Genomic DNA, 60,948 nt, shown 5'->3' on the forward strand with positions numbered 1-60,948 from the left:
TGAACTCTATCAGAAACAGCTGTGCCATAACCAACTCACTATTCATGTCGTCTTCGCATCTAGTGGTGAGAGGATCGATCCGAAATGTTTCCCACGACCCTGAAAATCACATGACCCAGGTTGAAGTCAGCGGCCAGAAAGTCTACCGGCAGAAAAACAGAATTTTCCGACAGGATGAAGCAACTGGTGAATGGAGGGGCACCATAAAAACCCTGCTGCAGTGCAAGGTAAAGAAAGGTTCTGGAGATTTCCTGTTCACTGGCAATGAACATTTTGGAGAAGCTTGGCTGGGCTGTGCCCCTAGATTTAAGGACTTCAATTCTATTTACCGAACAGCCAGAGAACGGGGAACAAACCCATGTGAGTTTCAGTTTAGCTGAAATGCATGTCATGAGAGCGCTGAGTAAAAGGATTGCAGTCTCATGTTTGGATGCTGTTCATGAGGTTCAGCAAAGGCCGAAGACAGATTTCACTAGAGCTAGGGCTGGGAGAGCCTCTTCGAGTTTATGGCTTTATGAACCTCTCAAACTAGGACAGTGAAGCTGCAGAATGGTTTAAATCCATGAAGTGCTTTGTTTATAATTCAAATACAGGTGCTTGTCCTGCCTCCAGGGAAGCTTCTGCTTTTTTAAGGGGCTGCTTTTCCCCCCTAGCTGAAGAGTAGCTTGTGCTGTGTGTTAGAGGTAGGAGATGCCTCACAAAATCTAGGATGCACTAAGTGGGTGTCCTATCTGTTTTGTATTTTTCATTAGCATTTTTCTCCCCTATTCTCCCCCCACTTATTTTTTTTCACTCTGTGCTTCAGTTTTCACCCATTAGATTCCCCCCCCCCCCCCCCCCCCCCCCACACACACAGTAAGGATGATGCAGACTCAATGACATTGAGAGTGTGAGTTGAGCTACTAAGCCCACAGCCTATCAGTGGGTTTGTCAGTTGCCTGAGGTTTCTCTCTTGGGAAGTTACAGTTCATTAGAACACATGCTAACTAAGGCTCTGGGGCATAGACTCGGCTGTTGTAAATCCGTATAGCAACCATGACTGCACCAGCTTATAGCAGCTGAAGACCTTAGCGTAGATAAGGGCTCTTGTGATTATCATCATCCTGGTTAACATGAGTTACTAGCCTGATGAATTGTCCCAGTTCAGTCAAGCCCTATAAAAAAGGTACTGCAGGTAAAAACTGTTTATTTCAAGGCAAGTCTTGCCTGGTAAGGCACGCATGGTTAGCCCCCAACCGCGTGCATTTGAATCACAATTCGTTGTAAGTAGTGGTCGATGTGTAGGAAGTGATCCAGATGAGACAGAACTGAAGGTTGTGCTGTATCAGAAGAGGTGAAATGGATGTCCTGTTACTGAATCTGATCTTCCTGCTTTGTGATTAAGTAAATGAACAATGTTGTTAACTTCATGGTTGCACTGTGAACTTTGCTCAGCAAAAATGAAGTTTTGAGGAACTTAAGTTTCAGAGACAGTTGGGTACATCCCAGAGTCAGCACTCGCTCTGCTCACTGAATATCATTTGTATGAGTGGGCTTGTCTAAAGGGTTCGTGTTGTTGGGTTGGTTTTTTAAAGTGCAGTCCACATTTCCCAGCTGTACTTTGCACTTTCAAACATTGTGTTTGCTGCTCACCTATGTACTGTAGTTGACTGCTTTGTATATTTGGGAACAAAATTGTACATGTTGATCCTATACATTATTGTATTTGTTTTGCCTCGGAGTACAAAGGCCCTTAGCTATATCTCAGCAACATTACCTGGAAAATAAAATATTTTGTTTTCAAAAGCTTAATGATCCATCGACACTCCTTTACTAACTTAGTCTTTCAGAAGAGCTGGTCATAGCTACACAATGTTTTACTGAGTGTTAGATTTTTTAAATACAAATGGTCCACTATGAAATAAATCTGGGTACAAGGTATGTACATATAAATGCATGCATATCAGATATATCATATATAGTTAAGAAGAAAAGAAGAAGAATGGCCGTACTGGGTCAGACCAAAGGTCCATCCAGCCCAGTATCCTGTCTACCAACAATGGTCAATGCCAGGTGCCCCAGAGGGAGTGAACCTAACAGTTAATGATCAAGTGATCTCTCTCCTGCCATCCATCACCACCCTCTGACAAACGGAGGCTAGGGACACCATTCCTTACCCATCCTGGCTAAGGAATGGTGTTGTGCAGTGCCTCACCAATCTCGAATTTAACAACCTGAACCACCCACAGGCTGACAGAATAATGAACACCACGAGAGAGTGTGCACGTTGACTGTGTTCCTATTCCAGCCGTGCTACACTCGACACACATTTCACTGCATTAAGAGAGTTCTAAAGTCAAGACTAGCCAAAGGAACAAGTAGACTTGGTTGACATTTTTCAAATTAATTTGTCGTTTGAAAAAAAAAAAAAAAAATGGTCTTTTTGGGAAACTGAAAATGTTCCCAATATTTTCATCAAAATCTTCCCCTCCTTCCCTGAAAAAAAATAAAAATGAGGGTGGGTTTTTCCTCCCCCCTCCCCCTCCTCTTTTTCTGTGGAGAAAGGGGGGGGGGGGAAGAAAGGGGAGGGGATAAAAACACTGAAAAATTTCACACCAGAAATGAAACATGCAGAATGCCAAGTTAGTTTGAAATTTTCTAATTTTTTATAAACGTTACCTTGTTTGGACCAGCTCTAGTAACAATTAGAGCCAGGTGCTAAAGCAAAGATTCTCCAAGACAAAGAACTTAGAAAAGAGGGAGCCTTGCAGCCAGAAGTGTTAACTGCCCATACACTTGCTAAGTGATCCTGTATCCATTGTAATGAGCGATGCCTCGGCCAGCACCCAGAATAGTCCTGATGTAGTCAACTTGAAATCAATACTTGCACCTGCTTATATCAGGGCCAAGCGTTTCAACAGCAAGATCAGCTTTTGATGAGGCTTCATGTGTAACAGATGGGTGATAACCCCAATACTTCACTTTGGATAAAAGGGCAGTTAAATAAAACCCCTACAATAAGAAGTCAGACCACGTACATTCAATTTCATTGGCATGACAAGGTAGACAGTCATTGTTCAAGTAAATAAGTACAAGTGGTTGTGATCAGGTCAGGCACTTGTTTCTAAGGAGCCAATCTGGGGAAGCTAGAATGGCAGCCCACGAGATTTCATGGGCACTGATTCATTTCAGAGCAGGGCAGAGACGGTTTCTTTCCCTAACTTCATACCTGACCCAGTTTCTGAAGGGTCATACTGAATCATAGCATCTGTTCTGAAGCTATACTAGACTAAAAGGTAACAGGAAGACTTCCCGGCATTAGCTGGATTACCCCAGGCATAATAGGAGCCCGTGAACGCATTTCTGTGCCTCTTATAGTCATCTCCACAGTAAGAGGTTGTACAGACCTAGACAAAGCAAATTATGCAAGCAGTTTGTAATGCCCACAACTTCATTATGTCGGTCATTCAATGGAACCCAGTTCATCCACAAGGCATTCGTATCCTCTATTTGGAAAAGACAAAGCAGAGACTAATTGTGTGTCAAAGCCATAATGCACTTGACACAGACAAGCAATGAAAAATGAAAGAACGCAAGGTAGGTCAAGAACCAGGGAGCTATATAACATCATAGGTGAAGAGCTGGCCAGAAGTCCTGCTTAATACATAGATTCAAGGCCAGCTGTAAGAAGCTGGCAATGGAAAGACCGTCCATGTAAAATCTATTCCTCTGCAAATTCCCCAAATAGCAGGTATACTGAAACCCTTGCTGAAAAGTCTTAATAGGGAAATAAGCAATAAGTCTTACAGAAATTATTCAAAAGCCACCTCTCTCCTTTCTGTGAGTGTGTTGATCCAGCCTCTAGAATGGCACAGAAAGGGCATCGTGCTCCATGCAAGTCTCCAAGATGATTAAAAAAAAAAAGTCTCTAGGAAAGGTGTTTTCCATTACATTCTACAGGACTTTTCCATAAAGGAAAACATGCAGCAGCTTAAAAAAAAAAAAAAAATCCCCCACACCTGTAAACAAAGTGGGTACAAGTTTGTTTCAAAAGTCTAGAATGTTCATAAAGGTCCGAGACCCAAGCAGCCACATAAGATCGGGCAGTGGTAGCTTTATATCTGTTCCTTTGAAACAATATTCTAGTATGTGAGCTTGTGTTCTTCCCCTGATAGGGTCCGATCCTGTGAGGCGATGCGCACCCCATTGATTTCTATGGGTGGCTGATGCACACAGCATCTTGAAGAACTGGGCCCTTAGAATTAAACGTAGCAGTAAAAAAGGGGGCAAACAAAAGGCAGCAAGTGCTACCAGGCACGGGTGATACGCCAAATAGTTGGCAGGGGGCGCAGAGGTGGCCTTTTTCCTCATCCACCCCAGGACAGGAAGATCATGGCACATGAATGGTCAGTGGCTGCCTTTTTCCCCATCAGTCCCTCAGGATAGATCGCACCGGTTTGGGACACCTTCTTGCCCTTTGTGTAGCCATTGACACTTGTGCAGTACAAGTAACATACTATAGAATCCATATGAGTAGCATTTTACCCTCCCTCGTTATCCAGGTGAATTAGACTCATTGCCTGCAAGTAAAGCTTTCCCCAAATTCAGAGACTGAGCCCTCCATGGAGAACAGCTCCTCCTTTTCAGACAGAAAATTCTCCTCCCACTGAAAGAAAAAAAAAAAATCAGTTTACAGATTTCAGGCTACCCTGATGCACCCCATTGGGTGGGTAACGTTCAGACGGGGAAGAGGTAAAACCAGTCAGTCGGGCCTATGGTTTCAAGAGTGATTCATGATTTTGTGCATCCACCTTCCAACACATTTAAGGACCCAATTTTCAGAGGATTTAAGACCTCTCCAGTCACAGTCAGACACTCAAAAACTGAAACACCCAAAATCATCAGTCGCATTAGCAAATTTGGGGCCTTGTGCCCTAGTGCAGATTCGATATAACTGTAAAGCATTCTTCTCATCATGGCCTGTGAAAGCAAAACAAGACTTTTTCCTTTACTGTTGCTACATTTAAGCCAGTGGATTTTGTTTACTCACAGAAAGTATGTTCTGCATTTTCCTCCCCACAGTTGCAAATCAGTCTTTTAAACTGTGCCAAGAAAGGAGTGAAGCTGGCTCTATAAACTGTCTGATCCGTAACATTTCATAAAGCAGCAATGTTCTTCATGCAGCTAAACATTTGTTCTTTCCAGGACTTGAGCTTGCTCTGTAGATTCAGAATCAAAAGAGGGACAGAACATTTCCTTCAATTCATTAAAGAGAAAACCAGCCTTAAGACTCTATAATGAGTTTTTGAATGACTGGACCAACACCATCCAGTAACAAGCTCATCAACAGACTGCAGGGCCAAGATTAGCTTGTTGACCTCACTGGATTTGTGCCTGCTTACACCAGGGTGAAATTTGGCCCCTTCAGAGAGCAGGGGATCTTTTTCTAATGCCAGCTGGACCTTTTCACGCACCGTTTCAAAACACAGTCGATTTTTAACATTTCAGTTGCAGGGGATTGTGATCAGTTACATGAATACAGGTTTACTCATTTCCTAACTCCCACTTTCTACACTTCCAAATTTTTCTTTTAGAATCAAACCACTTAATCAGCTCTGGTACTTTTTAGACCGCAGCTCAAGGTTGTCAATGTGTCTCTCAGCTAGAGGGAAAGGAGAACAGCACTATTGGCATAGTAACTAACACCCGGATACTTCAAGAGATGCCCATTTAGTACCTTTGATATCTGTCATTTTCTGGCTGTTTAATGCCACCAGTGAAAAGGCAGTATGGTACAATGGATAGAGCCCAAGGCAAAGAGTTCAGAGACCTGAATTTTATTCTTAGCTCTGCCAGTGACTCAAGTTAATCAGTGGGAGGTAGGTCCCTTTAAAATCTGGCCCTGGACTTCCCCATGCATCACTTTCCCCACCTCAACGCAGCATTTTCAAGTGCTACAGCTGAATGGGGCGAAATGTGACAAGGCTACAAACCTTGCAGAATTTGTCAAATTCAGGATCTTCATCTCACCCCAAGTGAGGTCTAGAAGAGCTAAAGTGCTTCTACTATAATAATTACTTCTCATTAACACGCTCTCAGCATTTTCATTCGGAACTCTTAGGTGCTGGGTTTTAAAATCTGCTCATACAAGTTCATTCTGGGCTGAGACTTTGGCACATTCAAACTCAGAAGACAACGACGGTTTAATAAGTATTTTTATTTCACCCTCTCCCCCCACCCCAATTCTCATTCCACTGAAGTCAATGTCAAAACTTCCACTGAGTACAAGGGAGCTGAATCAGACCATTCAAAACTTTTTAGGGAAAAATGCACTTAAAATACTATAGTGACGACCTTGGTATCAAAGTAGATAAGAGAAATTTATTAATTCTGTGCCTCTGTATAAAAAAAAAAAAAAGCCACCACATACTTCAGATTAATGCACCCTACACAGGGTAGGAACAAGACTTTAAGATGGAATCAATTGTAGCCTGTAGGGACACCTATGCTATGCTATCAGCACATCATCCCATTGACACTTCAGCAAGCAGTTCCCCTTATCACCAAAGCAAGTAAAACTTGGAAAAATCTTTTGATAGGCCACAAGCAACATCAGTATGGCACCCCTCTGTTATATAACAAGGAGTTACATACCCTCCATCTAACTAGAATTTCTAGATTAAGGACAGCTACAATGCCTGTATATCAGGATCATGAGACAGTGAATTATTATCACAAGGTTACAGGAAGAAGGAAGGATATTTTGCAGGAACTGTACCATGCGACCCAAAAATCTGCAACCTCTTCTAGTCATTTTCAGTCTATTCAATGCAGTCAGGATAATCTAGCAAAAGTTTTCTGTTTTCACCTTCCACATACAGGGCTTTATGCATGTAGTCCCACTGCAACCACAAGGACAAGTCTGGGTTTGCAGGGTTAAGCCTGGGAAAGGTAATACCACCAAGCTAGTTACACCCAAATGCTGAAAGATGGCTGTACTTTGTGGATGATCTCTCTCGCTCCCTTCATTAAAACCATTTGATTTTTGAAATGAGAAGTATGTGACAATAACTCATTGAAAAATACAAACTTTTAATGAATGGGAAAATGTCAAGCGTTTAGAGTACGCACACACCACCAACCAAGTCTCTTGCCTAAAGTTCTGTTGAATCATTTTGGGATCAAGAATCGCTCACGTTGGCATTTTCACCTAAATTATCTGCCTCTTTTCAATTAGCTTTTATGATTTGAATGGTGGCTGCTCCCTCCCTCCCCCAGTGCTTTGGCCTCGCTCCCATAATTGCCTATATTTTATGTAAATGGAATTGTTACACCGTAAAATGATATACAAATGTGTCTACCACACAAAGTCCAATAAAGGGCCTGAATAAACCCATTATTTACAATGTAACGGCATCCGATAGCAGCCTGGGAAACAGAGGGCTGACAGATGTGAGCCAGTGACAAGGCTTGAAAAAAACGTGAATGAAGAGGGCTCCGATAGACCACAATTAATTGACTTTTAAAATAACTCCTTTTTTCACAGTTCTACTTGGCTGAGCAAGATTCACAAATTGCTGTCTTGAACTTTTTAATGGGACAAAATAGCTGCCAATGAAAGTCTAAATGACATGGCCTTTGAATAGGAGTGGTACAATGGCCACACCGGGACATGTTTTTAACTGACATATTGATTATTTGAGAAGTTGCAGCCACTCAATTGAAAGGGGGAGAGGAAGAAGAGAGCGAGAGAGGAAGAAGTAAACACTGCACGTTGTAGAAAGGCTAAAATTATTTCTTATGAGGAGGGAAACAAACATTTGGAAACTGACGGTTTGATAAGTGTTTCCATCCACACTTCCACAGGCTATTGTTTGCAATCTGATCTGTCCTCATTTGCATTAGTGTAAATCTGGAATAACTTTATTGAAATCCGTGGAGTGAAACCAGCATTAGTGAGATCCGAATCCGGCCCTAGAATTTAATAATAGCTATGTGTCCTCCCACCCCCAAAATTACATGCACATGGATAATGATCACTTCACAATACTCTTCACTTTCTTCTATGGCCTATAGGTCCAATGTTGCAGACTTTATTCAGGAAGGTTCAAAATATGTATTTGTCTCCCTTTTGAAGCATTGGCCAAATCCTGGCCTTTTAGTCAGGCATATAACCACATGGACACTGCATGCACAAGTGAGGACAGCATTTTAGAGTCCCTTTTCCCCAGGAACCTTCATAAAAATAAAGGCAACATACTGCCCAGAACAGAAGTTACAAACTAATACCTAGCACGTTGGGGACAGAGCAGTGCACTTGGACATAGGAGAATCTAGGCATCTTACTACCAGCCAGAAGAGAAAGGTATCTTGCTTAAGGTAGCACAGTGGCTCAGGCTCTACTCTCACGTACACCAGTCTGATTTCTTTTACATTGTCTTTTAAAAGACAAAGCATGTAACTGAAGAGTGGAACAAACTCCCCCAGGAATCAAGGCTCACCACTTTCAAGCGTGAGACACCCTTCTTTGAGCTGAGAGCAAGAGCACCTCCACGGGGTAGACCGTAAGGCAAAAACCAAACTCTCCACTGCACACTCAGTTCTCCCCCTGGGAGAATCCCCCCCCACACACACACACACGACAGAGGTTAGGCGTTTTTCAATGTGCTACTAGGAGTTCAGCTACTCCAGTGATAAAACCTGTATTAGAAGAGAAGATTCCTTTTTTTGGCGAAAAGGAAAACCCAGACATTGACTCAGGCCTGATCTACACTAGCCAAGTTAATTTGAAAAAAAATGATTCCATCAACACGACCAAACCGTTTTTTCAATTTAAAGGGCTCTTTAATCCGATTTCTGTACTGCACCTTGGCAAGTGGAGTAGTGCTTAAATTGAGATCGCAATCCCGGGTTAAAGATATTGTGGACGCAATTCGACGTTATTGGCCTCCGGGAGCTATCTCAGAATGCTTCCTTGTGACCGCTCTGGACAACACTCTCAACTCCGATGCACTAGCCAGGTGGACAGGAAAAGCCCCGGGAACTTTTGAATTTCATTTCCAGTTTGGTCACCATCAGCACAGTCCACCATCATAGGCGACCATGCAGAACCCACCATCACAAGAGATCACGCAGTCCCCGATTCGCAGACGAGCTCCAGCATGGTCCGAATGGGAGGTACTGGATCTCATTGAATGTTGGGGAGACGAATCTGTTACGGCAGAACTACGTTCCAAAAAAAGGAACACAAATACATATGCTGAAGTCTCCAGGGCCATGAAGGAAAAGGCTACTCCAGGGACACAGAGCAGTGTCATACAAAAATCAAGGCGCTCAGGCAAGCGTACCAAAACGCCAGGGAGGCAAACGGGCACTCTGGGTTACAGCCCCATACATTCCGCTTCTACCGTGAGCTGCATGCAATTATGGGTGGGTGACACCACCACTACCCAACCACTGTCTGTGGACACCTGCAAGGGGGGAGTTTCACGGAGTGAGGAGGGAGAGACATTGGAGGAGGGCAGTGCACAGGCGGCAAGTGGGGAATCCGTTTTCCCCCCAAGCCAGGAACTCTTCTTAACGCTGGAGCCAATAGCCTTCCCCCACTCCCAAGGCAGGCTCCCGGACAATGACCCTGGAGAAGGTACCTCTCCATTGTCTTCTTTTTAGGCAAGGTGGCATTGAGGGAGAAATAGATCTTTCTCTCCCCCCATCTTTTCCCCCAAGGAGACACTGGAAAGGAAAAAGCAAGCAAGGGACAGAGATCCACGTCACTTAATACCCATCATGGAGGTGGCACTCTCAGTGCTCACCAAGAGTCACATTCACTTAGTTTGTCTGGGTGCTCCGCAGTCACTTGTATCGACTTTTGCGTGGTGAATGCTTACGTAGCAAAGGTCCTCCAGCCCAATCCGAGTCTCTGGGCTTTATTATGACAGACGTATTAAATAAATATTATTAGTTACAGGCAGCTGGGGCAGCCATCTTTTAGGCAATACGTATGCAAAGAGAATCCATGGTGCGTTTTGATACCAAAGGCAAGTCGCAGATGTCTCTCCCTTTTCCTCCAGTTTTTTGCTTATACTGAATTCTGTCTGCAGCTTCCGCTGGGTGCAATAATGGTCTAAACCTCAACCATGAGGTTATGCTGCTGTTTAGCAGTTAGTGTCCCAGCCCAGAGGTGGGTGCATTTCAGTGGTAGATGAGGAATGATCTCCGTGTAGTTTGTGAAGTGCTTGGGTACTGTTTAGAAAAGCGCTCTATAAAAATTGTACAACATGGTTTGTCTCACCCTTCCCCACAACACTCCAATCACTTATCAGTTATAAGATACCCCAAGTACTGTTTATTTGTGGACTATATAGTCCACATTTATAGGGAGCACGATCTCTGCAGTTTAAATCACTAAACAAGTTATTTCATGATAATCCAACTTTATTGAATTCACAAAACTTTCACTCAGCTGCAGAATCAAAGATCATGACAAATATTAGATTCATCGCACCATGCAGCTTGTATATCAGTCTCAACAGGATAGAACTCCCAAATACATGGCTACAGGCTTCGCTAAGGAGACAGACTATAGGTGTTATTGATGCATCACTACATAGAAGTGTTAAAAGCAAGAGCACAATAAGTATCAGATGGCTCACAGGACTGTCCTTATTACTGTAGACAATTTTAATCAAAGATGCATTCAAGAAAACTTGTTATAATTGGACACATTTTTCTTAGCAACAAGATTTTTTGTTAAATTTCACATGCAGAGAAATTGCAGGAAGAATGCTCTAGTGATTCAAACATTTTGAATATTTGTGTCCCTCCACTCATTACATTTTTGCACATTCCCTCCCCAAAATGCTTCTGGCTTTTTGGGTCACCTTTCTTCCAGACTGAATGCCTAGAAAATTAAGTCTAAACAGACTTTTCTTATGGACAGAAGTAATCCACTGGATGACTATATCCATTGTCGGTATTTAAACTGATGACAAAGATACTATTTTTATACCATTATTGGAAGAGAAAAAAACCCTACCTATGAGGTTTTAGCTGCATCATCTTGAGATTGCATTGAAAACAATTGATCAAATTTTTATTATGCTACGTCTAACGTCAACTGTTTTATAACAGATATTCCATCTAATATAGTCCAAGCATATCAAGCTAAGCACTAAACACTATAACTTAAAAGTGAACAAAACAGAATCTTGCAAATGCAGCCAATTAAGTGTTTCTCATTTGATTTGAGAACAGTATAGACATCTCAACCATGTGTCTTGCAGCTAGCCTGAAAACAGAAGTTACCAATACAACTGTCTGTCTGTCCACCCCTGCTAATCCATGACACACATCCCATAGAAATGATCCCCAAACTGTGGTTTTCATTTTTTGGATCTCTGTCAGAGCATGGACAACTAGAATTGGACTCCCACTGCTGACAGCTCTGGGCAGCACAGGGATACGCAAGTTGCTACAGCACAGCATGACCTTTTCCAAGAAGATTACTCCAGAATGGCTCTCTAATGCTTTGGTGCACTGCAGGATGGGCAGACAGGCCTAGAGAAGACCCATGCATCCAAAAGCAGGCATCCTTAGAGGGACTGTCCACAGGGAGTATTTTAAACTCTTCAGTGGGAAACAACATTCCAGCACATCAGAAAACTTGGTAGGATTCCTTATGTGAAAGGGAATCCAAAATGCCTGAATACTAGTTAACTCTTTATTGGAGAGCATGTACCTCCCAGACCACGTGTAAAACCTAGAAACACTTGTGTGGATAAAAGTTCACTGCACCTGAAATCCGTGCAGGACTTCACACAAGGAAAAGATCCCAGATCCCATAAAAATCCTAGAATTCCTCAATAGACAGTAGAACTCTTTAAGAGGGAAAGCGACCAATGAGCACCTACAATGAATACAAGGTAGGACTCTTTAAGAAAGTGTCAACTGCACATTTCGTATGGAGGAAAAATCCAAAGCTCTCCTGAGCAATACACAGGATTCATTACAGGGAATAAGACCCCAGAGCTCCTGAATATTTCAACAAGACTGCGATCACCTTAGTGAGCAGGTGGGGGAACCCAGCCCATGGAAAGCAGCGAAACCCACTTTCCAATTATTCCCCCCTTTGTGTGTTCTTGATGGGCCATACAACGTTAAGGGTCTTTTGTCCCATCAAAGCATCTTTTTCTTCTTGGCAGTCACACTGGATACCACCATAAAGTTCTGTCTTTGTCCTGTCAATTACTCAGTTTCCAACTTTGTCCAGCACTGCACTGGTTTCTTCCTCGTTGTTCACACTCATGTTGTCTATGTTCCTTCCTTGGAGGAGTTCTACGTAATCAGTGAGTTCCTGTCTCTGACCAGCTCAGCATCAGCTCCTGATCTCTACGCTATTTTAGTGCTTTTGTCCTGCATTCCAGATTGCTTTCCTGTTGAACTGGTTTTGGAAAGATCAACTAGCCCATTCTACATTTCAAGACCACAGCTAGTCCAAATAACCCCACTGTGATCCAGCGCTGAGGTCACACTAGTTCCTTAACTAAATCTCTTTTTGACCACAGGAATATTACTATATTTTTGACATCAGGTGTCTCTGAACGACTAGACAGTTGACATGCTGCTAAACATCCAGGCTGGAATGCTGTAATACTTTGCTTTGCTAAAGCACTCCAGAAACTTCAGCCCCTGTAAAATTCTGCCACCAAAACTCTTGAGTTTCCTCCTCTCTAATCCTACCGTATCTGCAGTGGCTTTGCATTGTATTTCACAGGGCATACAAAGTTCCATTATGAAGAGCTTTACCTGTCAATATATTTCGTCAATTTCAGCATCGTCACAATTCTTTATGGACTAGTCTGAGCACCGAGATCTAGCAAGGAAAGCCTCTCAATGACTCCTACTTATCAGCACAAGACATTCAGATCGCCAACCTTTAGCTGCGTCCCCTGGTTGTTTCTCCAGTTTCAGAGGGTTTTATAGTTGTGAACTACAGCAAAGGTCTTCTAGACCGCATACAATGCCTGGAAGGAGTCAAAGCAATTACTATACATGTTCCAAAGTAAACCCATGTCACAGCACGTAAAGTAAACACATTAGGAGAATAAAAAATGCATTGCCAGAAACGTATTCTCCTTCTATCATCCTTTCCAACATGTTGCTGGTTTAGAAGATTCACCAGCCTACATGCAGATTCAATGCCAAAGAGGACACATCGCTCAGAACGATGCTTCAATTTTGCACGAAGGCAGTTTTCAGAGCTCAGAATCATGGCCAAATGGCACATAGAGACTTGGTACTCAGGGAATGCCATACTTCAGAAGAGAAACTTCTCTGTCCCTGCGGTGAGTGACCACAGCATTAATGCTGTTAGACAAGCCCAAGACATATTGTTTTTCTCCACTTCTTCCCACAACCCCTCAAAATGTAAGGAGGTTTTGCAGAACTGTATAATGTAAAGAAGTAGAGCACCCGGATACATTATGTGAGATGGATGCTTCATTCCAACAGCCATAGCAAAGAGAGCCTTTAGATTAAAAAAGCCACATCTAGTTTTTTAGGTAAATTCTGTTCATTTCAAACAGGGCTGTTTTTTCTAAATGCTGGGGTTGAAAAGCACCTTGATCTCTACAGCAGGAGCCTTTTGTGGTGCTGCTCACCTTTCCAATCTTAAATACCCGCAAATGTTCAGAATTTGTGTTGTTCCATCCCATCAAATCTTTCTTTAAGACAATTCAGATACGCCAATGATAAATCAGTAACTTCTTAACCCTAGCTACTACAGAGGAATTTCTGCAGGGCTTCTTTCTGAAGACACTTGGCTTCGATACATGGTTCTTGAGTATAACACGGTCATTTGCTCGTCTCCTTTAGAAGTTTCTGGTCTTCTATTCCAATATGCTACCCCATGTTGGCTTTTACCATCCAGTGCTAAAGACTTGTATTTATTTAATTCAATCCACACCCATCGGCAATAGTGTTAGACAAACCATATGTAGGAAATATCTTCCATAGGTTTAACCATTTCTAAAGGCCTCCGATACCTGTGCAAGGCTGGTCTCTTGCCTATAGACTACTGCCTGAGCAACAGGAAATCAGACAGCAAAAAATCAATCTCTAGAACCAGTGATGGGATCGAGCAAGAGAGGGAGACAATGCTGGACTTTTTCAGAAAAAAAAAAAAATTCCTACATTCGGGACAGAATCAAACTCCCACTGACATGGGTGGTAACTGGATCTGACCCTTATGTTTAGCCCTGAAAATCATTTGATTGTGTCATATGGTCATAATTTCTCTTGTAAAAGAAGAAACTGGGTTCTTTTAAAGACTTTTGCTTGAACTATCTTTGCTAACTAGTGATTACAGGGAAAACCTCAGAGTGTTTTCATGGTCATCAGTGCTCCACCTATGGATTTAGGAATTCAGATGGGAAGAATGGGACGCACCAGCCCTCAAACTGCATGCGACAGCCAGTTAAACCTCCTGCCCAAACAGAAAGATATTGGTGCTACTTGACCCCAAGATTCAGTTGATGCATTGTTTAGCAAAAATTTGTCTCCCTCTGTAGAAAGAGGAACAGTGGAACTGTTGCCTCCTGGCGTATTTGGGATTTCTTCTTTAGTATTGCTATAAAAACCCGGTGCCTTAAATTATTTATTACAAATTTAGTAGGTTTAAAAATAGAATTCCTGTTCTGCCCTCTGTGACCTTATTTTTTTAAGTTATAAAACTGGAAATATTCACAGGTAAAATCTTTTTAGAGACTGAGAAAAGTTCTCGCTCTCCTTTACATTCATGTGCGGTAAATGCCACCTTTCTTCATCTGTGTCAAACTAGAGCACTAAATCCAGTCTGTAGATCTTGCTTTTCTAACCAGTAACTTTCCAGTACTTGCAGGACTGCAGTCTAGTGGTTTTGGATAAGCAGAGAGCCACTAGAAAAAGCCATCCAGCAAGCTAAAGCAAGAACACATGTGCTTTGAATTAAACGAGCAAGCTAGAACTACAATAGTGAATCCCGGAAAATAGTGAATCCCGGAAAGAGAGAGAGGGGGCTCGAGTAGATGTAAAACCCTGAGCAAACCGATTCAGGTGTGACAGCCTATTTCAGCTGGCAGAGCGAAAGCATAGTGCCACTGGAAAACACCCAGAAAGCAGGATACAGCGCTTCAGTGAACTGTGCTTTAAATTTGTAGATCAAGTTATGTTTCTCGCCAATACCCAGGAAAATAACGAATCCTCCCTCATAATTGAGCAGCACCCCAATCTTGGTGGCCTTGGTGTTGGGCAGACATTTTTCAAGATCATTATGCCAGGCTGAAATTTTCGAATTAAACCACTCAATGCACCAGGAGCTGCTGTTCCGCCCCAGGCGGCTGTCCGCCCCTTGCCTGTCCATGCTCCCGTAGCAGATGCCGATGCCGCAGAAGTTGTTCCGTTGCAATTCCACTTCCCAGTAGTGGATGCCCCTCTTGAAGCACTGGAAGCCCAGCACTTGGGAACAGTAGGTGAAGCGCTGAGGGTGGGGGCTATACTTCTGGGGTATTTCAGAGACCGACATCTTGGTGTTTCTGTCTGATAACAGCACTTTGTTATGAGCGGTGTTGAAATCCAGCGTGATTTTAACAGCATCTATGGAGAAATACATCGATACATTATAAATACTAAAGCAAGGTGTGTGTGTGTGTGTGTGTGTGTGTGTGTGTGTGTGTGTGTGTGTGTGTACACGTACAAAGAGCGGGGGAGCGAAGGGACGGAACAGTTACTGGCCCTATTGCTTACTCTCCAAAACACCAGTAGCTTCCCCTTTTCTGTATGGCAGCTAGTGACACAAAACACACTTTTCCCTCCGGGTCGGGGTAGGGAGGACAAGAATGGCCACCGCAGTGCGGCCAGGCTGGGAAGGAGAGGAAAGATAGCAGTTTGAGATTTGAACGAACACACACACACACACACACCCCCACACCCACCCACCCCTCAGTGCTCTCTGGCTACACGATCCCCTAACCCAGACACAGAGTTACACACAGTCTGATCACAGCCACATGTAACGGGAAAGAGCTAGTGATGTGTTAACGAATAAGGACAGATTAAAAACACAACCCATCCCACCAAACCATGCATCCTCAAGATCATTATACACACACCCCCGACAGATCACCATACGAAGCGCGGCCTCCAGGGAATTAACCCGACAGCCGCTACTCTTTGGCTCCGATCCAGCAGAACTGGTGCACAGAAAGGGGGAAGCGTGGGCGTTGAGCAAGATGCCTGTAGTCAGGGTCAGTACGTGGGAACGGGATGAAGGCAGCGCCTGCTGATCCACCACTCCGCAGCGCCAACAGGCATTCCTCCAGCAGGCTGGGGGGCCAGGCCAGGACCCGTGGAGGCTCCTGTAGCCCTGAGGCAATGGCCGTGGTTGTGGAGTGGCTCGACTGCTGCTCTGTGGCCTGGGTGATTTCGGGGTGGCGGAGGAGAGTGGAAGGATCCCTTCTCGCTGTATCCCAAGGGAACTGACAGCACAGCCCCGGTACTCTGGCAGCGGAGGGGTTATTGATGTGGCACTTAAAGGCATATGCCATCATCAACCTACACCCCTGCCTGGAGGCGGCCACCCCTCCCAAGACAGAGCTCTGCAACATGGCATGAGAACCCCAGGCCATACCCCACAAGTGTAGTGCCAAAGGGCAAGCCAGGCAATGACACACGTGCAACATAACAAGCATTCCACAATGCCGCCGACATGGCGTAGCTGTAGGCGGATCACCAGGGTTCTAACGGTTAGCGTGAGCAGAGAGTAGTGGAAGGGAGAGAACCTCACACTGTGGGTCTTGAAACCAATCCGCAACTCTTAGGGGTCAGCAAGAGACCTTTCTGGGGTGGGGGAAATGATCCCTTATCTGCCCACTGTGGGCTTTCTTCTGAAGCATCTGGTGCCGGCCATTGCCGCAGACAAGATACTGAACTAGATAGGCCATGGGTCCGATCCCACCATTGCAATTACTATCTTCCAGTCTGAAGTCTCCCTTCTTTTAGGAGCCCAACTCTCATTTTTAAAAATGCCTTCGGAGCCTAAATGCCATTCATGTTCAATGAACCCCACCTGCGGAGTTGAATTTTTATACCATATCCCAGCAAACTCATTTGGAACAGTGATTCCAAGCCAGCAGGGCAATAAGTGAGTGAACCTCAAAATTAGTGTCACACTTATGCTAGCAGTGAATTTGACCTACTCTGGCAACAGGTCCAGTAGTTTAGTAGTTAACGGCCTTACCCTTTTTCTAGTAACTCCCCTCATATATATCAGTTAACCGGCAATTTCAGTACATTAATAAAGCCATAGCGATGCAAAGATCCAGAAAGAAGTGAGTCACATAATACCACTGAAGTCTAATGTGATCATAATAAGAATCAGTCATTTTTAAAACGTAATACATCAGGTTACTTACACTCCAGGAGCTCCTCTCTCGATTTCGTTAAAAAGCTTTCAAGAGATGTTGCGCCTGGATTCGCAGTGTTTGGTGCTGAATTTATGGAAGAAAAAGAAACAATGGCATGTCACTTAATTTGTCATTGGGGAACACGCAAAGTTCATGCAGTTTCCTTACATGTAATCCAATAATGTCCTAAAGCTAAATCTATGAATCTCAGATTAATAGATCAGGCCATAGAAAACCAGAACCCCTCTGCACATGGGACAGCCTGGAGAAATTCCAGTGGTTGTATTAAAGAGCATATTACTAGAGTGAGTTCTGTTAGCCACAGAACAGGTACAACATGGAACTTGCCAGCCAGGCATCCCCTGTTGTCCCACCAACAGTCATTACCCTTTTCTGCAGGGACCAGCTCAAGAGGGAAAAGGCAAACTGCAGGCTGAGTTTACATTCTCTGGCGTCTCTGTAGAGCCATCCCATGGTGGTAGCTGTGATGAGGGTTCTGGGTGTGGACTGCTCACTAACTTATTTCACACAGGCCACTACTGACCTTGGCCCGATTTGAAACTGAGACAGGTTAAGCGGCTCCACATCTTATTGCCAAGTCCCCTAAGTCACCCAGTTCCCCATCTTATACTTTTAGCTATTCTTCCTCGAAGCGTTCAGCAAGTCATGCGTGAGGGGGGACTTGCAACCTGACTCAGCTAGTCATCCTGGGCCCAATCCTGCAGGTGCACAGCACCTCCCGCAAAGCCCTCAGTGCCCTCGACACCCATTACAGAAATCAGGATGGAGGACACTTTTCCCCTTGCAGGAACAGGAAATACAGGTGTAAGTCTGGGGGGGAAGTTTTGCCAGGGACTTTGATGCCACTGGCTCAGCCATTTCCTACTCCTGCTGGAATTCTGCACCACTGCACACTGCAGAATTAGCGCAGAACTAATGTTCCCTGCAGAATTTTATTTTTTTTCCCCCATGCAGAATTTGTGATTTCTACCAAAATGCTCCCGCTGTCAGCCCCAGGTGCGGCTGGAGCTCCTGAGGCCTGGGGAGGGTGAAGAACTCTAAGGAGCAGAGGTGAGGCTGGGGGCTGAAGTGAGGAGGGTGGGGCCTGATGGGGCGAGGGACTGTATTGATGGTAGGTTCTGAGCAGATGGGGAGAGGGCTGGGAGGGTCGATGGGGTTGGGGGGGCTGAACTGATAGGGTGGTGATGATGGGGGCTGGAGGACTGAACCGAGGGAGGGCTGAATTGTGGGGGGTTGATTATATTGTGTTATTTTGACAAAATATTCAGAATTTTAAAATATGCGCAGAATTTTTTGGCACAGAATTCCCTCAGGTGTAACTTCCTCTCAGCTTTGCCAAATGCAGCCCGAGGCTGCCCTGTCTCACCCCTGCATTTCCATTCCAGAGCCTCTATTGACCCAAGCTTGACAATTATGTAATGTGAGCTGCACGTGGAAGATACATCAGTGGGGGTCTTGGATCCTCCCTAGTGGCCCATCCACAGAAGAGGTTAATGACTCTTCTACGGATGCCAGTTAGAGGACTGGGTCCTTGGACTCAAGCACTAGAGACTAGGCTTTCAGTGAGGGAGGCCAGGGGTCCAGTCTCCACAGAGGACCATCCTCACGCACAATTTTGCGAGCTAAATTGACACAGCCGGACACCTCTCTCCTGAAGAGACACGAGGAGCTTAGCGCTCATTCCCACTTGCCTCCAGCACACTGAAGTCAGCCATCCTCCACTTTGCATTTTAAGTAGTACGTTTGGGGGTTTTTTGGAGTAAAAGTCTCTTGAAGTTCTGAACTTACCAGATTTGGCAGGTTTTCTTTTATCCCCTGAAAAAGTAAAGGTCTCGGTTACTCAGTGTAAGGCCGGATGTATTAACATTTAAAAACAAACATCCATTGACACAGAAGGACAACGCTGCAGCTGGTATAGCTCTGCTGAAGCCAACGGAATTACTGCAGTTAACAGCAGCTGAAGTGCAGGCACATTGCAGTCCAATGCAGATTTTTCCATGCTGGAAATTAAATATTACGCATACACACCCACAGAGCGTACGTGATTGCTCACTTCTCCAACAGGCTGAAGTATACGCTACCAGTCAGTTCAGCTCTGACAATATAGGGCCTGATTCTGCACATGCTCTAGGCACAGAACTCCCATTGAAACCAACGGAAGATCTACCCGTCAAGCGCTTGCAGGGTCGAGCCAGTGGTTTTTAAACCACTAATGTACAGCTAACATAAGACCTGTGCAACATTGCTTGTGTCTACCTCCAAGATAGCTAGTTGCTATACGTTTGTTTTACCCTCTTCAAGAGCTCTAGCTACAGATTAACAGCTCTATATTATACATAGGTCATTTCTTCGCAAGGTGATTGTTTTTAAGCCAATGGAATGGAGGAGACCTTGTCAAATCAGACTGAAAAAGTCAAGGTAAGAAACATCAGTCCAAAAGCGCTTGCGTAGGGCACTTTATCTATGGGTCCCAATGCAAGGTACCAAGAATCTCATCTGCCTTCCCACCCCTCCTTGGCTTCAGCACCTGGCAGGATTGGGCCCCAGGAGCATAAACATAACCGAGATGAACAAGAACAATGAACAATCCATCACTCACTGGTGTCTGCATCCTCACTCAACTCCGGCTGAGGCTTCTGAGGGGCTTTACCTATTTTTGCAGCTTCTTGTGAAGGGAGAAGACAGAACATGAGCAGCTTATAAAGCAGGACGCATCACATGCAACAACAGTCAAGGAACAGACATTTACAGCCAGCTTAATGGAGACTTTGGTCCCTTGCACTGTTACTGTGGACTAACTGGACGAGCAGGCAGAGACCTGAAAGGCCTAGGAGAGTCTTGCTTAGCCTTTCCACCTGCACTGACACACACAGCAGTGCCTGAACCACAGACCAGTGGGCCACCATACCATGGGCAATTTGCCTGGTTAGCCCTCACGAGGCACTCGACCTTGCGAGGTGCCAGGTGTTCTCAGATCCCATTGGGTTTGCACCTTGCATCATCTGGACACAGAAAAGCAGCATAGAGGCCCAGGATATGATCTTGCCATCAATCCACAACCTTCAGGCGTTTCACATGTATATGTAGGTGTCTCCAGCAATAGGCAGAGTTGTAATTATTTCAAGTCCCTATCAGTAACACACCACACGCACTAAATTCTTGGGCTATGCAAATTACATACCAAGAATGTTCTCTCCAAGGGCACACCCCTGCAGATGTCACCTGCCATTCCCATACCAAAGCGATGTTAGAGGAATACCATCCACTTGAACGCTGTAAAACTAACTCACTTGACTTTTCGAAAGCACACCCTTTGGTTAAGGGCTCCTCAAGTTATTCATTTTGACTTGTAAAACATTTCCAATTTTCTGCCGGCTCCCTTGCAGAAATTTAGGGGGGAAGGGGAGCCTTTTGCGTGGGTGAAGGCACAACAAACCAACCCTGCTTGGGCCCGCCTTTCAGTGCGCATGCCTGCCTTTTGCAGCAGCCGTTACAGGTACATGCCCTCTGGTGGAGCCTAAAAGAGCAGGGGTGTGAACTTCCCAGTTCTGGGCTCTGCCCTGTTGGGAGGGATGTCATCATGCAAGAGACAAGATACACAACCATCAGCCACATGCACTGTACAGCTGACATCACTGGGTATACAATCTAACCAAACTCAGGGCTGGGGGAATAATTTCCCTGAGCTTTCAGTTCTCGTCGTCTTGGAGAAGCTTGCTCTTGTTTCAAACAGAGATGTGATTTTCAAGTTGACAGTGCCCCTTAGTAGTCATCTATTTGCTCTCGCAGATACTGCTGCATTGACTGCTAGAGGAAACAATGAATGAGCAGCATTTGGGTTTTGATGGCCACCCTGTTAACTTACGTGATCCAGCAGCTTTTCTTCCAGATGCCGAGAGTTTATTTGAAGGGTTTATTTGAAAAGCCTTAGGTTTCCACTGTAGATTTGCTGCAATGAAATCACACGTGCCATATTTTAGAGCTGTATTGTTATAACAAGGTACAATGAGAGGAAGCATAGTCTTGGGGTTAAAGTATCTGGCTGGGAGTCAGGAGATCTCTGCCCACATCTGTGGGAGAGTTGGGAATTCAACTAAAGCCCCACTCCTACAAACACTTTTGCTCAGCTTAATGGGGCTAAGTTCATCTTTCTGCATCTGTAAAATAGGGTACTAGTAGTTTCTATCTGTCTTAGAGTTTTATGCTGCCAGACATCACTGTAAGGTCTCAGAACCTGGCAACAGGAAAGGCACTAGTGGACGTCATAGAGTCTCTAGCGCTTTACGCCTTTTTTCTCTATTACAATATAAGCTCTTCACAGCAAGGACTCTCTCTCATTGCATGCACCGCACCTAACACAATGCAGCCCCAGTCCACTGTAATACTGATGAACAACAAGGCATACGTTTATAAAGATAAGCTCATTACAATGTTGTCTTCCTACATCTGACACAAGGTACAACAAAAAAAAGCTTGGTCTTGCCAGAGAGTCAGGTACAGTGATCAGTACCAGTACTTCGTATCTGTTTTTATTAAAACATTTAAAAACAGCCGAGAAAGGAGTGAAAAAAAGATAGAAGCAAGGAAGAAAGGAGGACAGGGCGTGGTGAACTTACTCTTCTCTTCCACACTTGGTCTGGACTGTCCGCCTGCTGTTATGGATATTTGTATCAGTAAGTACAACTGTTTCAGATATATATTAATCTTTATTAGCGCCCTTACAAGCCCACTAGCTTTTGTGAAGCAACAAAAGACTTGGCTCTGGACATGATGAAGATAGAGTGGCCTCTTCAAACGCTTTGTAAACAAGCCAGATCCCCCTCCACTTTCCAACACCGTGCACAGGCCTTGTCTACACTGGAGAAGTACATCAGTTTAAACTACATGGATTTAAAAAAATATTTACTTGAAATGGCACAAACCCTTAAAACAGGCACTTAAACCCAGTTTAAGCATTTTATTGTAGAGGTTTGGACCATTTCAACGAGATGGATTTTTAGTTATAAAGAAGTCCACCAGTTTCCCACAGTGGGCTTTAATTCAAAAATCACTCCCATTCTGAGCTTTGTCTTTATCCTTAGGCATTTAGCTGACCCATGCAGCTAGACTGTACTTACAAACAAAAGTCTGATCCCACAAACACTTACTCCCTCTAGATTTTTATTTTTTTTCTCCTTCTGAGTGACTGTCAGCCTTTTATATGCCTGAACGTGAAGCTAAAGAGCCATGCCTAGACCGGCTCTCAAGGTGAGTCAGCAGAATAACTCTGCACCTCTACAAAGAGGGTATAAAACCTGACACCCTGTCACACTTCAAGAATGTACTTAATTACAGATAAAAAATACAGCCCAACACTTTTGATTTGATAAGAGGGATATCTGTCCCATTCAGCAGGTCTGCCCTGCAGACACGGAGCCAATAAACTAGAAAGCTTAATGGGGATAACCCACTCTTCGATCAGTGCTATAAAATTCACTAACATTTATTTCACATTCACCATTTTACTCTTGGCTCCATGATTTCCACCCAGCCCTACTTCCCCAGTCTAAGATCATGTATCAAACAACCAACTTCCTGCTCTCTACAACATGATTCTACACACAGAGGAGTACGGAAGGAAAACAACATTCTGTGCTAAGGCTGCAATAGTGGAACAGATGAGGGAAAGCCCAACGTGCTAGGAACACAGATAAACCCGCCTACAGATAGACAGGAAAAGTGTCATTCCATTTCTTTCCACATTCTCTTGGTGAATTTCTCCTCATAGGTCAAGATACAAGACTAATTTCTTTATTTATCACATTCTACTTCTTGATGATAATATAGCTTTCTATGAGAGTTCTGTCAAAGGAAAAAACAGTGGGAAAGTATCAAGACACTTATAAGTTTATCCAAATGTAAATAAAGCGTACCACTGTTTAGTCCTGTTGACAAGCTTTAAATAAAAAACACACCTACATCAGTTCTCGTTCCTAAACATCCTGAGTATTTAACTTGTAGCATTTTTATTTTGAGATGGAGGGTTTCATTACTTTACAAAACAGCTCAATTGACCAACAGTTTTAAAACATCCATATACAAAATTGTAACAAGCCAGAAGAGTCTGCCTCTGAATATTTTAAATTTAAAGAAGTTATACTATTTGATCTCAAAACAATAAAACAGAGGCCTGCAGTGGTAATTCTCTCTGAAATGATATCGTACCTTCCACTTTCTTCTCCTGAGGTTGATTCACCGTTCGTTTCACTATTTCTTTAAGGGAAAAGGCACCTTGATAAATGGTGTGTATCAAGTTTTGGTCCAGATCAATTCTGGGGATGAAAACTTCTTTGGTTGAAGTGTGTCGCAATTTCGCTGCATTCTGTAATAAGATATGGAAGAGCTCATGAAGCCAGGGATAAGTCACTGAATAGAAAAATTTGAGTCTGGAATGTTATAACCGGCTTAAATTATTTTGCTTCTCCATTATTTCTTGTGTGGGTTGATTTATTGGGGGGGGGGGGAGGGAGGTTCTATTCAAACACTGATCATTCACGGCAAAATTCAGTAAAAAGTAGCGTACGTGGATTATTTTTTCCACATGATATCTGAAAACTGAGGAAAAGCTATTGTAGATGGGTCACAGCAGTGAACTTAAGTTACACCATGACTACTTCTCTGGTTAACTGACCCTGCCAGGAGGGGGCAACTGTGGCTAAAGGCTGTGAGAAAAGAAAGAAATTGGAGGATAATTTGCCTATAAAAAAAAGGGAGAAAACAATTATGCAGACAACAATAATTCTAACCAGTGATTCAGTGGGCAAATCATATCACTGCCTAGAGTACTCTCAGGACAGTTAACTCAAAGGACTAATTTCCATGCCTTTTATAAAGCCAAATCACATAGCAATTATTAATATAATCTTTATAGAAAATCTCTTTTTATGTACTGTTAACGGATTGATAAAAAGTCTTAGAGCAGGGCTCCTCCGAAGTCTCTTTCTGAGCTCAAACAAAGTCGGACATCAGAACTCACCTTTAAAAATGTAATATCATCATCTTCAGTCAGTGCCATTTCAATCTGGTCCCTGATGACCTGAATTTCATTTTTCTTCTTTCCCAGGACGTTATGGACATAATCAAACTTATCACAGACTCGCTTTTCCTCTTCTTCAACCTTCTTCATTGCCTGGTTTTCTTCTTCTTCTATTAAAGCTTTAATTTCCAAGAACTCACTTCTGAGCAAATCCATCTTTCGGGCAGCTGTCTCCTAAATCACCAACATATTGACATTGGTTTCAAAGCGGCGACTTGTGGGGTAAGGCCTTTAGTGAACTATCTCTGCCTGCATTCCATTTCCCCACAGCAGTCCCCTAAAAGGCCTTATCCTTTCCCCCCACATCAATGGCAAATCTCCTATTCACTTCAAAGGGAGCAGAAACAGAGCCCATCCCCACCCTCGCCCCCAAAAATCAGTCACTCAGTGTTAGGCATGAAACAAGGCAGGTTGTGCCATCTTGTGGTTAGACTGGAGAACTGCAAATCAAGACTTCAAGGGGAAGTCAAAACACCTCTTTTGATAAGGATTATAACAGGTCAGCAACCTGCGGCACGCGAGCCAATTTTTACTGGCACGTTGCTGCCAGCTGGGGTCCCAGCCACTGCCCCCGCTCAGCCCGCTGCTAGCCTGGGTGAACGGAACCCCCGGCCGGCAGCGGCTGAGCAGGGCTGGCAGCCAGGACCCCGGCTGGCAGGAGCCGGCGGACGGAACCCCAGACCGGCAGTGGGCTGAGCCTCTTAGCCCACCGCCTGTCTGTGGTTCTGTCCGCCGGTGTAGTGTATTAAATTTCTCCCCGTAGGGATGTGCTACTTGCGGAGCACCAGGACTGGCAGCCGTAAGTAGTACACCGTAAGTAGCACATTCCTATGGGGGAAAATTTAATACACTACATCCGTGTACAGAAGGCTGTGCCTCCCCAAACAACCCGCCCCCTATCCGCCACCCCCCACTTCCCACCTCCAGACTGCCCCCCCCCCCCCCCCCCCCCCCCCCACCCCCCCCCCCCCCCGCTCCTTGTCTCCTGACCACCCCCTCCTGGGACCCCCCCCCATCCGCCCCCCAGCTACCTGTCCCCTGTCTCCCCCGACCCCTATCCACACCCCTGACAGGCCCGCCGGGAATCTCACGCCTATCCAACCACCCCTGTTCCCTACCCCTTTACCATGCCATTCAGAGCATCAGGCAGCCGTAAGTAGCACATTCCTATGGGGAGCAATTTAATACACTACACCCAGCCCCACTCAGCCCGCTGATGGTCTGGAATTCTCAAAATAAGTTCTTGTACCCCTTAATCAAAAATTACACTACAATTAGCTTAAAAACTTTGTATGTATATTACAGTAATCATTAAAAAAATTTATAATGTTAATAAATAGATTTGATGAAACAAAGTAGTTGTACTTATGTGCCTGTGCTTAATTTGTGTTTTCGAAGATTTACAGTCTAAAAAAATCTCGTATGTCTCGCAGCCCCAGAAAGGGCATCTCGCACATTCAGGGGGTGCAGGCACACCAGGTTAAGAACCACTGCACTAAACTAATAAGATCTGCATTTTAATTTAATTTTAAATGAAGCTTCTTAAACATTTTAAAAACCTTGTTTACTTTACATACAATAATAGTTTAGTTATACAATATAGACTTATAGAAAGAGACTTTCTAAAAACATTAAAATGTATTACTGGCACGCAAAACCTTAAATCAGAGTGAATAAATGAAGACTCGGCACCCCACTTCTGAAAGGTTGCTGACCTCTGGATTATAACAACTCCTGTCTCACAGGGGTTTTGTGAGGCATCATTAACTAACGTCTGCAAATCACTTCCAGATCCCCCAAGACAGACTGGCCCGATGGGGGTGCAAAGTTATTATTCGGAAGGGATGAGCTGAATGTGCTGTCTCTGACCCAGCAAGGTATTCACATGTAATAGCCCACTGGTCATCAGCATGGATTGAATTTGGGACCTCTGGATCTAACAGCGTGAGCGTCTATTGCCTGAGCTAAGAGCAGATGCATTAGCTTGGAGGCAGTAGCAGACTCAGATCTCTATATGTGGTCCAGCTATTAGAGGGCAACAAAGGCCCATATTGAGTTAAAACAGGTTACACCTCCTCTCCCCTGACTCCAGCTGGGTGAAGTTCAGCCCTAGCATCAGAAGCCCACAGAAATTCAGCTCCCCACGACATCCAAGTCAACAGCACGAGCATCCACGTCACCATTTCAGTTATGCGCTCCCATGAGATTACATGGGCACGCACACCCTCAGCAAGTCCCCTGCTCCTTTGTACAGCAGAGGTGGCAGTATCAGGCAGTCAGCACATCTCACAGAAGCGCCACATTCAGAGGGCAGTGCCATGCACATGCCTGCTTACTGGCAGAGGGGAGAGAAAGGCGGAGGAGTTTAAACAGTCTCCAGTCAGCTCGTCAGTGAGATTGCACAAAGCGAGCTCTCACCCCAAGGAGTGCCAGCTGGTTACCCTCACTTTCCCCAAGAGGGATTAATTATGGGGTGAATGTGGTTCTTTGTCCCCTTGTAGTGCCTCGTCTGCAATAAAGAGAGACAACATGCCTGGTCCCTTAGCTAGCGTCTGTAGCAATCTAAGGTAAACCAAATTAAGGCCACTCTCAATTCTGAAGAATGTCCACACACGGGTTTAATGCAGTTTAACTAATCCACTTTTAATTCACACCTTTAGTTAATCTGGATTAGTTCTCCTGAGTGTCCCCATGCAGACACGCCCAGAATGACATGCCAAACATCACAGAAAAGAGTCTGGAGGTGGAGCATGGAACTGAACCCCGGTCTTCCAAATCCCAGGGTAGGACCCTAACCACTGGACTATCCTCCCTCTTTAGGGAGCAGCTCCCACTGACTTCGGTGGGCTTGGACCAGTTCTTATTCCTTTAGCGCAAGCTGTACAAGCTCATGCTTTTCAGTGGGTTTTAACTCCACCGTTAGTACCAAACGGGGATTACGATATAACCATAGACCATTCTTAGTCAGATGATTACAATGCCTTCTGTACACATCCTGTCAAAATACTACTCATATGGGTATATGACTAGGGTGACCAGATGTGTCTATTTTATAGGAACAGTTGATATTTGGGGCTTTTTCTTATATAGGCACCTATTACCCCCCACCCAGTCCCGATTTTTCACACTTGCTGTCTGGTCACCCTATATGTGACAGAATGTATCCCATGTCCACACCATTGTAATTGTTTTTGTACCAGACATGTCTTGTAAAGAATCAAATCACTTGAAAAAAAACTCATAAGTTTGCTGGTCAACATTTTCCTGATAAAATGTGTGTGGCAACACTGTCTGCGAAGTTATAAGACTTCCCTGTATGATGTTATTAATACATGTTCCAAACCACAGCCCTACCAAACAAAATTTGGCAAACAGGTCTGTCCTAAAAAAAGTAATGTGTGCTCTGCTTAATTGGCATTTAAGCAGTAACCAGAGTCATGAAGCAGGAAGGGGAGACAAAGGAAGTTCAGACAGGTGGGAAAAAACCAGCAGGGAATATTCTTCCATATAGACTGTCTCCTGACTGAGACTATAAAAAGGAGGAACAAACACCCCAACCCCTCCCCCTGCATTCATTCAATGCATGTGAACAATGAAGTAAGTAGCCGATGGACTGCTGAAAGCATGTCGTGAGAAAACTTCACTTTGAATTTAACATAGTTTGTTAAATTAGGCACCAGTTGCATTTTTCTCTTTATTTTTCTTGCAACCATTTCTGACTTTGATGCCTCATTACTTGTACTCACTTGAAGTCTCTCTTTATAGTTAATACACTTGTTTTATCTAATCGAGTGTGTTTAAATTGAAGTGTGCGGGAAACTCCATTGGGGTGTCAACTGTGTGCATATTATTTCTATTACAGACATAAAAGACTGTATACAAGTTGTACTGTCAAGGAGAGGGTTGGGCAGCACAGAACATACAGCTCTGGGGTCGCCCTGCAGTACAAGGCTGATGAGAGCCAGCCAGAACGTAACCCAAGCAAGGCTGGCAGGCTGCAGTTACACACAGACATTCAGGGTGTGGCTTGCATGCTGGAAGGCTGTTTGTGAGTATCCCAGGTGAGAGCTCCTTCAGCAAGGTATCATAAGGTACCCAAGGTTGCAGGGCAGGGGTGACACAGCTGCTCATTAGTCTGGATTGTACCCCAATACATCCCAGGGTGTTTGCTTAAACGTCATTCTTATCGGAGTATTACAGGATCCACATACAAGAAGCCAGGATCCCAGTGGCTAGCATAACCCCAACAGCAGAACAAGAGCCATTTTTAAACAAGGGCTATCCACTTACACTGGCTTGTCTTTGCAGCACCTTCACTTCGTCCAGCGCCAGAGAAGCTTTTTCGCTCTGATTATACAGCTCTGTCAGTCTGTTCTTCAGCTGTGACTGCAAAACAGATCAGACCCCAAATTAAAAGCATAGATACTGCACCTCTTCCCAATAGGCACCATATAAATAGTGAAAAGCAAATTAAAAGGTTAGTGATAAAGGCCGATTAAAACTAACAGGATTTTTTTTTTTTTTTTTAAATCCAATGTTCCTTAACTGTACAAACAAAGAATCTCTGTACACGGCTGGGATGGTGAGCAAGCATGACTGATGCAGCGCCATGTTTTCCGAGTCGTGATGCACACGCAGTCCTGTATCAATAACACGAGTCCACCAGTGCTCCTATCACAGCACCTCTGTCAGAACACACTTATCACAGCAGCCTTCCTGGCTCTTGTGGGTTTAAGACTGAACCGTAACATAATTTTAATCCAACCCCACCCTAAATAGGTACCCCAGATCCAAAAAATAGGCCTTCACATTTGGCCTACCCAGCGTTCTATTATCTTGGCTCAGTTTCTCCCCGGTGTGTTGCTAAGAAGCCCTGCCCGACCGTGTTTAGGTTCTACTTCGTACACACAGAACAATACAGTTTAGGCAGGATGAGAAAGGTTTGTTATATGACTTTAATACGTCTCACTAACGGTTCAAATTGAGCCACCTGGGGGAGCATATTTGGTTTCACCATCAGATTTCCCAACCAGAGTGTGCTTCTTCTACCTCCACCACCCAGCCTGTGCAGAAGACTTTTCAGCTGAAGTTCTTAAAAGGCTGAAGAAAAAGGAGGCAAGCGTCATTCTCCTCATTTTACAGAGAGTAAATCTGAGCAACAAAGGTGAAGTGACATGCCCAAGAATAGAACCCAGGTTGTGCTGACTTCCACTCCAGTGCCCCACTGGGCCACAGCATCACACTAGCTATGCCTGGGAGTCACAGAGGTATTTGTGCATAAACATGTTTGTGGCCAGAACCTAAACTGCAGAGCTTACAGATTTCACATGGAAATCAACGGAAGTCTTAAGAACAAAAGCTTGTAAGACTTGATAAGGCATGTGATTCCTCCACTCCCCACACTTTCATCCCTCTTAAAAACCCCTTGCAAAGGCCTCTTTCCTGGAATACTACATACAGATTCTGCCACTTGAAGAATATTTAGGAACCATCGCTGTGACACTCAAAGCACCCACTCCCTTTTAAGTCACAGGCAGTGGAAGGTGCTCAGGCCCTTGATCTAGGCCTGAATAGCTCTAGTGGCTGTAGATCTGAAGAATTAAGAGCTCACCCTTGGCACAAGTGTTTCATAATTCACTGGACTGCTGCCAACGGGTTCAAAAGCTGCAGATGTGCATCTGTGGTCAGAACAGAGTCCATAGACACCCCTCCCCCAGCCTCTCTGTTCAGGCTGACTCTGGGGCCCACTAAGATCCCCACAAGGCTCTCTGCATGATGCAAGAGTTTGCCTGCAAGGATCTGATTGCAGATCCACGGCCTTAGTACACACAGTCCGACAGAGACTAGAACGGTGATAAAAACAATGGAACTTCACCACCCTGCTGTGTCCCCATGCTGTGACAAAGGCTAAGCCCCCCTGGGTGTCAGCAAGGTCTGCAATAGCTGCCCCAAAACAATGAAACATGAACCTGAAAGCTGTTGTAAGGCCCAAGCATTCAGTCCTACGCCAGCAAATCTCATGCTGACATCAGAGAGGCTTTAGTTAGGTAAGATTGCAGGACCAGAGGCCTAGGGCCTGCCCTCATGTCCACTGAAATACCTGGGAAACCCTTCCATTGGTTTCAGTGGGCATCAGGGCGAAGTTTCCAATCCTGCAAACACATTTACAACTGTGTGTAGTGCTTACTACAATGGGCCCACCCCTTTGATGTCAGTGACTAAAGTCTGAGAGAGCTTATAGGGGCCCAGGATTTCACCCTAGAGATTTTAAAGAGTAGGTGAACTGGTTTGCTGGACATGTAATAGCTGTGATAGTTTGGGGTATTGACTTGTTTCTATTTGTATTGACTTGTATTGTACTTGTTGATATTGACTTGATTTATAGCGGACAATGTGGAAAGAAACTTTTGTTTATCTTTCCCTTCTTTCCTCTGAAAAAGAATTTAAAGAAAATTACAAAGACGGCTGTCACTCTGAAAGATATTCCCCCCAAGAAAGGGTCAGAGTGGCTACCCAACTCGTACATGCAACAACAGCAGCAAGGACAGACTAGCTGCTCTGGAGACGGGGGTCTGATTTAGCCATTAAAGAACATTCCCCCATTGCAACCACTTCTCTTACCTATTCATGCCTTTGGCCTCTCCCCCAGACAGTCCAACGCCAGTACTAATTCATGCTAAGTCTGCGGGTGATGTTATAAAATGGGCAACCTAGGAATGTGCCTGAGACCACCAACTGATTGCACGCAGCTCACATCTGGCTTCCTCCTGCCCTTTCCCTCTCCCCCTCCAAAAAAACAGGCCCTTATTACAACTCAGAAAGAGTCACTAGTCTTGGCTAAAAAATATTAACATAGCTCCCTATAAGCCTGGGGTCAGACTGTCTACCCTGGGCATCTTTGGCACTAGAGAATATCAGACTGGGACCTCCTGTGCTAGGTTCTAAAGCAGCACTATGTTTTAGTGCTGCTAAACATAGGGGGGGAGGGGAGAGAGAGAGAGGCCTTAATGATCCACACTTAGATTACTACCCAGCTGATTCATGCACAGAAAACTCCCTCTGTGCCCAAATGGCTCCAAAATCTGGATTGTATCCTGGTATGTCATAGAATGTTCTCTTAAAAGAGGAAGAGAAAAAGATTTCACAGGCAGTGGAACTGAACTTCAGAGTCTGTCTTTTTGTTATAAAGTAATCTGGTCTATGGTCCCGATGGCCCTTTTGGGGCCCGCAATTCCCTAACTACCTCCCCAAACTGCTGCTCCTAAGGCCGCCTCAGCAATAACAGGGGCAGCTGTCCATGATCTTGGGAAGGGTGCACGGGGCATCTTCTAAGACAGGGGGTCTCAGCCTTCTTCTTTCTGAGGCCCCTCAACATGCTATAAAAACTCCACAGCCCACCTGTGCCACAACTGTTTTTCTGCATATAAAAGCCAGGGTGGCATTAGGGGGTAGCAAGTAGGGCAAGTGCCTAGGGCCCCACGCCACAGGGGGCCCCACGAAGCTAAGCTGCTCAGGCTTCAAACTTCAGCTCCCAGTGACGGGGCACGAGGCCGTGGGTTTCTGCCCCACACTGCAGGGCTTCGACTTTCCACCCTGGGCCCCAGCGAGTCTAACACCTGCTCTGCTTGGTGGCCCCCCCGAACCCTGCTCGTGGCCCCCCCAGGGGGCCCCAGACCCCGGCTGAGAACTGCTGTTCTAAGACAATGTTTCTCAACGACTGGACTGTGGCCTGGCGTCCGTCCCTGAGATCTCCCTATCACAGTTTAGGAAGGCAGCAAACCGGTCCCTGCTATCAAACAGGCTGAGAGACATTGTAGAGCAGTGGTCACCGACTGGTCGATCCTAGAGGATCTTCCAGTCGATCGCGATCTCCGGCAGTGTAGCGTGGCTGCTGCTAAGGCAGGCTCCCTGCCTGCCCCGCCCCACACCGCTCCCAGAAGCGGCCAGCACAGCCCCATGGCCCTGGGGGGCAGGGGTCTCCCTCCGCGTGCTGTTCCTGCCTGCAAACACCCCACTCCTCCCGCAGCTCCCAGGAATGGGGAGCCACCGGGGCCAATGGGAGCTGCAGGGGCGGTGCTTACAGGAAGGGGCAAAATGCAGAGCCTCGTGCCTTCCCCCCGGGGGCATGTTGGCCCCCTCCAGGTGCAGCGTGGGGCCCTGCGGGGCAGGCAGGGAGCCTGCCTTAGCCATGCTGCGCCGCCAACCGGGAGCCACCCAAGGTAAGTGCTGCCTGGCGGGAGGCTGCACCCCAATCCCCAGCCCCCTCCCGGAGCCAGCACCCCGTGCCCTCTCCTGCACCCCAATCCCCAGCCCTGAGCCCCCTCCCAGAGCCAGCACCCCACGCCNGGTGGGGGGGCAGATATTTGACTTGCTAGTCAACAGAATACTACTCCCAAGCGAGCAGAATTTTGTAAACTTGGAATACTTTGATTTACATTGGTCAATTTTAGAGAGATGCAAGCAAACTGCAGATGTAGAAAAAATGAAATCTTAAACTATAATAATCCAAGGTGTTTAACGTATAGATATTACATGTTACCTCAGTAGCTGTCAAAATAAAACCATAATAGGACTTCGTACAAACTCTGCCTTCACTTAACTGAAATTCAGTCTATTCGAACAACATTGTTTCATATCAACTGACTTGATTTGTGCTTGTTGAGGGATTTGGTGGACTATAAAAACTACTTTTATAGTCATGAAATATTCTGTAATACTGCCACCCAGTGGCCAAATACAATTAGTAAATGTGTATCTTCAAAAACCTAAGTACTTACTCTTCAATTTTTATTCATGATACATTGTGTGCCCCATTCAGCTGTAGAATGGGGAATATGGATCTTGGGTCTGTTGCACAAAATGCATATTAAATGTCAGGACTACTCTGTTAGCGGAGGACAGTTCTGCTATAAGATATTGCAAAATGTTTTCATTTAAATAAATTGTTTGCAATTTTTTTGCAGAAATGAAAAACAATCAGCAGTTACCTAAAAAACACAAACTTTTGGGGATAAAACTTATTTGGCTCAAAAATATCTTACTAGTTTTTTTTTTTTTACTGTTTCAGTTTTCAACTACATATAGTTTTTCATTTATTTACTATCCCATTTTCTGAATTTTAAAAGTTAATATTGTAACACAAAACAATGCCAAATGAAAACTAACCAAAAATATTTGAACTGATCATGTAGAATGTTAACATATTTTTGTATGTTCTGTATTTACACAGTAAAAAAATCAGAGGATATTGTAACTCTAGACAATGTTATAATATAGATAAGGCAAGTTCTCTAACCCAAATAGATTACAAATCTAGATAAGCAGCCTATGACACAGAAAATATTTCAGGAGTCTGTTGTATCTAGCTGTTTTCTTATGTTGTAAACTTTGGTCTTTGGGACAAGGATCATCTTTATGTGTTTATGTGCCATTGTGCTAAGCTACGTACAATCAGGCCTCCAAGGTGCTACTACAATATCAATAATGAAAAAAGCAACAACAGAGTATGACTGGAAGATAGTGAATGAGGCAGGATTTAAGGAGGAAAGAGAGGGCACTCAGCATAGGACACTGAAACATATCAACACAAAGGGCAACAGAACAGTTTTTTAAAGAAGTGTAAACAGATTAATACACATAGGAGGCAGCACAGCCTAGAAGTGTTGGACTTCGGTGTTCTAGTTCTTGTTCTGCCACTTGCTTTACATATGGTTTTCAATTTTGCCATCTACAAGGGGAGGATACCTACCTACCTCTCAGGGGTAAAAGGACTTAACATCTATGAAGCCCTCTGAGATGTTCAGATGCAAGGTGCTACAGAACTGCAAGAAACAGCATTTATGCCAAGTCTTGCAGCAGTGGAGGAAGATAGTACATGAGAAGTGGAGTATGTGTATTGTTAGCTATCTGACTTGTGATGAATTATAAATGTTATTTTAAGTTCTCCTTACAGTAAGTTATCTTTGTATTGTTGTTATATTGCTATACCCTTACAGAGAATAAACTTAACTGGAGCTAATGATTTTAAAGGAATCCTATATTTTACATCCATTAGCAAGCAATTCCTAAATATGTAACTCATGGCTGTTTGGCAGAAAAACTGCTGTTTTATTTAAAACAATTTAAAAAAAAGAGAGGCAAATGTACTTTTCTATATTAAATACACCAAAATTCCCTTTGAAAAGCTGTATTTACAGTTCCTTATACAGTTTCATTTTGAAATTGTTTATTAAAAAACATCCAGTGCATTTGCTGTCTTCAAAACCAAAAGAAAGTACTTTACAAAACAGTGAGTCCATACAACTATTTACACATATGGAAAATGAGTTCACATCTTAGAGTTTCACGTTCTCGGTGGTCGATTCATTAGGAGGAGAAAGTTCAACAATCAGTCTTGGTTCAATCAGTGCACCCCAGCTTTCAGTTATCTGAAACAAACGTATAATATTTAGCATGGAGAGAAACAGGAGATTCTTTTATTGTCTATATTTGTGCTAAGAAGGTACATATCAGCTATGCATCTAAACAAGAACTACTGTATAGTACGAAGATCTGTATGGTGAATCCCTACTCTGCTTTCCCAATACACACAGAATTCCACTGACATCAGCAAAGATCCACACATGTAGGGAGAGTAAAATACCAGATGAATAGACAAACTTGTAAAAACTGAAGTATGCTAGACATAAGATTGAATTCTGTTATATTAAGAAAAAAAGTCTTCAAAAAATTTTGTTCAGCAAATTGTGTGTATATACATCTGTACACCTACATAGCTATTAAATGAGGTATAATGCTGAAGTAATGATTGCTATAATATAAATATACACCAATCATTATAAAGAAGCAATTATTTTTTTGTTTTCGCTCATTTTCATTGAGACGTATTGACAAATCGAAATCTCATTAAAACAGGTAAGTTCCTTAGCTGCAATGAACAGTCACATACAACTGATACTATTCCAACTGTGCATAGCACACAGCCAAGCAGTTTAAAGATTAACACACCTTCGTATCCTGAGAAACAGCATATTCTATCACTTCAGCTCCATCTGCAGACTCGTACACCAGATCAAACTTTCCTGGCTCTTTCACCACTTAAACAAGAAAAAACAAAGATTTCCAGTTAGTTTTATATAAATGTAAAAGTAAACATTATTTGTATAATAAAAGCTAGTCAAGTTCATTTATTTAATCAGCAATACACATTACAACAAACACTGTTACAATCATTCACTCCCCAGTGGTTCAATGAAGCAGTTGAGCAGTAATGACCATACACTACTCTGTGTTTACACTACACTGTATCACACGAGACAGTATCAACTCATTAATCTGTTTGCGGTAGGGACCCATTTGTCACTAGTGTGTGTGTGTGTGTGTGAGATGACCTAGTTCAACCCCTTCCAAATTACAATACCAGTATCTAGTTAAGATCACACAGTAAAAAGTCAACATTTGCCAACTCAAATCACAAATCTCGCCTGATTTAAGAATAAGGAAAAACTATGTCAAACTCAGATGTGTGGCAGCTGTTGATAAATGCTGGTTGTTAAATGGCAACAGCTACTTGCATTCATAATTTCAATCAAGTATTTGAGATGCACTCCATTACTTTGTAAGGACTTAGTCCTACACCAGATAAAGTCAATGGCAAAACTATTGACTTCAAAGGACTCAGCCCTAAAATTTCTTCCATTCACAAGCACGTCTATTCCATTTATTTTCATTTAACCATTTTAATCTTTTGGATGATACAGTGCAGTTCCAATGGGACATTGTTCACTTTCTGGCTGTGAATAGTACAACTCAAAGTGAACTTTGTATGCATGATGCCACACCTGACAAGTCATTCGAGTATCCAAACCTGCTTGGCAATATGTACAACCAACTTCAAGACAGCAAGCAAGTGCCATGGATTTTCTGTATTTAACATACTATTTTAATCTGTGGGAAATTTTATGATGTTTGAGGTAATGCTGAAAAAATGTGTCTGAAAAATTGTAATATATTATCTTACAGATGTTTACCACTGCAACAGAAATTACTTTAGATATTTACATACTGACTTCTGGAGTTACAGATACTTGCCTGCTGAAGATGAAAGAATCTCAAGCTCCAGCTGTTTGTTATCAGCATTCCAACTGATTATTTTTCCCTCCTTCAAAAAACAACAAAAATGGTCCTATGGTGAAGCATAGCAAATTTGACAAGTATTTCACATTACATTACAAGGATATGCTTGAACACAGCCAGAGCACATATTTCTATTTGATGAAGTCTTTTATCCAGTTCTGAAAAAATCTGTTAAAGTATTAAACAATTAACTTTAAAAAGTTTTAAATGAACTGAAATTAGTAATACCAATAACCCCAAGTCTTTTATTGCTACATTAATCCACAGTGACTGTGGCAATCAGTCAGCTATAAATCAAGTTCTTTGAAACTGCTACAAAGATATGTTTTTAGTAATTCCATGAAATGTCTTGACAACTTCAAACAAATGTGCCAAGTCTTTCAATGTTCTTTTGCATCCAAAAGCTTGGAATTTTTCCTCACATTTTAAATTGTTTGCTCTTAAATCAGCAGTATTGTTTACATGTGTTTTTCTATTGACAACACTTTAATATTTTGAATATTTATATTGGAAATAATCTGCATGGTAATATGAGGAGTGGGGGGGACTATACAATGCACAGAATTATAAAATATCTAAGACTCCCCCAAAACCTTGTCTTACTCACTATAGTATTATACATACATTTTTTGAAAAAATACCTTGTAGTCAGATACTTCAGGAGTGTAATTTTCAGTTAATTCCAAAAGCTGTTAAAAGAAAAATATAAATCATTAAAAGACATGAAAAATTGTATCTCCTGCTTCTGGCCCTTGCGGACCCACTTACTATCCAGCCTGGGCCCTATCATTGAGGGGAAATGCATAAGAGCTGTGCATTCTGCTCCTAGACCCTAATGCTTGCCCCAGCTAGTATTCCATGACTGATTGCTCCAGTGGCTTTCCATTCAGCTTGGGCTTCAAGAAGAGATCACTGTGACTCCAGTTTCCTCAGCACCAGTGAGTTTTGATTTTGATTTTGGAAATGAAGGAGCATTATTTTTATAGCAAATTTTGCAATGATGTCACAGAAACACCATATAGAAAGAAAGAGTAACTTAAGAGGATTTTCATAGTGACTTTATTTTTGTGTGTGTGAAGCACTTCTCTCTGGGGTGGTCTTTAAGGAGTTGTTCGTATCACAATAGCTTTTCCAAGGAAAAGAGGCGTTCTGGGAAGGTTCAAAGTCAGCTTGATTAACTGAGGCTTGACTCACGTGGTCTGAGGGAAGGATCTATTATACAGATTTGTCTACGCATTCCTACTGAAATTGAGGTGGAGATGGCGAGTATGACATTTCTTTGCTTATGTTGTCATTCTATTAAGTTAAAACAAAATAAACTTAAACGCACTAGTTCAAAAGCTTTCTAAAATAGAGGCATCAATTGATTCCTTTCAAGTTGTGTCTTTAGAGTAAGACAATTTGAAAATATATGCACAATCAAAACTGTAGCAGGTGCTTTTATTCAAGAAAATACTTGGTTAAAGAGATTAATGAATAATTTTAGAGCTACTAGCAAATACAAGGCATACCAGAAGGCTTAGAGGGCTTTGAACCAGTCAGAGTTCCAGATTTCTTATAAAAAGATTTAGACAAAAATGCCATTCACCGATGAAGGTGAAAAGGGGTTCTTTGGATACCCAGTTCTTATGCTAATGGTTGAAGGCCTAGCTTTATAGTTCATCTGGAAAGGTTGTGATGTCAATCCTACTGGGACCCATTTTTCCTCATCTAACTTACAAGCTAGGGGAACCAAGGTTAACTGCGTATCAGGATAAATGCAAACATATTGTCTGATACTTCTAGAGCAAAAATCACTAAATAATGCAAGTTTGAACACTGCAACATTTTCGGATGTCACAGCTAAAGTAGCTAAAGTAATAAACTGCAAAATTTATTATACTGGTACATCTGAAAGAGATCTGAGACATATGACTAACACTATATATTTTAGGATTTCCTTACCTTAAAGGCAATTTTCCCCCCTACTTGTGGAGGGGCAGCTAATAGAGGTAGTACACTATAGTCCCTCTTTGGAACTTCCACTGGATTCTGTAAAATAAACATTAAACTTATTGATTCAATTACTTAACAAAAGCAAATAAGTAATATTAATGCTGTATGAAAAAAACCTCAAAATCCATCACACAAACCAGCATCCAACCCAAAAGGCAGAGCACAAGCTATGTGTATAATATAAAACAACAGTATTTTACAAACACTTGTTCAGGATGTGAGTTAGCTGTCCTTAACCATATGAACAGTACAGTTGTATTCTTTACACTGGGCTTATTCTTATCTTTTTTGTTTTGTTTTTACAATTTATGCTCATTTGATGTGAGAGGCAGTGTTCCCTGGTGGATAGAGCACTCAGTTGGGACTCTGAAGACCTGAGTTCTATTCCCAGTTCTGGCACTGGCCTGTTGGGTGACCTTGGGCAAATCACTTCTCTTCACTTCAATTTCCTATCTGTAAAATGGGCATAATGATATCGACCTTCTTTGTTAAGTGCTTTAAGATCTAGTGTTGAAAAGCATGATATAAGAGCTAGTGGTATTACTGTGTTTTTGTATATTCAATTACTAACATTTTAGTAAGAAAACTATAAATTTAAAAAAAAAAAAATCTTTAAAGAAATGTGTTATAAGGATATAAATAGTCACTCACCTGGATAACAACTGAAGTGTTTTTTGCTGCTTCATTTAACTGCTGCTGTTTCTGGCTTTCACTGCTGTAGTTGAAAAAGATTCTATTGCTTTCTCCTCGGCTTCGACCCCGGCCCCGGCCTCGGATCATTCCACGACATCCACGGCCCCTATATCCTCTCCAGAAGAAGTTATCCTCTCCTCTTCCAAGTCCCCTTCCAAAACTGCTAGGGTTTACAGCTGGTCCTTGATTGCTAGTTGGCAACTGTTTATCACCATTTCTTACTAAGGATTTATTGAAGCCAACATTTGCTATGGGCTTTTTAATAACAAATGTCTCTGAATCTGAACTATCAGACTTTGAAGAGGTCGTCTTTGCCTTGAGGGACTTTGACATAATGTTCACAATTGGTGGATTTTTGGGCAGCAAATTTCTCTTTGAGTTACTGCTTTGCTCCTCCTCCTCCATACTAGAGTCAGAATCTGAACTCGAGGACTGGGGTTTAGCTTTTTTACTAATTGCAGTCTTAGGGGAATTTTCATCTTTAGACTTTGCAGTAACTTTACTAGCAGCAACAGCTTTTATAGCAGAATTTGCAGCAAGCTGGGCTTTGTCTCTGGGTAGGGTTGCTGCCACAGGTTTATGTGAGGATTTATTTTGTTTCATATCCATTTCACTGTCAGATGATGTGCTGGAAGAATCACAATCTGAAATTCCCCCTCTCTTTTTGCTGGACTGTGCTGCAATGTTTTTTACTGTGCTGCTTTTACTAGGACTCAGAAGGAAACTGTTGTTGGCCTTTTCTAAAACAGTCTTTCCTTTAACTGCCCTTGTCTTTCTCTGCTTAGCATCCTTTCTTTCTGGCTCCAGCTCTTTCTCCCCCTCTGACTTTTTTTTAAGCTTTTTGGACTCATCTAGACCACTGTCATCCTTACCTCCTGTGATACCATTTCTTCCATTCACCACTTCTTTTCTTTTTCTTTTCTTGGACTTTTTCCAAGAGTCTTGAACATTTACAGAGTCCTCTTCCTTATAAGAAAGATGTTCAGAATTCTGTTTCTTCTTCTTCTTTTTCCTTCTGTGTCTGTCATCTTCACTTTTAGACTCTCCCTCTTCATCCAACTTTTGCCTGTGTCTTTTTCTCTCTTTTCTTGATGAATAAGTGGTACTGTTACCCATCTCATCATAACTATCTGCAACTACCTCTTCCAATTTAACTCTGTGAAAAAGACAAAGAGAAACAAGTGTTCAGGATAACTAGCAAATTAATATCTCTTTCTACATGTTGAGTTTGAAATGGTTATTAGATTATTGTCTTTTAGAAATAAGGATGTCACAGTCTGCAGGGAACATGAGCTGCACTTTCCTCCAGTATTTAAGAAGCCTTGTCTTGCACCCCAGATTTCCTCTAGCCACACTTGTCAAACTGTTTGGTCTGAGGCACAGACTGTAGTAGGAAGAGAGCCCTGAGACATAAGCCCTTGTATCAAAGGCCTGGTATGAGGCAAAACCTGCTCACAAAATCTGGCAAAAACAGGGCTGATATTGCAGAAATACACATTCCTAAAAAGTGCTAGTCACAAAGTACTCATGCAAACACATCTCAATATCAAGTGGTACGAGAACATCCAGATATCAAGAATGCTACAAAAACATTCCCCAAGGATAACAGGAACACACTGACCCCTCCTAAAAGATAAGGTCAGGAAGACAGTACGTAATAAAAATGTTTTGATCAAACCAATGTGTACAAGGTGATGTGTGATAACTAGCCACGTCAGGGGGCAGTAACTAACTATGTCAAATGGGCAGTACTAACTTATTTGTATCAGAATATAAAGATATGTATCAGAGGGAATTCACTGAACTGGTCCATTGTTACAGGCATACATGTATTAGTGGTCCGGTAGAGTCTGCAGAATGCTAGTGCCATGCTTCGTCAACAATGAACCTGGCTGGGTGCCTTCGTCCCTTAATGAATCTTGTGGTCATTGGGCAGTTCACACAAGGTTTGTCGTGCCAGCTGTCTACACAGGACTGGGGCGGCACACAGAGAGAACACACACACACAGCCAAACATCTGTCAACATCTAACCACACCGGCTTTGTAGGACACGGCAGGCCTGCCTCCAAAATCTCAAGATTTTAAGGGTATTTCCAGGCAACAATAAAGATGCTTTTCAAGAGAGAGTTGAACCTAGGCTACAATATGACCAGCTGATATGATTTTAAAAGTATTAAAAGGTGTCTGCGCAAGGGGAAGAGGGTGTTCCAAATCCTGTTAGCTATTTTCAGAAACAGGTTTTCCCATCCACTAGGCAAGAGCGGAGCGGAGCAGCCATGAAAGTCGGGTTGCGAACCCTCCAAGATGGGCCTGGAATCTCTAGGAATTAAAGATTATGTCAGGGGATGAAATCTCCAGGAATACATGTAACCAAACTTGGCTATATGAAAGCAACACGGCAGAGAACAGAGGAGGTGCGGAGAGACGACTCCTGGTTGGGCTCGCTGCAAAGCAGAGATTTGAGTCTCAAGGCCCAGGCTCCTCCAGCCACCTGGGGACCAGCCGAGTTTCCTAATAATAATTTAAAAAGCCCCCCTCTCCTATGGCTCCATTTTTTTGTCCCAGCCTAAAGCACCACCTTGGGCCAAGGCAGCCTAGGCAGAAACATCAGGGGCATCAATCTCCCACGGGGGAAACTGAACCGTGGCCAGAGATGCCCCCACCAAGAGTCGCTGCTTCCGCCCCTCCCCCCTCGGTGCCTGAGGGAGTCTCGCGCCCACCCCACCCCCCGCTACCCGAGGGAGTCTCGCGCCCGCCCCCCCACCTGAGGGAGTCTCGCGCTCCCTCCCCCCTCGGTGCCTGAGGGAGTCTCGCACCCGCCCCACACCTGAGGGAGTCTCGCGCCCGCCCCACCCCCCCGCGACCTGAGGGAGTCTGGCGCTCCCTCCCCCCACCCCACCTGAGGGAGTCGTTGTCCCGCACCAGCCGCGCGCTCTCGGTCGGGGGCAGCAGCGCCCCCTCCAGGAAGAGGCTGAGCTGAGCCCGGCGGCTGAAGCCGAACTTTTCCCGGATTAGGCTGATGAGGTCGGTGACCAGGCGCACGTGGCTGGGCTCCAGCAGCAGCCAGCACAGCGAACAGCCCGGGCTCCCCGGCGGCGGGTAGTCGAAGAGCAGCCGGAGCCGCACAGGGCCCCCTCCACCGGCCGCCGCCATCTTGGACAAGGAGGCCGGAGAGGGGAGGGATGCTACGGTACCCCACGCGGGACAAGAGAGGCATCACTCAGCAACTTCGGGTTGCCGACGCCACCTGCCGGCAGCAGCGGCGAACTACAGCCAGAGAACAGTGCATGCTGCGGCAGGGAACGGCTGGATTGTCAATCACTCTATCACAATCGTGTTCATATTGATCACCAGTAATTATTGTGAGTGTTATCGACTTTGGTTTTGTGACGACTGTGGAGCTCAGCGCAGGATCAGGGCCCATATTTCCAAGATTGTTCCCTGTTTCCCCTTTTTCATAGTGACATTCATGAGAATTTGGGCACCGAGGAGCGATCTGAAGAAGAGCTCTGTGCGGCTCGAAAGCTTGTCTCTCCCCTCAACAGAAGTTGGTCCATGAAAAGATATTACCTCCCCCACCTTGGCACAGAGGAGTGTCTGTTTTAGACCCTGATCCTGCAGCTGGCTATGCATGGGCATTAGAATATGGCTGGGTGGAGCCAGATGCAGGATCAAAGCCTTAATTATCATTTAAACTCTCTGTTCCCTTTTATCCCCCCAACACACCCCTTGTAAAGTTAATCATGTAAAACAATTCTGCTCTTAAGTTCTAAGCAGAACTGATATTAACATCTTAAATCCATGAGATTGATGTCAGGTTTACAGGGTAGAGCCCTATGCATATGTGGAGTCTCGTTAACTTCAGTGGATTACTCACATCAGAAAAATTACTCTTGTAGATAAATGTTTTTGGTTTGGGTATCTGCAAGATAGGAGCAAGGAGTTCTTATAGAAAGTGTCAAACCTGAATACCATGAAATGAGAAGCTGAGATGTGTGGACATTAAAAGAGAGAGAGAGAAATATTTTCTTAGGATTATGTCTCCAGGAAGAATGAATTTGGAAAACCTAAATCACTAGAGAAGTTGTGGAAACAATGATTGTACATCCTTTTAGCACACACAAATCACTCACTGATTTTATATACAATTCCTTTCCTCATCTCACAGGCTGGATTTCGTGTCCAGCATCAGAAAAACCAGTAGTTCTCATGTATCAGAGGGGTAGCCGTGTTAGTCTGAATCTGTAAAAAGCAACAGAGGGTCCTGTGGCACCTTTGAGACTAACAGAAGTATTGGGAGCATAAGCTTTCGTGGGTAAGAACCTCACTTCTTCAGATGCAAGTAGTTCTCATGTAGACAAGCCCAATAAATTCTCTGGCATAACATAGGGAAATCAGCCAGTTTGGCAAGCCAGCTAAATCTGCCGCACAGATAGAACCATGTTAAGTGTAACTGGTATATTATCTGCAGCACAGATATCTGTTGCATTTACCATGCAGGGGAGGAGAGAGGGCGCCCTGGGGTAATAACTGCTCCCTCTATAACCAGAGAGCCAGCACTTCCCTTTTCACTACGCAGCTGACTAGAGACCCGAGTCATATGATTTTCAGTCAGGAAACTCCCTAGTTGCTGCAGNGTGTGTGTGTGTGTGTGTGTGTGTGTGTGTGTGTTATACTCACACACACAAATCCTAGACAGTATATTAGAGTAGCTAATGTTGAATATAATCCACCAGTGGATACAGTCTTTCACAATCCGGATAAATTCTGCAATGTGTAGTGCACATCCTGTGCACCTGGGGAAAACTGACTATTATACATGCACCAGCTCAGTAGCTGACTCTTCCATACCCTACCACACTGAAGTGTGCTCATCTCTGCATGGGAAGAAAAGCTTCAGAATGGTATCTGCCTGGCATAAAGATAATCAAATCCTCTCACAAATTAGTGATTGAGTCTTTTAAATTCCTCTCTCCACAAACAGGGCATATCTATAATGAAGGAAGACAGGGGCTCCCTTTGCATTTTAGCATGCAGCACACAAACTAGTCCTATATAACTCCAATGATCTAACTCTATTGGTGTGTCTTGATTCTAATTAGCTTTCTTGTTTTGTTTTCCCCCGTAGGGAGGTCCAGGAGCTTCAGGCTGTGGATTTGGGAACTTTGAAGAAATTGGTCCCTTGGATGCAGAACTGAAACCAAGAAATACAACCTGGGTATAGTAGAAAGTTTAAGATTGGTAATCTTAGCTTTTACTCATTGACTTATAGATGAGATCCTTGCCTTCTTAGTCAGGTGATAGACCAGGACAAAAATGCCCCAAGCAGTACAGTGTCCATCTGAAATTCAACTCTTCCTAAGACCAGAATTTTTCTGTAGTTCTACTTTTGATCCAACAAAAACACTTAAAGTGGTGTTGAACCATTCTCCTCCACATGTTTGCAATCACTTGCTTATCTTTGAATACTTTCTCCCTAAAATGATGTAGTTGGAGAAACAGCTGCTCAGAGCAGCTCATTTAAGCATAGGCTTACCCATTTGATTTGGTGGAGGAAACATGGTTTGGTGAACTTGTCTGTAATAAAACGTCTGGGACTGGGAAAAGGGGAAATCTGCCTGTATTAGTAACTGAATGGGGACTTCATACAAATCTCCTTTCTCCTGGTTGTATAGCTGCAGGCAGCCAGTTTACTGTTTGTCGATAATCCCGTTGGCACTGGATTCAGTTACACAAATGATAGTAATGCATTTGCAAACGATCTCTCCACTGTATCTTCCGATATGCTGGTTCTGCTTAAAGAATTCTTCAGGTCGATGAAAGAATTCCAGGTAAGGAACTCTAATTTTGTTTAGCAGCGTTAAATAAAAGTGTGGTTCTAACTAAGGCATCAGAGAGGATTAGTAAACAACTAGACAGAGGAAGATAACAGCTTCTCCAGAGAGTAGCATATGCCACTAGCTACTGCACATAAGAACAGCCATATTGGGTCGGACCAATGCTCCATCTAGCCCAGTATCCTGTCTTCCAATAGTGGCCAATGCCAGGTGCTTCAGAGTGAATGAAAAGAACAGGGCAATCATCAAGTGATCTATCCCTTGTCTTCCACTCCCAGTTTCTGGCAGTCAGAGGCTAGGGACATCAGGAGCGGGGGTTGTATCCCTGGCCATCTTGGTTAATCACTATTGATGGACCTATCCTCCATGAACTTACCTAAATTCTTTTATTAACCCAGTTATAGTTTTGGCCTTCACAACATCCCCTGGGCAACAAGTTCCACAGGTTGACTGTGCATTGGGTGAAGAAGTACTTCCTATTGTTTGTTTTAAACCTGCAGGCACAACTGATGTCCTTTTTTTCTCCCCAGTTTAAAGGTGACATTGGATGTCTAACTGACATCTATTGCAGCTGCATTTATTTGTGCTGCTGTCCTTGACCCCAATCCTCCATTTAGGCCGGTGGATTCTTGTGCCTGTAGTGAGCCCCACTGAAGACAATGAAGCTCTGTGCACAGAGCATTGTAGGATTGTAGCCTCTTTAGGTGCAACTCAGAATGAACAAACAAAATATCTAGTGTTTGAGGGATGAACAGGTGCAGTTTGGGTTTTGTGTGGGTGGCGGAGGGTGGGCAAAACGTATATTGCTCTGGGAGCCTAATAGCCTTATGGTATGGTTTCCTTTTCCAGACTATTCCATTCTACATCTTCTCAGAATCGTATGGAGGAAAAATGGCAGCTGGCATCGCTTTAGATGGTAAAGCATGTATAAGGTAAAGCAGATCCTTCCCTATGTGAGTAAATAAGCTTCTTCCCTGGCAGCATGTGTATTTCTCACATCTTAAAGAAGGGTCTAATGGTGTGTTTGATTTTTTGTTTTGTTTTTGAGTAGAAGCTTTTTCATTTTTAGAGAGTAAAGTTTGTTCCCTGTAGACGAGAAAGATCTCAGTCAAGCTAAGAAGTGGATAACTAGGAAATGATTACATTGTGCCCCAATTCTCAGGGGTTAAATGGAGCACAGGCAGCCTTGTTGGGGTAGATTTTCAAAGGCACACAGGGTAGTCAGGTGCTTGACTCCCATTGGAAGTCAGTAGGAGTTGGGCACCCAATTCCCACTTGTGCCTTTGAAAATCTGCCCCATAAATTCTTTAGCCCAGAATCAGTTGCTTGACTTGGATGATTCAACAATGTCCTGAATACACCATGTGCCTCTGACAAGTGACACGGCTCTTGAGGGCTCAAGATCACTGAAAGAAGCAGCTTATTCTCACAGGCTCAAACTGAATTAGAAATTTCATAAAACTTTGAGCTTCCATAACTGGCTTGTATAGATACAATGCACATGCAAACCATGTACTCCCTTCCTATCTTCCTTCTGCTGGTGCTGTTGTCTTATCCTATGATAATCATGTCAGGCCATGAAGTTCAAGAATGAATTCAGCAACTCTTACAAAGCCTCCTCTTACCAAGACAAGTGCCAATGATGAATTGATAGACATTTGGAACATAAATGGACTCTCATCAGATCTCATTTGTCATTGTCTTGATGCTAGTTAAAATGAAAGGGTTGTTTCCTATAACACTGTCATAAACAGACAGTTAAGGGTTAATGCCTCTTTTACCTGTAAAGGGTTAAGAAGTTCACCTAGCCTAGCTGACACCTGACCAGAGGAACCAATGCGGGGACAAGGTTTTTCAAGAGGAAGGAGGGAAGTTTTCCTTTGTCTCAGTGTTCGTTAAGTTTTGTGCCGGAGAGAAAAAGATCCAGGAATCAGCCTCTTATCAGAGTAGTGAGTATTAGAGAAGAAATAAATAGGTTTATGTTTATTTTCTTTTGTGACTTGTCTTGTGCATTAGAGGGATAATCAAATTGGGATTTCTTTTGTGTAACTAAGGTTTTGCCCAGGGGAACATCCTCTGTGTTTTGAATCTGTTGTCTGTGAGAGAAGCTTGTATGCTCTCTCCCAGAGGTTTTCCTTTCATCTTTCTTTTTTTAATTAAAAGCCTTCTTTTTAAGAACCTGATTGCTTTTTCCTTGTTTTAAGATCCAAGGGGGTTGGATCTGGACTCATCAGGAATTGGCGGGGGAAAGGAGTGGGGATGGTTAATTTCTCCTTGTTTTAAGATCCAAGGGTTTGGATCGGTGTTCACCAGGAACTTGGTGGAGAAGTCTCTCAAGGCTATCCAGGGAAGGGTTATAGTACTTGGGAGGGAGATATTTTGGGGGGGAAGACAGAGTTTCCCAAATGACTCATAAACAGCTGTTTTGAACGATGTGGGTGGTGGCAGCATACTGATCTAAGCTGGTAATTAAGCTTAGGGATTCTCATGCAGGTCCCCACATCTGTACCCTAAAGTTCAGAGTAGGGGTGAAACCTATGAGAAACACAAAGGCACTTCTGCTTATCTTGCATTGTGAAACCTGTTTCTACCATTTGCTGGTTAAGGAGAAGAACTAGCTGGAAGATCCTTGTTTACCGAAATGTGTGTTAAAAGCTGTCTTTACGTTATTTTTAAAGGCTATTCACGATGGGAGCATACAGTGCAATTTTGGTGGGGCTGCTCTTGGAGATTCATGGATTTCTCCTGTAGGTACGTTTATAGGATTTTTGTGAACTTCTCCCTCTCCCCAAAAAGTCCACATCGGTCTAGAATACTGTCTGTGCTACTTTAAATGGAGCAGATCTCCAGTGAATGCAGGCAATCTAATCAGGGTAAATGTACATTGATGTTCCAAGGAGCTGTAATTAAACCAGCCCCACTCTAGAGGAGTCAAAAATTCAAAATGGCTAGTAACAAACTCATATTCCTTTAGATGGGTGGCCAGGGAGTGTCCCTAAAAGTCACTAAAAGTCTGAAGTATTTCAGTAAACAAATGCTTCAGTTAAGGCTTAGCCACTGAAAGATTCACAAGGCTGCAACTGAAATTGTTTTCTCCGTGGTACTTAGAAGGATGGCGTGCTGAGGGAGGGCTATTCCAGCCTCCTTCCTTTCGCCCTGTGATTGGCATGCTCCTTGATTTGGTGGCTGTTGATTTTGGCCATCCAGAAACTGTGAAACTCAAATGTGAGACTGCTTGAGGTCTGATTTCTCAGAAATGCTGAGAACCCACAACTCCACCTGAACCCTGCACCTCTGAACAGCAGGTCAAAGGTGTCTCCAGGTGGGCACCCAATCTCCGGTGTACACTCTTGAATAGTTTGGCCTTATGTGATCCAAGCACGTTTAAAAAATGGAGGTAGGAAAATGCCTGTTTTACCACTAGCTTCTACAGTAGGTAGGGGGCTTTACATCGGGAGGTCTAAGTGTTCCTAAATTTCCACCCCATCTGGCTTTTAAACTACTGTTTGCATTTTACCAACCATCTCTAAGTTTACCGCTAACATTAGAAGCCACCAGCCACAGCAGTGTGATAGTCAACAAAGCTGGGATGACTGTTTGCTTGGGGAGAAAATGGCAGAGTTGAAAGCATTTCTTAGGGTCCTGATCCTACAGTGAGATCTACATGGGCAGGCCCCACTGGAAGAGCTGGATTTAGATTCGGGAAGTTAGAAGGGTGGGAAGCTATAGGTTTACCTTAAACAATCTTCCCTACCTGTGCTACAAATAACAACGCTGGCTTATAACTTATCTTCAAAAATCTGACTTATTTATATTTTTTGTCCTCTTGCACTGTTTGCAAACAGGTGAACATTGACTACGCAAATCTGTCTACATGTTCTCATGCACTAGCACAGTGCTGCAATGTTTCAGTTGCAAATGCTGCAGGAGAAATGTCTATTGGTTGCTTTAAACAGCTTCCATTGGCTAATGTGTGGGGAGCTAATGTCATGGTGGTGGGTTTAGGCTTTGTAAACAGCTTCAGTGCCTAAATTTTGTACTAAATTTGATCTGACAATGCCTCTTTATTGAGTAATTCATCTTTGCCTCTCTATGCGGTTGTCACTATTATCCCTGCTATATTAGAGGGAAAATTTTGTCAGAGAAATTGTTAGATGCTTGAAACCTATTTTGTTTCTCTAGATTCTGTGCTTTCCTGGGGGCCTTACCTTTACAGCACTGTAAGTATCTACTCCATCTCTGCTATTTGCAATAAGTGTTCTGGTTTTTAAGGCTTCATTCAAGACCTTATATTATACAATTTAAATCCAAGAGGAGACTTCCATTTCTAGGTTAGCTTTCAACCAGTACAATGGTAATTATACTGATAATTAACAGGGCATGACATAGACTTATGGCCTCAAATCAAATTCCTTCCATGAAAATTGGTTGTTCTCTCCCTGTTTGCATTCCAGTCTCTCCTTGATGATCAAGGTCTAGTAGAAGTGACTGCCGCTGCCAAAAAGGTCATGAATGCAGTGAATAAAGGGCAGTACACACTGGCCACTGAGCTCTGGAGTCAAACCGAGGATGTAATTGAACAGGTATGAAAATGCTGTCTAGCATCAAGATTTGTAAGTTACTTATGCTAATTGCTTATGGAAATTAACAAATTCAGGTAACGCTCTGCTATTAACGTACAGAAGGGGCAGATTTTCCATTATCCCACTCCTTGTGCAGTTGTTCACACCAGTGCACTCAGTGTGCCACCATGCTGACTTGAAAGCATTTGGTACTGTCTTTGCACTGATTTAATGAGTACACAAGGTGGTAGGCAATGTAGACTGAGGCCCAGATGGGTGCGAAGCAGTACAGCACTAAGGTTTTGATTCAGTAAAGCACTTAAACAGATGATTTAAAGTAAAGCACATAAATAAGACCAGCTGCAGTGTGTATGTAACAGGGGATGGCACAGCTGCTCCACTTTGGTTGTTGCTAAGGAATGATTTATGATTTCTACATCAGAACTTCTAAATATTTAAAATTTAATTATGGGAAATTTGTAGGATCTTGTTTTTAATTCTGAGTAACTTTAATGGAAACACATCTCTTCTCTGGTCCATGTCCAGTCTATTGGGTGTATTAGGGATGTGGTGAATCCACAATTCTTAGATATGATGAATTCGCTGCATCAGTTGTTCCAGAATATGGATGTCAGATATTGAATGTCACTATCAGAAGGGAGCGCGTGGGATGGCTGAGGCTGGTGTGATAGGAGGAAACTGAGCAATGGGAAGCCTCACATAGGGAAGGTCTGGCCTAAGGGAGCATCTGGGAGTTCTGTCGCACTGAGACTATGGCTGCAGCTGGTGGAAACTCTGGAGCCATGGATGGGGTGGTGGGATTCAAGGAGATTCCCTCCTCTTCAAGGCTAGGTAAGAAAATGAGTAGCAAGGCCTATGCTCTCCCTCACTCTCTCTCACACACAGTTGTGTGTGAACCTTGGGAACTGGAAAAATCCCTTTCCCAAAACCCATCATCAAAAAGGAGGGGAGCAAGGGACCAAATGTCTAGTCTGATATATCCTCTTCTCTCCCTCTTTCAGAACACTGACAACGTGAATTTCTATAACATCCTAGCCAAGAAGTCTCCAGATCTCAAAGCCTCGAAACATGAAAATACCCATCTTCGTAAGTTGAGAGGAGCACGTTTATGAAGTTAAGCTTCCAAGGGCCTGATTTGCAGAGGTGCTGAGCACCCAGACGTGTGGTTGTAGGTGGTAGGAACTGTCAGTGGCTACCACATCTTGCAAAGATTCCTCCAGTGTTCTCAAGTCCTGAACCTACTGGCCTCCGTACAAGGAGGGCTTGAAGAATACTCTTGAGGGATATACCACAGCTCTTCTGTGGCATATGATTCCACCTAGATACACTCTGTGCACCCTGGATATTAGTCACAGGCAGTAGTAAATACATTACTGTGGAACTTCACAACCTATGAACTAACTGTGTCCTCCAAACACTTGCATGAGATGATCTGATTAGACACTTGCCTCCATCAGCCTTCACGCCATCACTTCTTCATCGCCTTTAAATGTTGACATGGAAATAAAATAACTGTTTTTATTACTGTCTCTGTTGGCTCCCAGAGACAGATGGGGGTGCAGAGATGAGGTGAAGAGCCCTCCTTACTTTTAAAAGTAACAAGTGGTTGCAGCTCAAAACTAACTCGTCTGGTGATGAGAAGATTTGATGTTCAGGCTTACTAGCTAAAGCAGAAACTTAGCCCCAGAAATGTACTGTTGGGAACAATATGCCCTGGCAGAAAAAGGAACAAGATAATGACTCTGTTCCTCTTCTATCTTCTGACCATGCTATAGGCTGATTCTATCTTCTTCTGTAGACCTCTTAAAAATCAGCAAGTCTCTTCCTCTGTGTACTATTGCGGTTTCAGCAGCAAAGAGTTTCTTAGGTGTGAACTGAATGAGCCTCGATAAGACTTGTTTTTGCCTTGTGGTGTTTGTTTATCAGACACCATCTTCATGCCTATCAATCATCTTTAAATCCAACACCCTGTGCCGCAGAATAAACTCTTTTCTTTCCTTTCAGTTAAACTTTACCAGCGCCATGTCGAACATCTGCATAAGGACAGCTTAAGTGACCTGATGAATGGACCCATCCGAAAGAAGCTGACAATCATTCCTGACTCTGTCACATGGGGAGGTACCTTCCTACCCTCTGACATGGCTCTAATGGGCAGCTTGTCACTTACACAATATTGTAGTCTGTTCAAAGCAGTCTTGATGCTGTACCACATGAAGTCTCCCTGACTTGCTTGTTAAAATTCTCATCCCGCTTGGGCCCAACTGTGGGACAGGCTCCTAAAAAGGACCCACAACAGGGAACTGGGCAGGCCTATGGGCATAGGCATGATTCTGGTCCTTGTGTCTTCCTCTCTAGCCTGCCAGGGTCTAACTAGGTGCACACCCTGGCACGGAGAGTATGCCTCATGCCTGAGCAGCTGAAACCTATCTGTGCAACTCAGTCTGCCAAAAGGATTCCTAGCCATTCTCCTCTGCCAGAAAGCCAGTGCTGTGAGAGTTCAGGGAAAGGAGAGTGTAAATCAAACCAGAGGGAAACAGAGCAATGCTGAATACCTGCCAACACCCCTCCAGATCTGTAATGGGAGATGGAAACTGACAAATCCGCATGTGAAGTACTGTTAGAAACATGTCCTGTGCTGCTTTGATAGCCCCTGTATATATGTGGAATTTGGCCATTCTCCATTTCTCTCCAGTCACTCAGACTGATCATTGTGGTCTGGAATATACCGTTCCAGTGCTTGCTTTTCTGCAGCAACGAATTGCATTTCACAACTCTTGGCACGCCCTGCTGCTGATGCTTCCATTTAAAGATGACACACTTAGTCAATTGCACTGTCTTTCATGTTTGGATCCGTCTGAATAGGTCAGTCAGAAGAAGTCTTCTTACACATGGCCGAAGACTTCATGAAGCCTGTCACTGATATTGTGGATGCGCTGCTGGCAGCCAATGTCAACGTTACTGTCTATAACGGACAGCTGGATCTCATTGTGGACACCATGGGTAAGGATTCATTCTTCTTCCATGTAGCGTTCCACTGAAGCTATTGACCAGACCTAGAAAAGTCTGTTTGCCGTGCTGGATAGTTAACTATCCCTAAATAATTCTCAGTTAATTAGATTAAAGCCCACTCTGCTGGGAGCATTAACTCTACGCTGATGTGACTGGTAGTAAATGATGGTACCTGAGGCCAATTTTTCCCCCTTCTATGGCAAAATAAGATCACTAAAAACAGACTTGAAAAGTGGCTTTCAAGCAGTTTTTTTAAACAAGGACTGTTTCTTTCAGAAGTTCCAAGTGGCTTATAAAATATACACAGTGGTTGAGACATCCGAAAAGATGCACCAAAATGGGCACATTGCGTCACTCAGTAAATCATGCAACGCTTCCGTATGTGCCAATAGTTCCAGCTCAGTCTGCTGAAGCGGTTAGTGCGGCTCTCCTCATCCAGCCATCTAAAGTAACAGCTGCACACTCAGGCTGTCCACAAGGCAACCAGTTCTTCTGGCAAACAGGGGAATTGAGTAGAGTTGTTTGGAAAACCGGCTTTTTTTTTCCTCCTGCAGAAAATGTTGACCTTTTGATTTCCGCCCGCCCCCCAATCCCCGACACACACACCCCCAAAAACAAAAAAAACCACCAAAATATTTTAATTTGGAAAAGCTGCCATGGTGCCTCAGGGAGTTGTAGTTGAGGTGCCTCATGCGTCCATTCATGTGTCCATTCAACAGGTTGAGCTCCCTGTTCACCCAACCCCTCCCATGATGCACCACAGTCTCACCTTGTAGTGACGGGAGGTGGTTGCATCATGGGAGATGTAGTCCAGCTGGGGAGCCCAAGCCATAAAAATGAATGGGGATGCGAGGAAACCAAACTACAGTTCCCATGAGGCACCACAGCAGACTAGCCAAATTGAAAATATTTTTGTTTCCCAGGCATTTTGGTGTTTAGATTAAATGAAATTTTTCACAAAAAGTGCCTGCTTCCTGTGGAAGATTTTTTGTTTGTTGGAAAAAAAAATCTACCACAGGAAGCAGCCGCTTTTTGTGAAAAGTTTCATATAATCAAAATACCAAATCTTCTGTTGGAACACAGTTTTGACAGAATATTTTTGCCCGTCCTAATATGAGCGTGAAGTGCCTAAGAGGAAGGACTGTCTTGTGATGCAGCCACTGCCTTGGGATTCAGAAGAGAGGGGTTCTGTTCCAAACAGTTCCAGAAACTTCCTAAGTGAGCCTTGGTGAAGCCACTTAAGCTCTGCCTCAGTTTCACCACCTTCCCTCCTCCACTATCTGAAAATGGGGATTATAAATTTTCCTTGCCCTCAGGATTTTCAATGATAAATTCATGAATATTATGAGATGCTCAGGTACTACAGTGTTAAATGGTCTAGGTAAGCCTATAAATAGTTAGCCCCTAGTGGCTACTCTAATTTATAATAAGCCCCCAAGCCAGACCAGATTTTGGGAGGCACAATGATGGTTTTGTCTCCCCAACCATCCTCCAGTTGGGCTGTACCTCTGAGTTGTACCTTTGAGAGATACAGCTCAGAATCTGTCCCGCGGTCCTGAGGACACTGCTAACCATAGCTCCATGAGGAATAGGATTCACTGTTGGAAACTAGCTTTGCAATAGAGTTGGGAGGTAGAAATTACGTTTGAAGGGAAATGCTGGGCTAGGTCTCAGATCACAGAGATTTGGTGCTAGGAGATATCCCCCCACTCTAAGAATTTGATCACATTAGTTGCATCTCTGCCATGCTTACCTCCAGCTTCTTGAATTACATACTATGACATAACTCCTAACTATGTCAACATACTGTAGTTTGCCAAAGGCAGCAATCCAAACCTTGCTACTCCTGAGATGGAGCCAACAATAAGGGTGGATCCTGTTTTTTTTTATTGCTGTCTGACCCTAGCCATTATTGGGGATGTGATTTACTTCATTGTCTTCTCTTATGTCTTTCCAGGCATCACAGGTTATGCTGGTGGCGTATTTTGTTGTTACTTATTTTACTACGTGCTAGGTATTTTATAGCACAAAGAAAGAAGTGGCCCCTCGTCTCCCAAAGCACAAATAACTGAGTTATCACCTTTCTGACCTGATGCTCTGACTCTGTCAACCATCCCCCTGCACAGAGCCACACCTAGTTGAATCCCTCCACTGGATGCCCCTTATCCACTAGATCAGATGCAGGTTTCTTGCCCTCTCCTTTAAGGTCCTTCACAATTCTGCCCCTTCATACGTTTTACCACATCACCCCACCCACTCTAGCCTTGCTCCCCCATTATGTCTACTTCCCCTACAAGAATTTATGGGCCTACTTCCAGGCAGCCCCCTACGTGAGGAAGGCCCTCTAAATTTAGCAGTAAAGCCAATGCCCCCCTCCCTTCACGTCAAATACTCCTCACAACCTATATTTTCCATGATGCCTCCACAAACTAAGGAGCAGTCAGGTGACTATTTATTTATACATGCAAAACATGACTGGTGCATATATAAAATTGGACATATTGATTTCATTCCTTTCTCCTGCCCTACTGATATTGATTGTACTGGATGGCAGGCCCTTTGGGGCAGGGACCATGTCTTATTATGTGTTTGTACAGAACCTAGGACAAGGTGGCCCAATGCTGACTGAGGACTCGGGGCGTTACCACAACAGAAATAATTAATAATGGTGTCAGAAGTGACACAATGAGTGAGCCTAATGATCAGTCTGGAGCAGGTGGGGTTGAAGGACATGTGTACCTGCCCAAGAGCACATGCTTGCTCAGCATGTACATCGCGGTTGCTCAAAAGTTTTTCTCGTCTTTAAGAGACTCCGCACTTGTGAAATGAAGCTTGTGGGCCACATTAGGTGTCGCTGGAATATCTCATTCTGCAGCAAATCCCCAGAGTTCATTCTGTTTCCTTTTTCTCCTTTGTTAAAATAGACTCCTGAACAGAGTTTATTGCTGTTATCTCTCAGCCCCTAATTGCTAAGAATAGACGACCCAAAGCTCTCCTTTTCAATTCCTTTTCATGGACAGCCCAGCAATCAATAATTCTTTAAATAGATGCTATTTAGGATGTCAAAACTGGTAGGACAAATTGGAGTGCCACAAATTGCTAATTTTGAGGTAAAATTAAGCTGCACTTCTTACAGCATGAATTGCTGTAGTAACTGAGCGGTGGTTTTAAAAACAAAAATAGTTTTTTTAAATGTCCTGGAACTGGTCTCTTTATTTGCTGTCTCAACACTCTTCTCTTCCCTAGTTTGGTCTTGAAAACAGATGTCGCCTTTTCAGACTCTCCTGGTTGAATGACTGTAACAAACAGCAAACACTGGCCCTAATGCAGAGCGTGTTTCCAACGTGTGCTTGTGCTATCACAGCTTGTGCTGTCAGCTTGATTCTGCAGGGTGCTGAACAGCCTCGATTCCTACAACCTGGGGGACAGGGAGTCCAGCAACGTGCCGGACCGGTGCTTGTATTGGTATCGATATACATTTAGAACCAGAATGAGGCTTATTTTGCCCAAGTATGCATTATGGTGGGAACCACCTAACATTGGTCTTGTGTGCCTCCCTGAGCTGAGGAATTCCTACCTGCCGGTGTTTCCATCTTTAGGTTTCTGTGGAGCAAGGGAGGGCTTCAAGATGTTGTGTGCGAAGGGGAATGACAATATGCTGGAGTTGCTAATGCTGCCACTTCTCCAAGGAGACACCTCTCTACCTTGCGTTTCTGTTTAAACCTGAATGTTGTTGGTACAGACCGCTTTGTGTCAGGAGAGTCAGACTTGTGCCATTGAGAGGTAGTGTGGTGCAATGGGCAGGGCATTGGACTGGCATTCAAGAGATTTGGGTTCTGTGTCCAGCTGTGCCACTAGCCTGCTAGGTCAGTGGCTCTCAACTTTTCCAGACTATTGTACCACTTTCAGGAGTCTTGCGTACCCCCACATTACACTTCACATAAAAACGACTTGCTTACAAAATTAGACATCAAAATACAAACCTGTCACAGTGCACTTGTACTGAAAAATTGCTCCCTTTCTCATTTTCACCATATAACTACAAAATAAATCAATTGGAATATAAATATTGTACTTACATTTCAGTGTGTAGTATATAGAGCAGTATAAACAAGTCATTGTCTGTATGAAATTTTGGTTTGTACTGACTTCGCTATGGTTTTTTATGTAGCCTGTTGTAAAACTAGACAAATATCTAGCTGAGTTGAGGTACCTGCTGGAAGACCTCTGCGTACGTCCTGGGGTACATATACCCCTGGTTGAGAATCACTGTGCTAGGTAACCAGGCACAAGCTGCTTCACTCCTCTGTGTTTCTGTCTTTCCCTCCCGCAGTTGGTATGTCTTGTCTATTTAGATTGTGAGCTCTTCAGAGCAGGACCGTCTGCTGTTGTTAGAACTGATCAAAACCTTCGGGTCAACTTTTGGAATTTTTACAAGACGCTGACCCACGGGGAAGAAAATCCTTTGAATTTTTTATTAAAAGGTTTTTTTGTGGTTGCAAAATTTTTTTTTTCAACATTCAAATTTTTTTGACCGACTATACTTGCTATATATTTGTTCATATAGCGTCTAGAATAATGGGACACCAATCTCAGTTGGGACCTTTAGATGCTGCCTTACTATAAACAATTAATAATGAACCATAACTCTTCTATCCCTAACTTAGGCCAGGAGGCATGGGTTCAGAAACTGAAATGGCCTAAACTGAAGCAGTTCAGCCAACAAAAATGGAAGGCTCTGTATGGATCTCCAGAGTCCTCTGAGACAGCTGCTTTCCATAAGTCCTATGAGAACTTGGCCTTCTACTGGATTCTAAAGGCTGGGCACATGGTAAATAGCACATTTGCTGAAAGACAAAAGAAACCTAATATTAGTCAAATTGTAAATGCTGTATCTGTCTGCTTTGCCTGCATATTATGGCTAAATGCTTTCCCACTTTTGCATGAACACTCCCGAATCAAACTATGTAGATTATTCCTTTGATTAATTAACTTCCTGGTTTGGAGATGTGGCTTACACTCAGACTTTGCAAAATACCCAGCACAGACTTAATGGGCCTTATTCTCCCTTTCTCTGTACTGGGGTCAATGACTACGCATTGTGTGAAGCACAGGTTGTAAAATGCTGCCTTTCTGGTTTGGTAGCATTTTACACCCAGTACTTTGCTCGGGTTTAATTGACCGTCGAATAAGGTAATGGAAAATCAGATCTTAATTCAATACTGTCTCTCTAAATTGTTTGAACAAAGAGCGGTAATCTGCATTTCATCCATCTTTGTAACAGGGTGTAGATGTATCTACTGTATTGAGAAAAATGTAATCTTTATGTTCTGTACAATAATCCAGAACCATGGGAGGAGGGTAAATCTTAATTGCACTTTCCTTGCAGAGTCCAAAATGTTAGAAGCCTATTCAGTCAACACACTGAGGCTTGTTTAAGTGAAGACCACCAAACTGTATCTAGCAGCTTCCCAGCCTTCCTGAAACAGGAAAGAGTTTCAGAATCCAGCCACCTTAATTCACTTTTTCTTGGCCTTGCCGTGGAATTTCCCATAATTAGTTACTTTTAGGCCTTCATTGTATATTTGTGACCACCATCCTAATGCCCTGCTAGTTGCACTCTTTATTTCCCTCCTTAGCAGAAAAGTCTTATTATCCTTTCATTGGCTTTTTTTTTAAATGGGAATACATCTATTGTCTTCAGTAAAGTTACTCCCACTGGTGTAAGACTAGCATGAGATCAGAATCAGGCCCCCTGTCTTCCTTCCCGCAACCTTGGAAACAAAAAAAACAACCAAACTCTGAACTGCATCCAATTTATTTTCACTAGTGCTAGAGCAAGAGCCTAAGCTTGCTTCTAGATTAGGGACATTCCCATGGCCGTGTATCTGCTTCAGGCACATGGAATTTGCTTCTAATGTTGTCAGTTCTCACTGCTTGGGAGGAAGATTGGCCTTCTGTTTAAGGCCCAGGACTGGGAGTTAGGAGACCTGTTTTCTCTTCCTAGCTCTGCCACATATTCCTGTTTGACCCTGGGAAAGTCACTTTAACCTCTCTGTGCCTCTGTTTCCCCATCTTTACCTGACTGCAGTCCTCACTTGGAAGGCACTCTCACAATGCACTAATACCAGGGAGCAAGGTGAAGGCTGTCCTAGAAAAGCAAGCTAAATATTAGTGTGACTATGAAACATCTAGAGCTAGCAGTCTGCTTCCGCATAGCAATTAATAACACACTCTCTTTCCCTATGGTAGGTACCAGCCGATCAAGGGGACATGGCGTTGAAAATGGTCAGGATGGTGACACAACAGAAACACTGGTGAAATGGATGCCAGCTGGCAAGGTTTTCACATACAACTCCGGTGCTTTAGCAGAACTTGTGCCACAGACTGAACTTCAGAAGGAACAATCACTCTGTGCAAAGTTAGCCTCTTTTACACTTTGGTAATGTGCAAGGCATTTAAGGAGATGCATGGTTATTCTTAAATGAAATGCTGCCTTCGAATTTGTAAACTGTGATTCTCTGCCTCAATACTGCTCACACTGACTTTTCCTATGGGAACTTCACTCTGATAAATAACACACTCAGACGCTTCTTTGAGGATTGCCCAATGCTCTTTGTCTGTTTATGCACCACTATTAAGATGAGTTTGCTGCTCTAAAGATTCAACCTCAGGCAGCAAGCCTGCTTCCATAAGCTGCGGATGCTTTTTCCTAAACGGATGATTTGGCATCTGAGTCAGACAGCATTGCTTTCTAGCTAGACACTGCAGAGTGGCTGTGGTAGGACTTCATTTTGGATACAGATCCAGTTTCGACTGAGGTGTGTGTTCTTACTGAACCACTCTTTCGCCTCCTTTTTCTTGTGCATTATCTAAGATTTGTTTTTTAATGCACTCAGTGCCACACAATCATTGCTCAGTACTTAATGTGAGAATAAACAATGTGCCAATACTTTCTCGTCATAGAATGAGCCAAAGTTCTAATGGATAAGAGCTGCTGGGCTTCTGGCCTCAACCCAGAAAGCGAATAGGAGAAGGTTATTTAAGCGATAAGGAGGAGGCCTAAGTCAGAACAAATACCCCATCCACATTTTTCTAGATCTTGGATTGAGTCTTGCAGTGAGCTATTGGCTTTGCCATTTGAAGTGAAAATTCTTTATAAAGTGTACTTATCCCAGTTCCCAAGTGAAAACAATCACACACATGAGGTATTTGAATCACTTCATTCCTGGTGTACAGCTGCAATCCCCTTTGAAAATGACCCTTTTTATCGACACTCAGGCAGCTTGTTCCAGTTGTCAGAATCCTAAATAAATAGCAAACAGCCCTGTGCCTCCCCACATATGAAACTTAAGAGTATTAGCGTAGCAACTATTGCAGTGTAATGCTATGTAAACACATGTGCACAAACTCTGCTGTTAGAGCATAAATAAGCTGAAACTGCTATGGGGAACTTTGGCAATGCAGAAACAATCTACCTTTCCAATAAACCAGTGGATCTCACTTAAATGCTGCACCTCATGGAACCAAGTTGATTTGATGCCTAAAACCTTGTACCTCTATGGTCTGGCTTTGGGGAATAAAACCCTCAGTGCTAAATAATGAATCCAATAGTTACAACTATGCTGATCTATGTATTGATCCTGCTCTTGTCACATTTTTTAACATGTTCTTGAAGCCAAATAAAAGCCACTATTGTAATGGATTATAGCACTTTCTGCCTAAAAGCAGCAATGGGAGGATACTGCCATGTGCCCCCATACGTTATCGGTATATAAGTGGTAGGTAGCTAACAGCAGCAAGTTTCTTCTCCCCTTGCCCAATGCAGAGAAAGTGTGGAGGGCAAGAATCCACCTGGAACCAGTGACTTAGAGGAACAGCTGGTTATGATCTAAGGGAGATATGATAAATAAATTGGGGGTTGGCTCCCTTTGATAGACACCCAGCCAGCGTTAGCTGTAAAATCCCTCTTGGTAGCTGTTCTTTACCTGTAAAGGGTTAAAAAGTCCCCCAGCTAAAGAAAAAAAAAGTGGGCACCTGACCAAAAGAGCCAATGGGAAGGTAAAACTTTTTAAAATGGGGAAAGAATCTTTCCCTTTGTTGGTTGTTCTCTGGGCTGGAGGGACAGGGCAGACATGCTATAAGCTGCTTTAAGCCAGGTATGATCATAAATCATCAGATC

General features: G+C 43.5%; 4 protein-coding genes across 9 annotated transcripts in view; 2 read left to right on the forward strand and 2 right to left on the reverse strand.

The window, feature by feature from the left end:
- LOC117887763 (meteorin-like protein) overlaps positions 1-1,791 on the forward strand; it is an 8,710-nt gene extending 6,919 nt beyond the window's left edge. The window contains exon 4 of the mRNA XM_034790484.1: positions 64-1,791. Coding sequence (XP_034646375.1) covers positions 64-380 — 317 coding nt within the window. The 3' untranslated portion in view covers positions 381-1,791. The remainder of the gene's footprint in view (positions 1-63) is intronic.
- Positions 1,792-10,709: 8,918 nt separating this feature from the next.
- TRIM25 (tripartite motif containing 25) lies at positions 10,710-28,936 on the reverse strand. 5 transcript variants are annotated; one of them, XM_034789711.1, is made up of 9 exons: positions 28,804-28,936; positions 24,454-24,687; positions 23,643-23,799; positions 22,055-22,087; positions 21,304-21,387; positions 20,038-20,103; positions 19,227-19,253; positions 17,427-17,501; positions 10,710-15,609 (listed from the first exon to the last, which is right to left on the reverse strand). In XM_034789711.1, the coding sequence occupies exons 2-9, from the start codon at positions 24,667-24,669 to the stop codon at positions 15,080-15,082; spliced, it is 1,188 nt and encodes a 395-aa protein (XP_034645602.1). In that variant the 5' UTR covers positions 24,670-24,687; positions 28,804-28,936; the 3' UTR covers positions 10,710-15,079. The 5 variants fall into 5 exon arrangements, with proteins under 5 accessions (XP_034645602.1, XP_034645600.1, XP_034645603.1 ...); XM_034789709.1 differs by having other exon boundaries at positions 22,055-22,090; XM_034789712.1 differs by lacking the exon at positions 22,055-22,087.
- A 5,785-nt stretch (positions 28,937-34,721) lies between these two features.
- On the reverse strand, positions 34,722-42,521 carry COIL (coilin). Of its 2 annotated transcripts, none has more exons than XM_034790287.1 (7): positions 42,237-42,521; positions 39,295-40,492; positions 38,593-38,679; positions 37,290-37,337; positions 36,604-36,673; positions 35,521-35,609; positions 34,722-34,940 (listed from the first exon to the last, which is right to left on the reverse strand). In XM_034790287.1, the coding sequence occupies exons 1-7, from the start codon at positions 42,488-42,490 to the stop codon at positions 34,848-34,850; spliced, it is 1,839 nt and encodes a 612-aa protein (XP_034646178.1). In that variant the 5' UTR covers positions 42,491-42,521; the 3' UTR covers positions 34,722-34,847. The 2 variants fall into 2 exon arrangements, with proteins under 2 accessions (XP_034646178.1, XP_034646179.1); XM_034790288.1 differs by having other exon boundaries at positions 42,260-42,392.
- A 1,256-nt stretch (positions 42,522-43,777) lies between these two features.
- Positions 43,778-60,471, forward strand: SCPEP1 (serine carboxypeptidase 1). Its single transcript, XM_034790279.1, has 12 exons — positions 43,778-43,786; positions 44,466-44,555; positions 45,013-45,168; positions 46,024-46,090; positions 47,830-47,925; positions 49,357-49,394; positions 49,629-49,757; positions 50,759-50,843; positions 51,762-51,875; positions 52,620-52,757; positions 57,434-57,597; positions 59,019-60,471. Exons 1-12 carry the CDS (start codon positions 43,778-43,780, stop codon positions 59,085-59,087), a joined length of 1,155 nt encoding a protein of 384 aa, XP_034646170.1. The 3' UTR covers positions 59,088-60,471.
- The last annotated feature ends 477 nt before the right edge of the window (positions 60,472-60,948 follow it).

The sequence above is a fragment of the Trachemys scripta genome, chromosome 14 (assembly GCF_013100865.1).
Source record: "Trachemys scripta elegans isolate TJP31775 chromosome 14, CAS_Tse_1.0, whole genome shotgun sequence".
NCBI classification, from domain to species: domain Eukaryota; kingdom Metazoa; phylum Chordata; order Testudines; family Emydidae; genus Trachemys; species Trachemys scripta.

Excerpts from the sequence above, each read along its gene's own strand:
- SCPEP1 (XM_034790279.1), top strand. Across the intron at positions 46,091-47,829 it reads AGCTGGCATCGCTTTAGATG|CTGTCTTTACGTTATTTTTA; the intron begins GTAAAGCATGTA and ends GTGTGTTAAAAG. Across the intron at positions 47,926-49,356 it reads TTCATGGATTTCTCCTGTAG|ATTCTGTGCTTTCCTGGGGG; the intron begins GTACGTTTATAG and ends TTGTTTCTCTAG.
- COIL (XM_034790287.1), bottom strand. The coding sequence starts at position 42,490 with ATGGCGGCGGCCGGTGGAGGGGGCCCTGTGCGGCTCCGGCTGCTCTTC. Across the intron at positions 35,610-36,603 it reads GATTCTTTCATCTTCAGCAG|TGGTGAAAGAGCCAGGAAAG; the intron begins GCAAGTATCTGT and ends TTCTTGTTTAAG. Across the intron at positions 34,941-35,520 it reads CTGTTTCTCAGGATACGAAG|ATAACTGAAAGCTGGGGTGC; the intron begins GTGTGTTAATCT and ends CGTTTGTTTCAG.
- TRIM25 (XM_034789709.1), bottom strand. The coding sequence starts at position 24,669 with ATGGATTTGCTCAGAAGTGAGTTCTTGGAAATTAAAGCTTTAATAGAA. Across the intron at positions 21,388-22,054 it reads ACCAAGTGTGGAAGAGAAGA|CAAATCTACAGTGGAAACCT; the intron begins GTAAGTTCACCA and ends ATTTCATTGCAG. Across the intron at positions 19,254-20,037 it reads GAGTGAGGATGCAGACACCA|GGGATAAAAGAAAACCTGCC; the intron begins GTGAGTGATGGA and ends TTACTTTTTCAG.